This window comes from Coregonus lavaretus (assembly GCF_964263955.1).
Source record: "Coregonus lavaretus genome assembly, chromosome: 26".
Classification (NCBI taxonomy): domain Eukaryota; kingdom Metazoa; phylum Chordata; class Actinopteri; order Salmoniformes; family Salmonidae; genus Coregonus; species Coregonus lavaretus.
In genome coordinates this window covers 34,149,453-34,205,230 of record NC_140013.1, presented here as the reverse complement: position 1 = coordinate 34,205,230, position 55,778 = coordinate 34,149,453, and the positions used below count along the sequence as shown (strand labels likewise).

Sequence of the window (55,778 nt, the reverse complement as noted above, 5' to 3'; positions counted from 1 at the left end):
GCTTAGCAGGACAGGGAAATGATGCAATTCACACACTTATCAAGAGAACATCACTGGTCATCACTACTGCCTCTGATCTGGCAGACTCACTAAACACAAATGCTTCGCTTGTAAATTATGTCTTAGTGTTGGAGCATGCCCTGGAATTTGAAATGATTTATACTTTTACTTTTACTTTTGATACTTAAGTATATGTAAAACCAAATACTTTTAATCAAGTAGTATTTTACTGGGTGACTTTCACTTTTACTTGAGTCATTTTCTATTAAGGTATCTTTACTTTTACTCAAGCATGACAATTGGGTACTTTTTCCGCCACTGTTGAACACACGAGGAGTGTTCGTTACCTCCTAATGAGGAAGAGAAGGCTAGAAGACCGCCCACACAGACACACAGACACACTCTATGGTTGTGTTTTCAGGAACACATACTCTGGACAACGCTTAGGAATCTAAACCGCCCTGGAGTTGCCGGGAAACTCCCCATACATCGGCATCCTTCACACTGTCAGATCAACCCCACAACCCACTCTCCTTAGCTACTTCAACAGTGCCCAGACCCCTTTGCAACTCACTTATTCTCTAAAAGCCTTTTAGTTTTTTTCTGCTTTAGTGAAAGAAACACTTAATGTCTTAATCAGCCTAATATGGGCAGCAGAATGTGGTAACACCGTAGTTCACTCTGACAGTAGATAACCAATTAATTGACTAGCTATAAACAGAATGACCAGACAGCTATGTTTAGTGTTCAGTCCATTGACGAATTGCTATAGCCTATAGAAATATATAGCAGCAAAGGGGGGACCAACTCCATATTAATGCCCATATTATTATAGATATTTTCTTACCTTACTAGTCATTTAGCAGATGCTCTTATCCAGAGTGACTTACAGGAGCAATTAGGGTTAAGTGCCTTGCTCAAGGGTACATCGACAGATTTTTCACCTAGTCGGCTCAGGTATTTCAACCAGCGACCTTTCAGTGATCTTTAAATGACTGGCCCAACGCTCTTAACCACTAGGCCACCTAACGCAGACATTTTGGAATGAGATGTTCGACGAGCAGGTGTCCACATACTTTTGGTCATGTAGTGTAGGTCAGCGTGTTATGATAATTGCAGACATAATTATTCACAGAGACATCATACTATTTAAGCCACCCAGTTCCTTTACCGTATCCTGAGCAGCTCACCAACCATTCCTACTTGTTGCTTTGTAAAACTGGACCTCTTTCCCCATCTATAGGCGCAAGACAGGAACACATCTGTCCGACAGTGGCTATGTCTCTCCTGCCCTATAGGGCGCACTGATGAGTCTATTTGTCCTCGTCCTCTGTCTGAGCTAAATTGCCATTTGCCACGTAATCTCCCGAGTGCAGAGCATATGCCGCGTTCACATGCTAGTCGGAACCAGGATACGCGGAAATGTCAGACTTGCTAACAGGTTGTAGTTATAGAGGTGCCGCGTTCAATCAGTTAGCAAGTGGGTAAATGTCCGAGTTTCCTAGTTCCGATTAGCACGTGAAAGCGGCAATAGATACAGGTACAAGGGGCGGAGTGCGTGGCAGAGCACGAGCCTGTCGGAACCCGAGGAGAACACACGGGCAAAACCATACAAGTTAGAGTGGGGGAATTATTTTTGTTTCCCTTGCGAAAATAAAATATTGAAACGTGGATATTGTTGATTGAGTAGGTAAGTAAAAGTATTCGAAAGTAATGCTAATTGGCTGGCTAGCTACTGTAGTTATATTTTCGACTGGTAGAGGTCAGTGACGTTATTGGCTAGCTACAGAATTCTAGCTAACATTAGGGGATTAGCTAGCTAACGTTAGGCTACACGAAAATCTAAAACATGTTTTAGTTGTTGAAGTTCTTAAAACGTAGCTAGTTCCTATATCAGGTTAATAATTAGTTAAATATACCCTGATGCTAAATGTTTACATTATCGCCTATGTTAGTCGGTCACATATTGAGCTCGCACTTCTTCCTGGCTTCATGCACTGTTTGCCTGACTTGGGCTTTAGCAACACTGTCCAAATTCGTTGAACAAACAATCAACCAGATAACTACGTGAAATGACACTTGTATATGGTTGCATGATCATTCCTGTTGATTACCTGTGGGTCTTCTCGTCGAGAAAACCGAAGACTAGGCGAACTAGCTAAATACTAACGTTACGTTTGCATGAACATACATTGTAGCTATTGGATTCATATTAACAACCTACTGTTCACATATTATTTACCCGTGTGGACAACCTCTGTAAATGAAGCTTATCTTGCTGAGCACCAGGTAGTTTGGTATCCTACCTGTTACACGTATCTAGCCTCTTGCACTCTATAGCTAGCCTGTTACTGTAGCTATATCAGTCTGTTGTACTGGTATTCTGGTGTAGGTGAGTTTGGATGCATGAATAGACCTAGGCCTACTATCCTACTGCAAACTGACAGAGCTCTATGTAAGATGACAGACAAGGCAGAAGTGTAAAATGCCTGGTGAGAGGCAGTTGGGTTATTGTCATCTTTCCTGCTGTGTTTATCTGTCATCTATCCATATAGGGTAGATATCATATCAACAGACGCACAGTATATTAGAATCGATACTGAAGGACCGCTGGGTCTTGGGCTGAGACCCGTAGGAAGTCACCTCAGTGAACCCTTTCCACTCCAAGGGGCTACATTCAGGCTAATATTCTGTGCAGGAATAAAACCCACAACCCTGGTGTTGCAAACAATCTGCTCAAACCAACATCTCAAATCCTCACTTCTCAATCGCTCTTTAATCTCTATGAGAGGCAGTGCCAGTACAGTCTGTGAGTCTCATCATGTGAGGTTTGAGGCTGAGCACTACTTGTACTGGATTTTTAGGGTCACTAGTATAAATCAGGGCTGGTTAGTGACTTGCCTCCAGACACCCATTATACAAGATCCCACTTCCTTTTCCAAGGGGAGGGGTTGTTTCAGGAGCCAGGCTACTCTATATATATATCTCCTGCTGTGATAAGGAAGGGCAGAGCTGTTTAGAATTCTTCAGGAAAGATCTGACTGGGGTGATTAAGTGCGTTCTGTATCCCAGTAGGCTTTATTTATCTGATTTCTTTATACACTGTTTACATGTTATAAATAATGCAGTAATAATAAATAGGCACAATATAGAACAATAACCTTAACATATTTGCACCATAACATGGCCAATGTTGGACCAATCCATATGAAATCCTGTTGGGATGCATGTCTGTAATGCCAAAAAAGCCTGTCCACTTTAAAAACTTTCACCAGCCCATATATTTTCTGACACAAGGGTAGGGATGGGCAATAGACATTTTTACTGTTTAGTACTTGCATAAACCAACCCCCCCAGTACTCTTTTAAAAATAAATGTATTTTTAGAACAACTGGAGAAAAAAATGTGTGCATTTATCTATACCCAAAAAATATATACATGCAACAATTTCAACGATTTTACTGTGTTACAGTTCGTATAAGGAAATCAGTCAATTTAAATAAATTTCTTAGGCCCCACTGGGGAGCCAGGCCCAGCCAATCAGAATGAGTTTTCCCCCACAAAAGGGCTTTATTACAGACAGAAATACTCCTCAATTTCATCAGCTGGTGAAGAAACCGGGTGTGGAGGTCCTGGGCTGGCGTGGTTACACGTGGTCTGCGGTTGTGAGGCCGGTTGGACGTACCGCCAAATTCTCAAAAATTACTTTGGAGGCAGCTTATGGTAGAGAAGTGAACATTCAACTCTCTGGTGGACATTCCTGCAGTCAGCATGCCAATCCCTTGACACATCTATGGTGTTGTGTGATAAAACTACACATTTTAGAGTGGCCTTTTATTGTCCCCAGTACAAGGTGCACCTTTGTAATTATCATGCTGTTTAATCAGCTTCTTGATATTCCTCACCAGTCAAATGGATGGAGTATCTTGGCAAAGGAGAAATGCTCACTAACAGGGATATAAACAAATTTGTGCACAAAATCTGAGATAAATAAACTTTTTGTGCGTATGGAACATTTCTGGGATCTTTAATTTCAGATCATGAAACATGGTACCAACACTTTACATGTTGCGTTCATATTTTGTTCAGGATACACTATCGGTGAAAGGTTTTAGAACACATACTCATTCAAGGGTTTTTCTTTTCTTTTTACTATTTTCTACATTGTAGATTTTAATAGAGAAGACATCAAAACTATGAAATAACACATATGGAATCATGTAGTAACCAAAAAAATAGTTAAACAAATCCAAATCTATTTTATATTTGAGATTCTTCAAATAGCCACCCTTTGCCTTGATGACAGCTTTGCGCACTCTTGGCATTCTCTCAACCAGCTTCATGAGGTAGTCACCTGGAATGCATTTCAATTAACAGGTGGGCTTTCTTAGAAGTTAATTTGTGGAATTTCTTTCCTTTTTAATGTGTTTGAGCCAATCAGTTGTGTTGTGACAAGGTAGGGGGGGTATACAGAAGATAGCCCTATTTGGTAAATAGGTGTTCTAAAACTTTTGACCCGAAGTGTATATGCCAACGGTGTGCAACAATGCTCAGTTTGGCCGGGCGGCCAGCTCAAGAAAAAGTCTTGGTGGTTCCAAACTTCTTCCATTTAAGAATGATTGAGGCCACTGTGTTCTTGGGGACCTTCAATGCTGCATACATTTTTTTTGGTACCCTTCCCCAGACCTGTGCCTCAACACAATCCTGTAACGGAGCTCTATGGACAATTCCTTCAACCTCATGGCTTGGTTTTTGTGAGACCTTATGTAGACGCGTGTGTGCCTTTTGCAAATCATGTCCAAAATGTAGAAACATCTCAAGGATGATCAATGGAAACAGGATGCACTTGAACACAATCTTCAAAAAGGTAGTAACTTCAGCGGTGGCGCTTGCTTGTAGAAGCCTATGGCTGTGCAATGGCATAGCCTTGTTTTGTTAAATTTAGCAGACAAGACACTCTTATCTCCCAGAGCCCTTATCACAGTCAAGACACACCTATTTTATAGTAAAAAACATTATGTAATATACAGTGAGGGGAAAAAAGTATTTGATCCCCTGCTGATTTTGTACGTTTGCCCACTGACAAAGACCTGATCAGTCTATAATTTTAATGGTAGGTTTATTTGAACAGTGAGAGACAGAATAACAACAAAAAAATCCAGAAAAACGCATGTCAAAAATGTTATAAATTGATTTGCATTTTAATGAGGGAAATAAGTATTTGACCCCTCTGCAAAACATGATTTAGTACTTGGTGGCAAAACCCTTGTTGGCAATCACAGAGGTCAGACGTTTCTTGTAGTTGGCCACCAGGTTTGCACACATCTCAGGAGGGATTTTGTTCCACTCCTCTTTGCAGATCTTCTCCAAGTCATTAAGGTTTCCAGGCTGACGTTTGGCAACTCGAACCTTCAGCTCCCTCCACAGATTTTCTATGGGATTAAGGTCTCCAGGATCTTAATGTGCTTCTTCTTGAGCCACTCCTTTGTTGCCTTGGCCGTGTGTTTTGGGTCATTGTCATGCTGGAATACCCATCCACGACCCATTTTCAATGCCCTGGCTGAGGGAAGGAGGTTCTCACCCAAGATTTGATGGTACATGGCCCCGTCCATCGTCCCTTTGATGCGGTGAAGTTGTCCTGTCCCCTTAGCAGAAAAACACCCCCAAAGCATAATGTTTCCACCTCCATGTTTGACGGTGGGGATGGTGTTCTTGGGGTTATAGGCAGCATTCCTCCTCCTCCAAACACGTTGAGTTGAGTTGATACCAAAGAGCTCGATTTTGGTCTCATCTGACCACAACACTTTAACCCAGTTCTCCTCTGAATCATTCAGATGTTCATTGGCAAACTTCAGACGGGCCTGTATATGTGCTTTCTTGAGCAGGGGGACCTTGCGGGCGCTGCAGGATTTCAGTCCTTCACGGCGTAGTGTGTTACCAATTGTTTTCTTGGTGACTATGGTCCCAGCTGCCTTGAGATCATTGACAAGATCCTCCCATGTAGTTCTGGGCTGATTCCTCACCGTTCTCATGATCATTGCAACTCCACGAGGTGAGATCTTGCATGGAGCCCCAGGCCGAGGGAGATTGACAGTTATTTTGTGTTTCTTCCATTTGCGAATAATCGCACCAACTGTTGTCACCTTCTCACCAAGCTGCTTGGCGATGGTCTTGTAGCCCATTCCAGCCTTGTGTAGGTCTACAATCTTGTCCCTGACATCTTTGGAGAGCTCTTTGGTCTTGGCCATGGTAGAGAGTTTGGAATCTGATTGATTGATTGCTTCTGTGGACAGGTGTCTTTTATACAGGTAACAAGCTGAGATTAGGAGCACTCCCTTTAAGAGTGTGCTCCTAATCTCAGCTCGTTACCTGTATAAAAGATACCTGGGAGCCAGAAATCTTTCTGATTGAGAGGGGGTCAAATACTTATTTCCCTCATTAAAATGCAAATCAATTTATAACATTTTTGACATGTGTTTTTCTGGATTTTTTTGTTGGTATTCTGTCTCTCACTGTTCAAATCAACCTACCATTAAAATTATAGACTGATAATTTCTTTGTCAGTGGGCAAACGTACAAAATCAGCAGGGGATCAAATACTTTTTTCCCTCACTGTAGCAGAATAAAATAGAACAGAATTGTGCGAAGTGATGCGCATCTCGGGTCTGGAACCGTTATTCTCAGTTATAATTTGAAACTGGGCTCAATTTGGCGAGTTGAAAGACCGTGTTTTTTTTTTCATTCTCAGGGTTACAAACCAATATCGGTCTTTTTGATATACAGATGTTTTGATTTTGTTTTATTCTGCCGGTTCTTTGGAATTTTCCAAATGGATTAACGATTCCACATTGAACACTGCATGGGGATGAATTACGACCACGTCAAGGGAGGGGACAATTCGATGCCAAACAATTAGCTAAAGGCTAAACATCCTTCTGTAAATACCAGGGTTGTGTTCAATAGGGCACACTGTGAAAATCTAGGATGTTATTGTTGGACAAATTCCGGTAGTAAGTAACCTACCTCCCCGTTTAATTATTCAGATTGTAGCCTCCCTGTTTTTATTCACTTTGAAAACATTTTCTTCTTACTGAACATGACCCAGGGCATCTAACTATCATTCACTGCTGTGATGTAAAGGACTGTGTGGAGGGGCTCTCCTACTGTAGCCTATCTGAAGGCAGTAGTCTAAAACGTCTGAATGTGTGGAACTACTGCTGACTGGTCCAGACTCTCCCTGTCTGCAGCAACAGCCAAGAATGTTTCAGGCACTACGACACTGCTGAGTATTGAGAATGGGCCTCAGCCTGCACCGGTCTCCCAGAATCCACAGTATAGCATCTAAAGGAGAAAAATGACATGAAGGCCTTGCGTGTACAGTACAGTGAGAGAATTTACACCACATCACTTTATGTAGCCAAGAGATGTCTTGCCCAAAACCCATGTTTTCATAGTCTGAAGTGACTATGTAAATGTTGCTATACTAAAACGTCCTTGTCAGCGTGTAGTTTTTTTCTTTTTTTTCTCTCCATATATTAAGTAACAACAACAATGTGCAGTGGTTCTGCTGCCCTGTGTTCGGTTGCCATAGTGATGGGTGTTATTTTTCTTCCGAGATCCTGCAGTGGAAGCCTTGCCGTTAGACGTGCTGGAGGGAAGACCAGGGGAGCACAGGGAGAGGATGAATTGTATAACGGTCATTTTGACCTCACTTTTGTGGTTTAGCCAAATCCAAATGAAGGATCATCCTAACTGTGTAATATAGATATGGTTAAGTAATGTGAAATATGGTTATCTTGTCTCTCACTTAAGTCCAAGTCAGACTTAACCCAAGGTACCAATAAACGAATCAAAATATATAGCCGTAGCCTGATTGTATAGTAACCACCCCCACTATTCTTAGTTCAAAGTGTGATTGACGCACTGTCTGATTAGAAAACATGTTAACTACTGTATGTTCTCTTCCTGGTCACAGGTGCGCAGTGTTGGTGAGCAAGTGGACCACCACCGACTGCACCTTTTAGAACTGTAGAGGCAGTAACTGTCACTGCAGGACTTGTCTGAGAGGCTTGGCTGACCCTAGCTGTGTGCTGCAGTGTGCCTGCCCAGGGAGGGAGCCACCATGAGGCAGCTGAAGGGGAAGCCCAAGAAGGAGACGTCCAGGGACAAGAAGGAGCGTAAGGCGGCCATGCAGGAGGCCCGGTCGCAGGTGGCCACAGTGGTTCTACCCACGCTGGCTGTGGTGGTGCTGCTCATCGTAGTCTTTGTCTACGTGGCCACAATGCCCAGGGCCATAGAGTAGTGGCCGGTTCCACATCCCTCCCCTTGGCCCTAACCCCTCTGTTAGCATGTCTGTAGGGTCTCAATAGGTATAAGCAGTGTCAGGGTTCTCCAACCCTGTTCCTGGAGAGCTACCCTCCTGTGGGTCTTCACTCCAACCCTAGTTGTAACTAACCAGATTAATCTTATCAACTAGCTAATTATTAGAATCGGGTGTGCTAGATTAGGGTTGGAGTGAACCTACAGGACGGTAGCTCTCCAGTAACAGCGTTGGGGAACCCTGAGCAGTGTAGTAGTAAAGCTTCCACCAAATTGCTCCTATCTAATAGATCTGGGCCAAGGGGAAGGGTAGGGGTTGAATTGGGACCTGCTCTAGGATGGCCGGGCCCCACTGGGGATGTATGCCTCAGCCCTGCTACCATGGACTGGGTCCCAATTTACCCAGAGACTTGCTGCACCCAAAGGATGACCCCAACCCCCGACTCCCATCTTAATGTACTCATCCCTCATATAGCCGTTTTCTGGTCACTCATTCCATCCTCTCACCCCCACTCCACTCTGTCTGTGTGTGTTAGGTCCTCGGGGACCTGCCATTTGTCTTAATTGAAGCTTCCTGCCAAGTGCCGTTTTGCCACAAGATAATTGAGCTGCAAAACAATCAAATTGAATGGAGAAGTATTACAGTAGCTTCATAGGTGCCTTTTTGATGGATGAAGATGTGTGGCAACTAAGGCAGCCGTGTTGGCTCAAGGGCAGAACTTTAATCCGCTACATGTCTATCACTCATTCTGTAACGACAGTAGGATTCATGTTGGCTCTGGTGCTGTCTTAGAGTTTCAATTTCCTGTTTACCAAAGGACTTTCAGTTCACAGCTTGCCATGTTTGACCTGGGGATGTTTTAATCAGGCGACCGGTTGAAGAAGCATTTTCAAGTGTGACAAAATTAATCTACTAGCATTGTTGAGCAATGTGTTTTTAAGATTAAGGTTACATGACAAAGAGCATTTACCAGTTTTCAGGCCAGCATTCCAAGCTATGTCTGTAGAATGTATACATCCAAAAATGTGCGATTACAAAAAAAAAGAACGTATTTTCAAATGCCAGCAATTGGTCCTGTCTGTTCAAATAGTTGAATGCAACTCAGAATTTTGACCTGATTGAATGTGGTGTTTTTTGTACCAGACAGATTGTGAATGTCACATGGGAGAATATAATATATTCCATGTACAATCCAAGAGCCACACACTTTGTACCTTTTTAAGTTATTGACAACTTTCACTTTTTGGTTGCTCAGTATGACATCTGTGCAGATGCGAAAATATGTGCCTTATAACATTTGACAATGCCCCTTTTTCAGTTAATAAAGAGCTGAAAGACTTATCTGTTGCTCTAGTCCCATCAAACTCGATTCTGAACTTCGAAGCCAGTTCTACTGCTTTTCTTTCCTAATCAGGGACTGGTTTAGACCTGGGACACCAGGTGGGTGCAATTAATTTTCATGTAAAACAGAACCAGCAGGCTCCGGACCTCCTAGGGTAAGAGTTGAATACTCCTGCTCTAGTCTATTTGGTGGAATTGTGTACCTTTTACCCATGTGTCCCTACTGTCCCCTAGGTGTACTGTATGTCTGTGTTGTCCCTGTTGCCCAAAGTCTGACTTGCTTTGGATGAGGAATGGTTTTGAGAAACCCAAAGATGTGCGCTCTCCCTGGTCATCGCTCATTGTCTCTGTGGTGCTATGCAGAGCAGGATACATCCTTTCAGTGAGGCACAAGAGCTTGTACTTTTGAGATATCTGAAGCTATTCTAAACATGTTGGGATTGAATTTGATCGTAGCTAAATATGGAATAAGGAATAGGCCCAGCCTATTTTATACATATGAGAGGAGTGTTACTGTGTGAAGACTCAACTATGAGTTACTTGTTATCCAGCTGTAATTGACTGCATAGGGCTCATGTAAAACAGCCTCTGGAAAAGCCTTTGAAAACATGGCCCATTCATCATCATTAAAGACAGGCAAAATTGGCCTCCTGTCACAATCTATTAATTGGATTTTACTCTGCCCTGTAATATATAATCTGAGAGAGAGGGTGTAGGCAAAGATGAGAAAGGGAAAGAACGTAATCTCAGATTAAGTGCTCCTTAGAAGCTTCATAAAATGGAGCACTTTAAAGCAAGGGCAAAGAAATCTGTAATATACTGATATGGTAGTGAATCCTCTATTGTAGTATATTGCCGATTTTTAAAAAAAATATATATATATATATTTTTGTAATTATTATTATTTTTTTTTTTTAATGAGCGGCTATCTCCATAAATGTCAGAGCAGAGAAAAGGCTATTAACCCTATCAGTCCTGAGACCCCAACAAAAATTTGCTTTTTATTTATCTGACTTTCATTTATCTGCATGTCCAGCCCTTATATTTAGCCCCACAAAGTATTTTACCATTTTATTTTCAGGACAACCAGGGTTACAAGTAAAACACAAAACAATTTGACACAAACAGTTGCATTCATGAGTTTTATTGACTAATGTCAATAAAACAAATAAAAGTCAGCCAAAGCAAAAAGCTGATAAAAGTGGGCCTCATTGGGACCCCTGTGAAATAGAGAAGGTTAAGCCGAGACTCACCATACCCCCTTACCTTTCTTCCAACTCACAGCAGCAACATGAAGTTAGTCTGCTTCCTTCCTCTATCCACTATGTGGCAAAAATACCCAGCAGATCATTACCTTGGAGAAGAGCTGTAGTGTAACAAGATGTCTGTTTAATTCATCCAGCCTCTTCCCTATGCTCTAGTCCCCCCTCCTCTCTTCCTGGTGTCTCATTAAAAGTTGGAGAGAAACAGATGGTGCGGTGCAAGTCAAGCATGGCTGACTTCATATGTCGGCTTCTCTTATCTGTGTGTCCTCTCTCTCACTATCCCCATACTTGCTGGGTTAGAGGTGTGGTGGTTAGTGGTAAGAAGACCAGAGGTTGGGGTTAAGAGCTTGAGAAAAGTTATGAACAATAACTTTTTATTAGTTAAAAATGCATCACATCAAAAACATTTCAACACCATCTTGTTTTTTTTTTTACTGTGTTTAACACTGCGAATGTCCGTAGAATCATCCATACTGTATACAAACTTCATCTGAATAGTTTGAGATGTACAGTAAGACCTCCGATACAAACACGTTGAGAATGGAGGTCGTTCAGAACACTGAAATGTTCAAACCATTATGGACAATATTGCATATTTCCATGTATTTTCTCAGTCAACTGATCTCCCTTGAACTGGATATGGTCTTGACTCCCATCTTTTTCATGGACTCAGGAGGACAGCAGTTTATTAGTAAATGTTCAACAGCATCCTCCTTTTCTCCTCATTTGAGACCAAGCACAGGGACACTGAATAGTCATTGACTGAAAGTATTGGATAGAGGGGTTCAGTGAAGGTGGAGTGAAATGCAGGTGTGTCAGAGTGCCTTGTGGAGAGTTCAAATACACCCCAACTCTGTCAGCGCAGGGGGCAGGTATGACCGTGCTCTCATTATTGTGCAAGACAGAGTTTGCGGAAACTACGTTTGAGGAGTCTCAGGCTCCAGGATTTGTCATTGTAAGAAAATAAACAGTTATGTTCTTTTCCAACCCTGCTGATGTCTTTATATGCCACACCTGCGTTAAACCCTTTCCCACTACACTCAGCCTCCCAGTAACAACATCCAGTCAGACCCTCTCTTCACAGCACCTGAGGGCTAGATGGGATGCATCTTTTGTCAGATTTGACTTTCTGGAGCAGGTTCGAGAACTTACACAGCAGTTTAGAATAACTAACGTAGCAGGTTAGAATAGGTCAAGGTTAGGAAAAGGGTTAGGGTTAGCTAAAATTGAAGAAAAAAATCTACTTTTGACATTAATTTCACAAAAACTTTTGGCCATAACCGATCATGTGGGACCATTCTTCTATGGTATTATGGTGGTAAGCAAATATATTGTAATGACCTGGCTAGATCATAAATGAACAAATGTCCAGACAGAGGATTGAATTTACGGATTCCCGGTTTATTAACCAAACTCAACACAGGCTACTGTTTGGCTGTAGCCCACGCCAAATAAATCAAGGATAACCGTATAAAACAACCGTGACCATCTCTTGTTAAGTCCAGACGTAAGAGGGAGAACAATGGCTAAGCATGGTCTTAAACTTGCGATGCTCCACCCCCCTACCAACCCCCCCCCCCACCCCACCCACCCCCGAATATCGTATGCCAGCTGAGGTTATATGCTGCAACTGTGGTTGTGAATATGCACCCGAGTTCCCAGATTTCCCTGTTAGGGTAAAGGAGACGGAGGTGGCGAGAATAAGGCATGTCCAGCATGTCACCTTTCTGGAGGCGGTTAGAAGAGTGCAAGGAGCAAGTGGCGTTGAAGTTGAAGACGCAATGGTAATTGAGACTGGACCAGTGAATGTATCTTGGCAATCAAGTGATCCTGATATGTTACATGTGAAAAAGGTGGACTGTATAATTTATTGCAATGGTCATAAACTGCACAGCACAAACAAAGAAGAAATCAGAGAACATTTGAATTATTGTGAGTGCAGCAGAACACCTTTTGGGACTCAATGCTACAAGCGAGGCCTTGCAAGAAATCATGTCAAAGGATGTTCCGCCCTCACAGGCCCCTGAGCCTGTATAGGGATGTGACTTGAATTGTAATGTGTCTGAAGTTGTTTTTTATGTCTATTTTTGTATTTTGTAAATGATAAATTAATTAGGAATAATGAATAATGTAAATCATGCAAATATATATTTTTTTTGTAAGCAGTATATAAGAGAACTAATGGGACTGCCCTGGCAGAGCTCCCGACCGACGTGTACTATGGCTCCTGAGTGGTGCAACAGCCTAAGGCAATGCATCTCAGTGCTAGAGGCGTCACTTCAGACCCTGGTTCGATCCCGGGCTGTATCACATCCGGCCGTGATTGTGAGTCCCATAGGGCGGCGCACAATTGGCCCAGCGTCGTCCGGGTTAGGGGAGGGTTTGGCCGGGGTAGGCCGTTATTGTAAATAAGAATTTGTTCTTAACTGACTTGCCTAGTTAAATAAAGGTAAAAAAAAATTAAAAATAACTCTCTAGCTTGCTGATAATAAAGAATGATTCATTTAATATAAACTTCAGGTGTCCCTGGTGGTAATTTCTACGACACAGCCCCAGACCATTATTCCTCCTCCATCAAACTTTACAGTTGGCACTATGCATTTGGGCAGGTAGCGTTCTCCTGGCATCCGCCAAACCTAGATTCGTCCGTCGGACTGCCAGATGGTGAAGCGTGATTCATCACTCCAGAGAACGCATTTCCACTGCTCCAGAATCCAATGGCGGCGAGCTTTACACCACTCCAGCCGACACCTGGCAATGTGTATGGTGATCGTAGGCTTGTGTGCAGCTGCTCGGCCATGGAAACCTATTTCAGCTGCCGACGGAGGCAGTTTGGAACTTGGTAGTGAGTGTTGCAACCGAGTACAGACGATTTTTACGCGCCACACGCTTCAGCACTCGGTGGTCCTGTTCTGTGACCTTGTGTGGCCTACCACTTTGCTGCTGAGCCGTTGTTGCTCCTAGAGGTTTCCACTTCACAATAACCCACTTACAGTTGACCAGTGCAGCTCTAGCAGGGCAGAAATTTGACGAACTGACTTGTTGGAAAGGTGGCATCCTATTACACTGCCACGTTGAAAGTCACTGAGCTCTTCAGTAAGCCATTCTACTGCCAATGGTTGTCTATGGAGATTGCATGGCTGTGTGCTCGATTTTATACACCTGTCAGCAACGGGTGTGGCTGAAATAGCCAAATCCACTAATTTGAAGGAGTGTCCACATACTTTTGTATATATTGTGTATGTGCTTCAGTAATGTTGACTTCTTAGCGTTCATAGCAATGGTTATCAACTGTACTGCAGAAATGGAATGTAAATCACATAAAATACACTAAACAAAAATATAACCGCAACATGTAAAGTGTTGGTCCCATGTTTCATGAGCTGATGTAAAAGATTCCAGAAATGTTCCATATGCACAAAAAGCTTATTTCTCTCAAAAGTTGTGCACAAATGTATTTAAATTCCTCTTAGTGAGCATTTCTCCTTTGCCAAGATAATCCATCCACCTGACAGGTGTGGCATATCAGGAAGCTGATTAAACGGCATGATCATTTCACAGGTGCACCTTGTGCTGGGGACAATTAAAGGCCACTCTAAAATGTGCAATTCTGTCACACAACACAATGCCACAGATGTGTCAAGTTACGAGGGAGCTTGCAATTGCCATGCTGACTGCAGGAATGTCTACCAGAGCTGTTGCCAGAGAATTTAATGTTAATTTCTCTACCATAAGCCACCATTTTATTTTTTTGCATTTGGCAGTACATCCAACCGGCCTCACAACCACAGACCACATGTATGGTGTCATGTGGGCGAGCGGTTTGCTGATGTAAACGTTGTGAACAGAGTGCCCCATGGTAGCTATAGGGTTATAGTATAGGCAGGCATAAGCTACGGTCAATTAACACAATTGCATTTTATCAATGGCAATTTGAATGCACAGAGATACCGTGACGAGATCCTGAGGCCCATTGTCGTGCCATTCATCCACCACCATCACCTCATGTTTCAGCATGATAATGCACAGCCCCATGTCGCAAGGATCTGTATACATACAGTGGGGAAAAAAAGTATTTAGTCAGCCACCAATTGTGCAAGTTCTCCCACTTAAAAAGATGAGAGAGGCCTGTAATTTTCATCATAGGTACACGTCAACTATGACAGACAAATTGAGGAAAAGAAATCCAGAAAATCACATTGTAGGATTTTTAATGAATTTATTTGCAAATTATGGTGGAAAATAAGTATTTGGTCACCTACAAACAAGCAAGATTTCTGGCTCTCACAGACCTGTAACTTCTTCTTTAAGAGGCTCCTCTGTCCTCCACTCGTTACCTGTATTAATGGCACCTTTTTGAACTTGTTATCAGTATAAAAGACACCTGTCCACAATCTCAAACAGTCACACTCCAAACTCCACTATGGCCAAGACCAAAGAGCTGTCAAAGGACACCAGAAACAAAATTGTAGACCTGCACCAGGCTGGGAAGACTGAATCTGCAATAGGTAAGCAGCTTGGTTTGAAGAAATCAACTGTGGGAGCAATTATTAGGAAATGGAAGACATACAAGACCACTGATAATCTCCCTCGATCTGGGGCTCCACGCAAGATCTCACCCCGTGGGGTCAAAATGATCACAAAAACGGTGAGCAAAAATCCCAGAACCACACGGGGGGACCTAGTGAATGACCTGCAGAGAGCTGGGACCAAAGTAACAAAGCCTACCATCAGTAACACACTATGCCGCCAGGGACTCAAATCCTGCAGTGACAGACGTGTCCCCCTGCTTAAGCCAGTACATGTCCAGGCCTGTCTGAAGTTTGCTAGAGTGCATTTGGATGATCCAGAAGAGGATTGGGAGAATGTCATACGGTCAGATAAAACCAAAATAGAACTTTTTGGTAAAAAATAAACTCGTCGTGTTTGGAGGACAAAGAATGCTGAGTTGCATCCAAAGAACACCATACCTACTGTGAAGCATGGGGGTGGAAACATCATGCTTTGGGGCTGTTTTTCTGCAAAGGGACCAGGATGACTGATCCGTGTAAAGGAAAGAATGAATGGGGCCATGTATCGTGAGATTTTGAGTGAAAACCTCCTTCCATCAGCAAGGGCATTGAAGATGAAACGTGGCTGGGTCTTTCAGCATGACAATGATCCCAAACACACTGCCCGGGCAACGAAGGAGTGGCTTCGTAAGAAGCATTTCAAGGTCCTGGAGTGGCCTAGCCAGTCTCCAGATCTCAACCCCATAGAAAATCTTTGGAGGGAGTTGAAAGTCCATGTTGCCCAGCGACAGCCCCAAAACATCACTGCTCTAGAGGAGATCTGCAAGGAGGAATGGGCCAAAATTCCAGAAACAGTGTGTGAAAACCTTGTGAAGACTTACAGAAAACGTTTGACCTGTGTCATTGCCAACAAAGGGTATATAACAAAGTATTGAGAAACTTTTGTTATTGACCAAATACTTATTTTCCACCATAATTTGCAAATAAATTCATTAAAAATCCTACAATGTGATTTTCTGGATTTTTATTTCTCATTTTGTCTGTCATAGTTGACGTGTACCTATGATGAAAATTACAGGCCTCTCTCATCTTTTTAAGTGGGAGAACTTGCACAATTGGTGGCTGACTAAATACTTTTTTTTCCCACTGTATTTAAAATTCCTGGAAGCTGTTCCTGGAATCAATTCCTGGAAGCTGAAAATGTCCCAGTTTTCCATGGCCTGCATACTCACAAGACATGTCACCCATTGAGCATGTTTGGGATGCTCTGGATCGACGTGTACGACAGCGTGTTCCAGTTCCCGCCAATATCCAGCAACTTCGCACAGCCATTGAAGAGGAGTGGTACAACATTCCACAGGCCACAATCAACAGCCCAATCAACTCTATGCAAAGGAGATGCATGATGCAAAGGATGGTCACACCAGATACTGACTTTTCTGATCCACGCCCCTACCTTTTTTTAAGGTATCTGTGACCAACAGATGCATATCTGTATTCCCAGTCATGTGAAATCCACAGATTAGGGCCTAATGAATTTTATTTAAATTGACTAATCTCCTTTATATGAACTGTAACTCAGTCAAATCTTTGAAATTGTTGCATGTTGAGTTTATATTTTTGTTCAGTATAGATGCTGTGGTGGCAGCTGCAGAGAAGTACTTGGGTGTATGAGATTTAACTTCAGAAGAGTTACAGGGTGTGTTGAGTGGTAGTGTCCCGTCTTCCCAGGCCATTGGCCTGTTGTAGGAGCCCATAGGTTAAAAGTAGTTGAATGGGGTGGTGGATTTTACTGAGTGTAGGGCAGTGGTGTAAAGTACTTAAGTAGTACTTTCAAGTTTTGTTACTTAAGTCGTTTTTTTGGGTACTGTACTTTACTTTACTATTTCTATTTTTGACAACTTTTACTTTTACTTCACTGCATTCCTAAAGAAAATTAAGTACTTTTTACTCCATACATTTTTCCTGACACCCAAAAGTACTCAGTACATTTTGAATGGTTAGCAGGACAGGAAAATTATCTAATTCACACACTTATCAAGAGAACATCCCTTGTCATCCCTACTGCCTCTGATCTGGCGGACTCACTAAACACATGCTTCGTTTGTAAATGATGTGGGAGTGTTGGAGCGTGCTCCTGGCTAACCGTAAAAATAAAAAAAAACTAGAAAATGGTGCCATCTGGTTTGCTTAATATAAGGAATTTGAAATGATTTATACTTTTCCTTTTGATACTTAAGTATATTTTAGCAATTACATTTACTTTTGATACTTACGTATATTTAAAACCAAATACTTTTAGACTTTTACTCAAGTAGGATTTTACTGGGTGACTCATTTTTCCCTTAGTCATTTTCTGGTATCTTTAATTTTACTCAAGTATGACAATTGGGTTCTTTTTCCACTACCGGTGTAGGGTTAGTCAGAAGGATGATTTTCTTAACCCTTTCATATTTTGTTTAACAAAGTGTAATGGATTTACACTCCAGTCCAGTTTGTGGCGGTAATGAACCTTTTGTTTGCCAACCGCCATTTTAGAAATGACAGAATAAGTCTTATTTTCGTGGACAGATTTGGGGCAGAGTAAAGCAATGGAGTAATGCAAACGATACTGTAATCCCTCTCGCTTCGCCGCTTCCTCTCTACTGAAACATATTATTCATATTTACCATATTGGATAATTATTTTGGTTAATTGCTGCAAAATATATTTTACGATACTGTTATTTTCCTGGAAAAGATAGGTAAGCGTTTGCTAACTATTAATTGTTCACCTCTTTTGGGCGGTGGTTTATTTGAGTTCTGTGAAGGTGTCCAGCAAGCTAACAAGGCCTTGGCTTTAACAAGCTAGCAAACGTTAGCCCTGCTAGCTAGCTATTTGCTAAACTAAGCTTATGAACCTTGATACTAGGTTTTATGTTTTTTAAATGTTGGTATTTCTAACGCTAAAGCAATTATTTAGCTGGATGTAAAAGTTCAACATTGTGACAATCCAGTCAACTTTAGTTTGCTAAAGCCAGAGACTTAATTCAATAAACACCGCCGTCCAACCAGCTTCAACTCACAACATTTTAGCTTGCTTTACCACATATTTAATTTTGGCTTTACTAGTTCACTAGCTAGCCTTCCCCCGATATAAACGTATGATTCACTTGTTTCCGGGTATTTTATATTTCAGACCTCATGGTTGTCTGCATTGAAATGAATGGTTAAGTTTTTCTGATGCAGTTACAACATCTTTAGGTACCATCTGAAATACACTTTAGATTGCCCGAAGATACCAACCCTACCGTTACGCTTGTTTACACTGAGCAGCAGCGTAAACAATCTTAACGGTAGGGTTTTTATCATCTTGCTAACTGTTTAGAGTCCTTTAGAGGTTTTAGCTAGATGGGAGTAACTATTGCAGCAGGACAGCATTTGCAAATATACATGTTAGAAAATGGAAAGTTTATGTTCCCTACAAGTTGCTAGTGTCTATCTGTAAAAAGCAGCTGAAATAATATGATTGGGTTTTAGATTAAAATGTTTAACTGAAATCCTGTTTTTATCTTATCTATTTTTCCCTTTTTCTCAGGAGAATGGCTGCTGCTGAGGTGAACAGTAGTTCTGCTCCGGTGATGGAGGAAAAGGAGCCTATGGAAGTCACCGCCGAAAGCGAGCACACAGAGAACTACCAGACACTCATCGATGCCGGACTGCCGCAGAAAGTGTCTGAGAGTCTCGACAAAATATTCTCAACCGGTGGGGCATCCGTCATACAATGGCTGAGTCTAATCTATTTTCCAAAGAAGCGTGGTGTTGCTCGAGGATCCATGAAGTGAATAAAGGCCAGGTTGTAATAGTACGAATCTGTCTTGTACCCACAGGGTTGCTGGCGTACGCTGACCTAGACGAGAGGGCCATCGATGCTCTGCGGGCGTTCAATGAAGAAGGAGCGTTGTCTATACTGTCGCAGTTCAAAGAAAGTGACCTGACCCATGTCCAGGTGAGTTACAGTGGGAGCAGAATGAAAGAGAATGAATGGAAGTCAGTTTAGATGATGATTGCATTAGAAAGAGTCTTCAGAAGTTGACATTGAGGGGTCTATAATTTTTCCTCTGCTCATAACACCAATACATGAATCAACTCTGCTGTGGTTTGCTTTCCAGAACAAAAGTGCTTTTATTTGTGCAGCTATGAAGACGTACAGACAGAGGGAAAAGCAAGGAAGGAAAGTACAAGAATCCACTAAGGGTCCTGCCGAGTCCAAGATCAAGGTAAAATGCAGCTTTTTGAAAGTGAATTCAGTAGCGTCAATAGAACCTGCTGTGTGTGTGAACCTGCTCAGGTTGTGTAGTTCTGTAGTGGTTATGCTGATGTCGACGTGTTCCCCAGGCTCTGCTGGAGAGGACAGGATACACCCTGGACGTCACCACCGGACAGAGGAAATACGGAGGGCCCCCACCAGAGGAAGTGTTTAAAGGAGCACAGCCTGGGATTGGAACTGAGGTAAAGCTGCTGGAGATGCTCCATTTTCAAGTAACAATATTTGAAAGGGTCATGGTCATCGTCGGCAAAGCCGTTATCTGATATAGAGCAGAGAGATGAGTTTGCAAGTCTGTGTCCCCAAGAATGTCAGTAGAAAAGTATATAGCAACACCCAGCATTCTTCCCCGATCACACTGTGGAACCCTCATTCAGTCTGTTGTCTGCCTTTAGGTGTTTGTGGGAAAGATCCCCAGAGACCTGTATGAAGACGAGCTGGTGCCTCTGTTTGAGAAGGCGGGCCCAATCTGGGACCTGAGGTTAATGATGGACCCACTGTCGGGTCAGAACCGGGGCTACGCCTTCATTAACTTCTGCAGCAAGGATGCAGCAGCTGAGGCGGTGAAACTTGTAAGTCCCTGCAGTCAGACATGGTCTTAGTTTACCTTCTACGAACCAAGGGTCTGGTTTCCCAGACCCAGATTAAGCCTTGTCCTACTCTTGAAAATCACTTTCAATAGGGAATCTTCATTAAGTGTGCTTTTTAGTCAAGGGCCAGGTTTAATCTGTGTCTCGGAAACCGACCCAAGATGTGATACATATTTCATTTTGGAGCGGTCGTCGGACTGCCTCCAGCTACCTTATCAACCCTACAAAGCCATCTTTCCTCTATTCTGGTTTTCAGTGTGACAACTATGAAATCCGGTCTAGGAAATACCTTGGAGTGTGCATATCTGTAGCAAACAACCGCCTGTTTGTCGGATCAATCCCAAAGAACAAGACCAGGGAGAGCATATTGGAGGACTTCAGCAAAGTCACAGGTCAGTGAAAGTGCAGACACCCCAATTTGGTTTACATTGTTTTATGTTCTGTGGGTTATCATTTGTCAGATATTAGTCATGTCACTCGTTCTTGTTCCTCCAGAGGGGCTTCAGGAAGTGATCCTCTACCACCAGCCGGATGACAAGGAGATTAACCGTGGCTTCTGTTTCCTGGAGTATGAGGACCACAAGTCTGCAGCCCAGGCCCGCCGCTGCCTCATGAGTGGCAAGGTGATGGTGTGGGGGAACCCGGTCACTGTGGAGTGGGCCAACCCGGTCACTGAGCGCGACACGGATGTCATTGCCAATGTGAGTACTCTCTCTCACTTTCTCTGTCAATTTTACAACAACACATGAACGACCCCCCCTCTGTATTCCACTTCTGTTTACTTTTATTCAACTTTAACTTTTATTTATACTTTTCTAAACTGAGTTGAACTTTGTCTGTGTGAGTCAGCAGGCGAAGGTCTTGTTTGTCAGGAAGCTGGCCAACTCAGTCACAGAGGAGCTACTAGTGAAGACCTTCTCTGCCTTTGGCAAACTGGAGCGGGTGTATAAGCTCAAAGACTACGCCTTTGTCCACTTTGAGGACAGGGACGCAGCTGTGAAGGTGGGTTACCCTCAGTAAAACATACTCGTTGTTTTTTTTTTACCATGCTTCGGATGTCTGATAACATTTTTGCTGCTTTTCTCAGGCAATGGCAGAAATGAATGGGAAGGAGCTGGGGGGAGAGGAGATTGAAATAAGAATAGCAAAGAAGAAGAAGGCGCGGAAGACTCAGCGCCAGACCACCAGAAACCCAGGGTGAGGCCACAGAGAGACTGGGATTGACTGAAATCTGTTATCTGATTTAGTAGATTTCCCATCATGGGATTACATTGAAAGTTATGTTTTTCCTGTTTTTCAGCAGGAATGATGACGATTACAACTACCAACGGCCACGCGTGCCTCCACCAGATAGGGGCAGGGGCCGTGGTGGCCGAGGGGGCGGGGGCTACGCTGCATACCCCCCAGACTACCACAGCTACGATGACCACTACGGCTATGACTATCACGACCCCTGCAGGGGTTACGAGGACCCCTACTACGGTTACGAGGACCCCTACTACGGTTACGAGGACCCCTACTACGGTTACGAGGACCCCTACTACGGTTACGATGACGTGTACAGCATGAAGGGCCGTGGCAGCAGGCCCAGCAGGGGAGGCCCGCCCCCACCCAGGGCCCGTAGAGCACCACCCACCCAGGGCCGAGGGGGCTATGCGCAGAGGGGGCCACCCATCAGAGGGCCCAGGGGTAGCAGAGGAGGGGGCCATGGGGGACTCTTCCAGCCACAGAGGGCCCACAGTACCCGAGGAGCCAGGAGGAACCACGGAGGCAATGTGGGTGGGAAGAGAAAGGCAGACGTCTTCAACCAGCCTGATTCAAAGCGCCGGCAGACCAACAAGCAGAACTGGGGGTCCCAGCCCATCGCCCAGCAGGAAGGTGGCGACTATTCCGATAACTATGGTTAAGGTAATGACACCCTGGAGTTTTCGCAGGATTCTTATGGGCGTCGCTGGAAGTAGACACATGAAAAAGGTATTTGACAAAGTAAAAAAATAAAAAATTGGCTGCAATTTTTGAATATCTTTTTATTCGTCATCCCTCACGAAAAAAATTATGAATTGGCTGGAATTGCATTTTGGGCTGGAGATGTGAATGTAACTGTTTTGCTGAATAATTTCTTGCAGTTACATGGGACATACGTTTTAACACACATGTCTAGCGTTTTGTAGAGGTAGATATATATATATTTTTTACTGATATTATAACTTCCTGTGTTTTCTTTGGGAAGCCATAGCAGTTTGTTCTCTGTTTGTATTTATAACTTTTACTTTTCAATTAAACTCAGTTGAGCATCATTCAATTGCCAGTCTATTCCTAACCCTACCTAAAATATCACATTTGGAACACTATTTTCTCTACTTTTTGCTCAAGGAATAAATCAAGAGACCAAATGAAATTGTAAAATACCTAAATACTTTATGACAGAGCACACAAACAATGTATGAATGACTGAATATTTGTTTATTATTTTAACCCTTTTTATTTTCCAGGAAATGTCTCCCTCTTACAGTGCATTCGGAAAGTTTTCAGACCCCTCAACATTTTCCACATTTTGTTAAGTTACAGCCTTATTCTAAAATGGATTCAATTGTTTTTCCCCCTCATCAATATACACACAATACCCCATAATGACAAAGCAAAAACAGGTTTTTAGACATTTTTGCACATTTATTATATATAAAAAACTGATAGTACATTTACATAAGTATTCAGACCCTTTACTCAGTACTTTGTTGAGGCAGCGATTACAGCCTTGAGTCTACTTGGGTATGACGCTATAAGCTTGGCACACCTGTATTTGGGGAGTTTCTCCCATTGTTCTCTGCAGATCCTCTCAAGCTCTGTCAGGTTGGATGGGGAGTGTCGCTGCACAGCTATTTTCAGGTCTCTCCAGAGATTTTCAATCGGGTTCAAGTCCGGGCTCTGGCTGGGCCTCTCAAGGACATTCAGAGACTCGTCCCGAAGCCACTCCTGCGTTGTCTTGGCTGTGTGCTTAGGGTCGTTGTCCTGTTGGAAGGTGAACATTTGCCCCAGTCTGAGGTCCTGACCGCTCTGGAGCAGGTTTTCATCAAGAATCTCTCTGTACTTAGCTCCGTTCATCTTTCCCTCGATCCTGACTAGTCTCCCAGTCCCTCCTGCTGAAAAACATCCCCACAGTATGATGCTGCCACCACCATGCTTCACCGTAGGGATGGTGCCAGGTTTCCTCCAGACATGATGCTTGGCATTCAGGCCAAAGAGTTCAATCTTGGTTTCATCAGACCAGAGAGTCTTGTTTCTCATGGTCTGAGAGTCCTTCAGGTGCCTTTTGGCAAACTCCAAGCGGGCTGTCATGTGTTTTTTACTGAGGGGTGGCTTCCGTCTGGCCACTCTACCATAAATGCCTGATTGGTGGAGTGCTGCAGAGATGGTTGCCCTTCTGGAAGGTTCTCCCATCTCCACAGAGGAACTCTGGAGCTCTGTAAGAGTGACCATCAGGTTCTTGATCACCTCCCTGACCGAGGCCCTTCTCCCCTGATTGCTCAGTTTGGCCGGGCGGCCTGCTCTAGGAAGAGTATTTTTAAGAATGATGGAGGCCACTGTGTTCTTGGGGACCTTCAATGCTGCAGACATTTTTTGTTACCCTTCCCCAGATCTGTGCCTCGACACAATCCTGTCTCGGAGCTGTACGGACAATTCCTTCGACCTCATGGAAACAGGATGCACCTGAGCTCAATTTCGAGTCTCATAGCAAAGGGTCTGAATACTTATGTAAATAAGGTATTTCTGTTTTTTATTTTTAATACATTTGCCAAAATTTCTATTAACCTGTTTTCGCTTTGTCATTATGGGGTATTGTGTGTAGATTGAGGAACATTTTTTATTTAATCCATTTTAGAATAAGGCTGTAATGTAACAAAATGTGGAAAAAGTCAAGGGGTCCGAATACTTTCCGAATGCACTGTATGATAATCTGGTAAAAGATAATGAAATGAACACAATAGGAGCATGTTTGTACAACAATGCAGATTTTTCTACCTCATACTTTTACATTAGACTCAACAGGAAGACCAGAGCAACCGAGAATTCAAATACATTCCCCTTCCCTGAAGGACCTGGATCAGTTGCAACTCACCTCCACTCAAACACCATGAGGCCCAATTACACAGTGATTTGTTATTACAGACCAAGAACCTCTAAAGGGTTAAAGTTCTTCACAAATGATCAGAAGTAATGTCTATGCTGCTTTAGCAATGACCCCCCTCAAGCCCTACAGTCTTTCCATAGAGAAATGCTAAGAGCAACGCCTTTGGTCCCATGACATCACCATGTTTGTTTGTTTTGTCCTTCTATTCCAATTTACACAGGTGGTGAAGTGAGAGCAGCAGCGCTTGAGTGAGGAACAAACTCACCCTGAACTTTGTACCTTTTATAAAATGGTGAGCTATTACTAGTCGTTTGTAGGCCAAACCGTGCTGACTACAGATGATTTCGTGAGAAGACCAATTTCCGAGATGTCTCCTGGTCTGACAAACACTGCTGTAGCTCTGCGCCACCTTCCACTGCGGATGCACTGGATTGAGACGCGACCCATGCCCCCCAAAAAAAGTATCTAGTTTAAACGGATGGATTTTAATGGTAATTTTGTTGTTTATTTGATTATTATGCTAATTGCACAGTGCGGACTGCAGAAGCAACTCACCCAACTTCTCAACTTTTCCAGAGCAGGCTTTAAACTGCAATTTCATTGCCTTTGCCAAGTCAATTTGCTTGCCTTGCATATGCCATTCAATGTGTGTTTTCTCAACTATTATGATAAAGATTTTTGAGATATGTCAGCTAAAATAACCAGTGATCATGCTCCACATCTCTGGCCTTCTTTTTTACCTGCAAGTCAAGAACAACAATAAAACATTCCCGTGAAGGGTTTACAAACTGTAGGCCTACTTCCTTGCCAGAAACTAACTTTGATATTAGTCTCTCTAGACTAATCTCTTGTGGACAAATGAAATGGTGAGAATCTGTCAAGGCGCACATAGAATTATGTGATTATGAGCAGCAAACGTTCCTGGTTTTGGATTTCGTCATTGATTATTTGGACGAATCAGGATTGGGCGACGGCAGTGCGTGAACTGGTACAGTGATTTTTTTCAAGCATGTGCGGATGATCAACGGTTTCCATTAGATTCCACATCCACAAAGTCAACTGTATTTCGTTAGAATTCATATAAACAAAAATTTGCTAATCTGTGATGTTGTATTGGCCTATAGCCTAGCTATATTGATATGTTCATAATGATAATGTAGTTCTTATATAATTATATTTTCCTTATTTTAATGAGACCATGATACTGTATTATAAAACATATAGATCTGCATAAAGGAGAATACATCATTTGGGCTCCCGAGTGGCGCAGCGGTCTAAGGCACTGCATCTCAGTACTAGAGGCGTCATTACAGACCCTGGTTCGATCCCGGGCTGTATGACATCCGGCCGTGATCGGGAGTCCCATAGGGCGGCGCACAATTGGCCCTGCGTCGTCCGGGTTAGGCCGTCATTGTAATTAAGAATTTGTTCTTAACTAACTTCCCTAGTTAAATAAAATAACCTAGTTGAAATTTAAAATGGGATTATTGTTAGGGACGTCAAGGATCCCGGATAGCACTGACAATACCACAACAGCTTTTACTCTTCTCTGAACAGCTGATTTATCAGCAAAAAAGTAAACATTACTTTAAACTAGTGAGTCCTGTCTTGAGTTGTTGGCACCAGCCAGATGTCATAGTGTGTAGTGGTCAACAGAGGGTGCCAGAAAACACGTTTTTACCTCACAACATCCTCAAGGCCTATACACAAAAAGTGCGCACCCCTGGGTAAAGCTTGGTTCTCTGCTAGAGAAACCAACCAAAAAGTACAACACAACAGGGATTTCTCTGACTTTGCTTTCTCATGTCTGTGAATTGTCCTCCCCTCAAAGGGTGTTCAGGGGATAGGTCTGCTTCCTTCCTCTATCCACTATGTGGCAAAAATACCCAGCAGACCAATACCTTGGAGAAGAGCTGTAGTGTAACAAGATGTCTGTTTAATTCATCCAGCCTCTTCCCTATGCTTCCCCCTCCTCTCTTCCTGGTGTTTCATTAAAAGTTGGAGGGGGACTGATGGGGCTGTGCAAGTCAAGCATGGCTGATGTATGTTGGCTTCTCTATCTGAGTGTACCGTTTGGTGTACATCTTAGGCTGCTTTTAGACAGGCAGCCCAATTCTGATATTTGTTTTAACTAAATTGGTCTTTTGACCAGTCAGATCAGCCACTCTTCTCCCTCTCTCTCTCCTGCTAATGGTCCACCCTTCAGGGGAGTGTGTATTCCTAATGGTCCACCCTTCAGGGGAGTGTGTACTCCTAATGGTCCACCCTTCAGGGGAGTGTGTACTCCTAATGGTCCACCCTTCAGGGGAGTGTGTATTCCTAATGGTCCACCCTTCAGGGGAGTGTGTATTCCTAATGGTCCACCCTTCAGGGGAGTGTGTATTCCTAATGGTCCACCCTTCAGGGGAGTGTGTATTCCTAATGGTCCACCCTTCAGGGGAGTGTGTATTCCTAATGGTCCACCCTTCAGGGGAGTGTGTACTCCTAATGGTCCACCCTTCAGGGGAGTGTGTACTCCTAATGGTCCACCCTTCAGGGGAGTGTGTATTCCTAATGGTCCACCCTTCAGGGGAGTGTGTATTCCTAATGGTCCACCCTTCAGGGGAGTGTGTATTCCTAATGGTCCACCCTTCAGGGGAGTGTGTATTCCTAATGGTCCACCCTTCAGGGGAGTGTGTATTCCTAATGGTCCACCCTTCAGGGGAGTGTGTACTCCTAATGGTCCACCCTTCAGGGGAGTGTGTACTCCTAATGGTCCACCCTTCAGGGGAGTGTGTACTCCTAATGGTCCACCCTTCAGGGGTGTGTATTCCTAATGGTCCACCCTTCAGGGGAGTGTGTATTTCTAATGGTCCACCCTTCAGGGGAGTGTGTATTCCTAATGGTCCACCCTTCAGGGGAGTGTGTATTCCTAATGGTCCACCCTTCAGGCGAGTGTATTCCTAATGGTCCACCCTTCAGGGGAGTGTGTATTCCTAATGGTCCACCCTTCAGGGGAGTGTGTACTCCTAATGGTCCACCCTTCAGGGGAGTGTGTATTCCTAATGGTCCACCCTTCAGGGGAGTGTGTACTCCTAATGGTCCACCCTTCAGGGGAGTGTGTATTCCTAATGGTCCACCCTTCAGGGGAGTGTGTATTCCTAATGGTCCACCCTTCAGGGGAGTGTGTATTCCTAATGGTCCACCCTTCAGGCGAGTGTATTCCTAATGGTCCACCCTTCAGGGGAGTGTGTATTCCTAATGGTCCACCCTTCAGGGGAGTGTGTATTCCTAATGGTCCACCCTTCAGGGGAGTGTGTATTCCTAATGGTCCACCCTTCAGGTGTGGATGAATTGGTGGGATGAAAGTATAAAACTTATTGGGGTTAGGAGCTTAAGAAATAAAATAAAAACTTTTATTTGTTAAATGTTCAAAAGTTTTTTATATGAAGGATTTATTTTCTTATTGCGTATTACACCACAGAATAAGACCACAATCATATATACTGTACGTTTAATAGTTTGATAAAATGTATTTCCATTATTATTATTCAAAAATAAAAACACCTCGAACCCTGAGAACAATATAAAGAAAAAAGCAAAGGAGAAGCTCCCCTTGTATCTGAACGCAACAACATATACAGAATAGGTCAAACTTTCAACCCCTATACTGAATAAGAAATATGCAGTTCATATACAGTAGGACCTCAGAGATACGAACACATCGCGAATCGAGGTTCTTTCGAAACACTGAAATGTTTGTAATTTTGAAGTGTACCGGGGGACAAAATATCAAACCATTATGGAAAATATGAATTGAGTATTTCAATTTATTTTCCTTGGTCAACTGATCCCTGTTGAACTGGATATGGTCTTGACTCCATCTCTGTCATGGACTCAGGAGGACAGCAGTTTATTAGTAAACATTCAACAGCATCCTCCTTTTCTCCTCATCTCTGGGCCAATTTCAGACCAAGCACAGGGACACTGATGAATAGTCATTGACAAAAAATGCTGGATAGAGTGGTTCAGTGAAGGTGGAGTGGAATGTGTGCAGGTGGGTCAGAGTCTCAGAGTAGACTAGGTAGAAGGACAGAGTGCCCTGTGAGGAATTCAGATACACCCCAACTCTGTCAGTGCTGGAAGAGGGGGCAGGTATGGCTGTGCTCTCATTATTGTGGCAGACAGAGAGTTTGAGGACTCTAAGTTTGAGGAGTCTCAGGCTCCAGGATTTGTCATTGCAACCAAGCAAACAGTTATGCCCCCTGCTCATGTCTTTATATGCCACACCTATATGAAACCCTTTCTCACTACACTCTGCCTCCCAGTAACAGCACCCAGTCAGACCCTCTCTACACAGCACCTGAGGACAGTCATTAAATCTCTCTGTGTGAGACAAACACAGATGATCGTCATCCTCCCATGTCACAGTTCTTCCGTTGTTAGACAGAGAGAGCTTTTTGTGAGCTGTGTTAGGGTCCAGTGTGAGCACACAGGCATCTGCAATAAATAATTGAGGTTAGGAAAGAGGGTACACATGCCAAGATTAATTTATGCATTTAGGAGGCTAGAGAAGTTAACAATGACAAACATACACTTCTTCAGGCCTGGTTTTAAGTAGCACTCTTTATTATGTTCCACACTGTAAGGGAAGCAGAGGAACAGTGATTTAGTGACAGACAAGACTTTGGTTGACTTCAGTGCCGGTTTCTCAGACACAGATTAAACCTGGTTTTGGACTAAGGAGCACTTTCAAGTTACTTGATTTACTTTAGTATGAAGCGTGGATTGTCCAGTACATCAGAGAGCAGTCTCACTCCTCTGTCTCCTGGGTGATTGTAGCTCAGATCCAGCTGTCGCAGGTGTGAGGGGTTTGATCTCAGAGCTGAAGCCAGAGAAGCACATCCTTCCATTGAGACAAGACAGCCAGAAAGCCTGCAAAAAGAAGACATCTACCTACTCATTTGACATATGTAAATGGTTAATTAATTTCAGATGTAAATATAACCTAATGAAATGTGCTGTGTATGACAATTTCATAATCTATTAAGTGAAATTCATAACTACATCAGTGTCTCCAGTTCACAAAGTTTATTCCCCAGTCCAGCAGAGAGCCGCTTCACTCCTGAATTGTGCAGGTTATTGTCACTGAGTACCAGCGTTCTCAGGTGTGATGGGTTTGAACATAGAACTGAAGCCAGAGAAGCACAGCCTTTCTCGGTGATGCCACAGGATGACAGCCTGCAGGAAGAGGTAAGAGAAATCTTGAAAATATCAAATTAATAAATACCACAATATTTGTGAGATTATTTAACGTGTAGTTAAAAAGTTAAACTTTAAACATTTCTACCTGCAACTAGCGCCAAATGCCAGTTACATACCAGTAGTAGCAAAGGAATAAAAATCCACGAGTAAAACATACTTCGTAGAACGCTGTCTGATGGGGCAAATCAGCCTTTTTGTCGTGACTAGCCGGTCCGAATGTCATGTGTACAACTTCCTGTATTATGATTGGTTCTCGTTGGCGTGGTTGACGACAGCAAAAACATTAGCAATGCAACATTTCTTCATGTCCTTGCAACAGATCTTTTTTGGATTATGATAAGGTAAGAACTCCCGAGTGGCGCAGCGGTCTAAGGCACTGCATCTCAGTGCTTGAGGCGTCATTACAGACACACCCGTCGCTATGGGCGGGCCATAGGGGGCCGGGCCCACCCCCAAAAATGCTTGTGCCCGCCCCCCCCTCTTAAAAAAATTACTTTAATTTTATATTATAATAGTTGCTAATTTTGTGTTGCACTAATGTTGCATTCTTTATCATTAAAACATTAAAAATATAAAGAAACAATGGTGTGATTTTGTTTGATTGATGGGAATCTACACTGCAACAGCCTATCACGGCCTTAATAAAAAGAAAGTTAGGCTACGTACGTGACGTAGCCTACGTCAGTGTAGCCGCTCAACAGTTACCGCGCATTTTTGAAAGCTGGATGAGTTTACGCCAGCTTACTCGCTTCAGTTCGTCATGGATATCCGTAAGTGGTTGAAAAGCCCACCAACAGTCTCCTCTGCCAAATTGGATACAACACCGACGCCTCCTGATGTTGTAGTTGGAGAAGGAGACCCTGGACGACAGTCTGAGCCTGATGCTAGTAGCTCTGTGGAGTCCGACCCTGGGCCTGGCAGGACCTGCAGGTCAAGTGCAACTGCGACTGGGGCAGCATTTGGGCCACAACTGCCTGTTGAATCAGTGGGTGTGAGTGACCTCGGCATGGACAAACCCAAACAGGTTGTGTTGAGGAAATATCCAGTCAAAATGTTTGGTTAAAAAAAATGATAATTTTCCTCTAGCTGGTATTTGAACAGGGACTGGCTTGAGTACTCGGTGGAAAAGGACTCCGCATTTTGTTATGCCTACAGGAAATTCAAATCTGTATCATCGGACGCGACCTTCTCCATTAAGGGATTTAATGATTGGAAACATGCAATTGGAACAAGCAAGGGCTTAAATAAGCATGCAGCTTCAAAAGAACATTTAGCCTGTGAAGCAATGTGGAGAGATTCAGAAAAACGTAGAGAGACAGGAAAAGAGATTTCCACTCTCTCAAATTGAGAGCAACTGGCTCGCAACAGATACTACATGTCAGCTGTAAATGATATGCTGGAGTTTTTAGTGGTGAATCAATTGCCGTTACGTGGAGATAATGCTGGTTTTGCCAGTGTGCTAAATGATAATAGCTCAATGGGGCTGTTTTTGTCTCTCTTTGAGTACACCATGCGCAAAGATCCCGAACTGACACGGATTACAAAAACAATCCCACAGAATGCACGCTATACCAGCCCACAGATACAAAACGAGATTATCTAAATGATGAGCAAACTCGTGACAGAGGAGATAGTGAGACAAGTCGGCGATTGCTGGTATTCAATTAAAGTGGATGGCACACGGGATCCTTTAGGCCAAGAAAACATATCTGTAGTTGGGCGTTTTGTTGACAAAAACGATGGTCTGTGTGAGCGCCTCTTGGTAATGGCCACATCTGAGAAAGGTGATGCAGAGGCTCTGACAGGTGTCATCATTGATGAGCTCACCAGCACCGGACTCAGCACGGACAAAATCCTGAGTCAAGTTTATGATGGCGCATCACTCATGTCTGGCAGGCATGGTAGTGTGCAGAAATTGCTCTAAAACAAGCTGGATCGTAACATACCATATATTCACTGCTTTAATCACCAACTTCATCTGGTTGTGATTCATGCCATGTCCAGTGAAGCAGCTGTCGATTATTTTTTTTAGAGTATGCAACATGCTGTACAAGGAAGCCAACCGTGGCTATTCTGCACAAATGCGATACCCTGAAACGTCTCTTGGACCAGAGATGGAGTGGCCACTTGGCAACGGTCAAAGTTGTGGTGAAGAGTTTTCACGACATATCCACATTACTGACGGAGGTGGAAAACACACGAGGCCTTGGAGCGGAGGTGCGCGTCGAGGCTACGGGGCTGCTTCGCGCCATTACGCAGCGCAGTTTTCTTTTCATTGCGCACCTTCTTATGAAACTGTTGTCACTTTTCGAGCCGTCTAACAGACTACTACAGGCCGAAGATATGGACTTGTTCACTGCGGTGACACTTGTGAACAGCGCTTCTGACTGCGTGAAGACACTGCGCACAGAAAACTAGTTTTCTGCACTGTGGGATCTCTGCGCTCCTCCAGCATCCGCCACCGAGGCTGTGCCGGTGACCGACCCTGGTCCAAGCAAGAGAAGACGCACAATTAATAAGAACCTCCGCGGATTTGCAGTTGAAGAAACAGTTGGTCAGCCACAAAGTGACAGATGAAAAGACTGAGTTCATGAGATTGTTTTACAGTGTTATCGATGCTGTGCAATGAGAGATTAATGCGCGTTTTGGAGAGCGCAGTAGCGAGCTCATTGGCGCACTGGCTGCTTTGAACCCAGAGGCCGAGGATAATTTCCTGGACCCATCAAAGGTAACCCCTCTCCTGGTATTAGCTGGAACTGATGTGGTTGAATCTGAATATACTGTGGCTCGTGAGTTCCTGGTGAAGAAAATGACTGACACCCCGGTTCCCCCCGAAGATGGAAAATGGACAATAGCCAACATCCTCAACACATTCAACTGTGCACTCCAGGCTATGCCGACTGTTCTCACAGCCTACACACTTGCCCTAACTTTAGGAGCTTCCACAGCAATGTGTGAAAACTCATTTTCCACGCTCAAAAGCGTCTTCTCAGCGCATCGGCGCAGTATGCTGCACAGACGCAAGGCCCAGCTGATTCAGCTTGCTTTTGAAAAGAACCTCGCTCACAAGTTTAAGTCCGAGTGGAAGGATACTTTGACGAGGAGGTTCTGCTCGGAGAAACGCCGCCTCCCGCTGTACTGACAGGAGGGACTGGAGAGAGGACAGCGCTGCCTCCACTCAAAGTACCGGTAGGTTCAAAGTCTCTCTGTGTGTGTGTGTATATGCGTGCGTGCGTGTGTGTGTGTCTCATGGCAATGCATATCCCTCTGTTGACTGCTTTAAAATGCAATGTTTGAGAGATGCTTCTGGTGTTACATCTAATATGTTGTATAGTCAAGTGTTTTATGGATATTCATAACATTGCTTCTATGTAATGTGGTGTAGGCTATAGGCTACCTGGTCATATTGCTGTTGGTTATGTTTAATGTGATGATTACATGCTGCGCAAATAGAGTATACGATTATTATAAATATACGTACTGTAGGCTAATAATAATTGTGCCCTGCCCTCCCATGCATTTCATATGCCCCCCTTAAGACTGAGGTCTGGCGACGGGTCTGATTATAGACCCCCTGGTTCGATTCCAGGCTGTATCACAACCGGCCGTGATTGGGAGTCCCATAGGGCGGCGCACAATTGGCCCAGCGTCGTCCGGGTTTGGCCGGTGTAGGCAGTCATTGTAAATAAGAATTTGTTCTTAACTGACTTGCCTAGTTAAATAAAGGTAAAATAAATTATAATAATAAAAAAATTACCAGTCCTAAGGCTGCGTTTACACAGGCAGCCCAACTCTGATCTTTTGCCCAATTATTGGCAAAATATCTGAATTGGGTTGCCTGTGTAAATGCAGCCTGTCATTTCCAGTGTTTCAAGGTAGTGTCCTTAAAAAAACGGAGTGGCCGCTTATCCGACTTTATTCCGATATTCTCCAGGCTAAAGTTCCCGAAACATCTGCGCATGTGCGGATCACATTCTGCGCTTCTGTTTATGCTCTACTTTACGCACAGTCTCTGCTCTACTACTCTGGCGATTGGTGCTCGTTTAATAAAGTTAGATCAAAGCTGAATCAATGTCTGCAACATCACATAATCATAGTATTCTACATAACAGAACTGAATACTATTACCTTACTGTAAGACAAAAGCCACCACATTTTTCTCCCGTGTGGCCGAAACGTAACATCGCGCGCCCGAAACGTAACATCGCGCGCCACTATGCAAAATACACAGGTAGGCTATGCTACAGTTTGTTAACACCATCTGCTCTAAGATTTGCTCACTGTACATCATTCAAAACAACACTGTATAACTCAAGCAAATCTAAATTCATTTCCCCATAAACTGATTGAAGTCAAATGGTTGGTATACAGATGCTGCATGGACGTTTCACCGGTAAAACTTGGAAGAATCATCATTCACGATTGACAGTGTCAAATGTGAAGGGAAGGCAGAGTTGCCAGGTCTTGCTAAAATTTCTAGCCCAATTACCAAACAAAACCCGCCCACAAGGCATTTTAGCCTTAATTTGTAGGGGCATGGACTCTACAAAGGTGTCGAAAGCTTTCCACAGGGATGCCGGCTCATGTTGACTCCAATGCTTCCCACAGTTGTGTCAAGTTGGATGGATGTCCTTTGGGTGGTGGATCATTCTTGATACACACGGGAAACTGTTGAGTGTGAAAAGCCCAGCAGTGTTGCAGTTCTTGACACAAACCGGTGCGCCTGGCACCCACTACCATACCCTGTTCAAAGGTACTTAAATATTTTGTCTTGGCACACATACACAATCCATGTTTCAATTGTCTCCAGGCTTAAAAATCCTTATTTAACCTGTCTCCTCCCCTTCATCTACACTGAAGTGGATTTAACAAGTGACATCAATAAGGGATGATAGCTTTCACCCGGATTCACCTGGTCAGTCTATGTCATGGAAAGAGCAGGTGTTCTTAATATTTTGTACACTCAGTAAATACAACTGGTAAAAGTATTTTCTTGTTCTCTGCATTTCTCCCTTTGTTATTGGTTGATTACACCAAATTATTTAATGGTTAAAAAAATTTTTTCCTTCAGAAATCATAGTAGTGAAATGGTGTTAACACAATGTTAAACATTGTGAAATAATGTTAATTCAAGTCACATTGCTCTAAAATAATCTTATTTTCAACTGGAGTATAAAAATCGAAAGGTCCCAACAGTTTGCTTTTTGGCTTCTTTTATTTCATATTTTATTTTTTATTTCAAATGTCAATTCATGTGTGGCTGCAGGCCAATCATCCATCCCTCTGGAGCAAGATGGAAAGGAAAATGAGAGATGAGATCCATCATGAGTCCAGTAGGCTACATCCAGAGTTTTATTCTACTGTTAATCAAATCACTACTATTATAATTTGATAGTACGTAATGGAGTTTAAATCGGTTCCTCTCTCTCCTCACCTCTGCGCTCTCTCTCTCTCCTCTGACTTCAACTTTCTGGCCAATCCTAGCTAGCTTGCTACCATACAGGAGAATACCTTTGTTCATCACGTCCCAGAATTGTCCCAAAGTGCAATTTAAATCATCCCAATCTGAAGACGAACCGTCCCAAATTTAAAAAAGCCTAATAAGATTAGCCTACTACTGAAATAAATAAATGGGGCTGTCAACTTAGCCAGAAATTCACATGAAAAAAATGGCCTCTTCATTGGAATAATATTTAAATTATTTTGCCTAAATGTAGGCTATATACATGCAAACGTCTAGCCTAGTTTATATGCATGTTGGCTACAGCCTCATGTCCACACCGATGCTGACATGAGGGAGGCGCCAGAAAATGTAGCCAAACTTTAATGACACTTAATTACAAACCGCCAGTCATGTTTGACAATCATAATGTATGATAATTAAGCAATAAGGCACGAGGGGGTGTGGGATATGACACAACGCGGAGTGCCTTGATACAGCCCTTAGCTGTGGTATATTGGCCATATATCACAAACCCCCAAGGTTCCTTATTGATATTATAAACTGCTTACCAATGTAATTAGAGCAGTAAAAATAAATGTTTTGTCATACCCCTGGTTCGAGCCAATCAGAATTCAGGGCTCGAACCACCCAGTTTATAATTAACATTAATTTCTAAAGTCTTGATTCTATTGACATATTTGAGGAACAGTTCGTTCAGATCAAATGGTCAGAAGAGCGGAGAAAAAGGCTAATGCCTGTTGCGCACCGCACACATCACATACCTTACAATCTGAGCGGAGGCAGTCAGCATTCACAATCCTAGTCATATTAGTAACCCATGTTGCATCTGTAGATCTCCCCTCTTTCTACATTTCTAACTGATATTTTCCTCTCTGTCACAGGAAACCGCTCGCATGTGCGCTGCCCTTTTAAAGAACGGTGTGTTCCCACTAACTGCATTTTGGAACATTCACCTACTGATGTGTGCGCATTGCTGCTCTTATAATGTGAAGATATAATAGTTTATCAACATTTTAAGCTAAAAGTAGCCTACTGATATGTTGCATCAGCCTCAGAGCTTGAAAAAAAAAGATGTGCAGTGGGCCTAGTTGTATGAATTTTGGATCTGTCATCCCAGGGTCTGTTTTAACCTTCTCAGACGCCCTGGCTATATAGCCTATCCAGAAAGAAAGCTCATCGTTCGATCCTCTCTCTGAAACTTAGTTTCTCTCTCTTTCTGTGTTGGCTCCACTATTTAAACCTATCATGTCCTACCTTAGGCCAATGGCCTGGGAGGACGGGACACCACCACTCAACACACCCTGTAACTCTTCTGACATCAAATCTTGTACACCCAAATACTTCTCTCCAGCTGCCACCACAACCTCTATTTTCTGCGACTAACGCTCCATCCCTGCGGTACTGTTGATAACCATTGCTATGAACGCTAAAAAGCCAATCTTACTGAAGCATATATTACTTGTTAGTCTATCCCTCTGTACTGGCACAGATCTACTACTTACACGAATCCTCTCAGGATCCCTCCCCCTTGACCCATCTTCCTCTACTTTCTTCACTGCCTCAGCATACGACACCCTCTGCACAACTCTAACCCTGGTAACCTCAACCTGCCTCTCTTGCAACGGACACTTCTGATCCCCAGCCCCATGGGCACCCCTACAATTATCATAAGAGGCCGTCTGCGCTCTTTTAAGATCCTTTCTACTGAATAGTGTCTGTTCCAGGTGCGTAGGAGTCAAAATAAGAATACTGGAAGAGATGGAGACCCGCACACTGTCAAAAAAATGAATAAATCCTAAACTAAGGCTTGAATGCAAAATAAAGATGTTTATTAAAACATCATATGCCCAAAACACATACCGCTTCTTTCCCCAATACTTCAAATATCTTTGTCTCATGCCCTTCTGCTCACACCTAGGAGCCTCCCTCCTACACACTGCTGCCACGTGCCCATAAGCTTCACACCTGTAACAACTTAATGGATTCGGCACAAAAGCTCATAAGGGATAACTGAAATATCCTAACATCACTTTATCGGGCAAAGACTGAACATCAAAACTCAAAAGAACAGACAATGACTCATCTGTTTCTCCACTCACGCCACCGTGTCTGCGTCACACCAAACGACAAGTATCACAAACACCAGGAATCTTCCCCTGCTGTTGGTCCACTTTTACTTTTACCGCTACCCCAGTAATCACTTCAATGGCTCCCTTTTCTTGAGAGCAAAACAAGTTACATCTCTTGTCCCAATTTGTTTAACACGGAGCGCCCGCTCCCTCTGACCAGCAGAAACACAAACAATTATCCGGGCAGCCGAGCGGAAATGGAGGAAAACTAGACTCCCTGCGGACCTGGCATCTTTTCACTCCCTCCTCTCTACATTTTCTTCATCTGTTTCTGCTGCTAAGGCCACTTTCTACCACTCTAAATTCCAAGCATCTGCCTCTAACCCTAGGAAGCTCTTTGCCACCTTCTCCTCCCTGCTGAACCCCCCCCCCGCTGAATCCCCCTGACCGGTCGCTCCTACCAAGTCGCGTGGCGAGAAGCTGTCTCCGCACCACGTGCTCTCACCACTGGTGTCCCCCAGGGCTCAGTTCTAGGCCCTCTCTTATTCTCGCTATACACCAAGTCACTTGGCTCTGTCATATCCTCACATGGCCTCTCCTATCATTGCTACGCAGACGACACACAACTAATCTTCTCCTTTCCCCCTTCTGATAACCAGGTGGCGAATCACATCTCTGCATGTCTGGCAGACATATCAGTGTGGATGACGGATCACCACCTCAAGCTGAACCTTGGCAAGACGGAGCTGCTCTTCCTCCCGGGGAAGGACTGCCCGTTCCATGATCTCGCCATCACGGTTGACAACTCCGTTGTGTCCTCCTCCCAGAGTGCGAAGAGCCTTGGCGTGACCCTGGACAACACCCTGTCGTTCTCCGCTAACATCAAGGCGGTGAACCGATCCTGTAGGTTCATGCTCTACAACATTCGGAGAGTACGACCCTGCCTTACACAGGAAGCGGCACAGGTCCTAATCCAGGCACTTGTCATCTCCCGTCTGGATTACTGCAACTCGCTGTTGGCTGGGCTCCCTGCCTGTGCCATTAAACCCCTACAACTCATCCAGAATGCCGCAGCCCGTCTCACGTCACGTCACCCCGCTACTCCACACACTCCACTGGCTTCCAGTTGAAGCTCGCATCTGCTACAAGACCATGGTGCTTGCCTACGGAGCTGTGAGGGGAACGGCACCTCCGTACCTTCAGGCTCTGATCAGTCCCTACACCCAAACGAGGGCATTGCGTTCATCCACCTCTGGCCTGCTGGCTCCCCTACCTCTGCGGAAGCACAGTTCCCGCTCAGCCCAGTCAAAACTGTTCTCTGCTCTGGCACCCCAATGGTGGAACAAGCTCCCTCACGACGCCAGGACAGCGGAGTCACTCACCACCTTCCGGAGACATTTGAAACCCCACCTCTTTAAGGAATACCTGGGATAGGATAAAGTAATCCTTCTACCCCACCCCCCCAAAAAATAATAATTGTAAAGTGGTTATCCCACTGGCTATAAGGTGAATGCACCAATTTGTAAGTCGCTCTGGATAAGAGCGTCTGCTAAATGACGTAAATGTAAATGTAATCCATGCCTTCTGGGAATGTGATAAAGTCTTAATGTTATAGGCGGAGTTAGAAAGTAAATTCACTTTTAATCTGTCTGGATATTTCAAGACATGGCATATGAGGGTGCAGTGAGATACCCAATAGGTTGGACGATACTTTTCTCATAAAAATTGAAAGTGTGTGGGCTACGGAGAGAAACAAATGGTGCAGTTTCAGGCCATGTGGTGAAAAGTGATGCGGGCACTGGAGATGGGGGGGGTGTGATGTAGTTGATGTTTGTATGATGTAATTTGTATGTGTATGTTTTGGTTGTTTATAAAATATCAAAAAAAATAAAAAATAAATAAAGGAATAGTAGGCTATCTTACATAAGTCTGCAAATGCGCTGATGAATATTGGCTTACCCAAACTTGAAACTATGGTAATAGTCTACAAATACTGTAATTACACCTAAGTGTGGAACAAACAAACAAAATTGCTTACCTCAAGATCACCAGTTTAGTGTTGACTACGCAACCCATCACAGAGCAGATCCATACTGGAGTGCTGCAAGTCATTGTAACTCAGGTCCAGCTTTCGCAGTAAGTTTGACTTTAGAGCCGAGGCCACTACTCCCCAAGACCTCTCTGTGATGTTACAGCCAGCAAGTCTACAACAACAGAGTAAATACAGTGAATACATTTAAACTAACCTCTACACATGTGTAGGTAAAGTGCATTCGGAAAGTATTAAGACCCCTTCCCTTTTTCCACATTTTGTTACGTTACAGCCTTATTCTAAAATGGATTAAATACATTTTTTTCCTCATCTACACACAACACCCCATAATGAAAAAGATAAAACTGGTTTTTAGAAATGTTAACAAATATATTAAAATTTAAAAACAGAAATACATTATTTACATAAGTATTCAGATGCTTTGCTATGAGACTCGAAATTGAGCTCAGTTAATTCCTGTTTCCATTCATCATCCTTGAGATGTTTCTTCAACTTGATTGGAGTCCACCTGTGGTAAATTAAATTGGTTGGACATGATTTGGAAAGGCACACAAGGTCACACAGTTGACAGTGCATGTCAGAGCAAAAACCAAGCCATGAGGTCGAAGGAATTGTCCGTAGAGCTCAGAGACAGGATTGTGTCGAGGCACAGATCTGGGGAAGGGTACCAAAACATTTCTGCAGCATTGAAGGTCCCCAAGAACACAGTGGCCTCCATCATTCTTAAATGGAAGAAGTTTAGAACCACCATGACTCTTCCTAGAGCTGGCCGCCCGGACAAACTGAGCAAACGGGGGAGAAGGGCCTTGGTCAGGGAGGTGACCAAGAATCTGATGGTCACTCTGACAGAGCTCCAGAGTTCCTCTATGGAGATGGGAGAACCTTCCAGAAGGACAACCATCTCTGCAGCACTCCACCAAATCAGGCCTTTATGGTAGAGTGGCCAGACGGAAGCCACTCCTTAGTAAAAGGCACATGACAGCCCGCTTGGAGTTTGCCAAAAGGCACCTAAAGGACTCTCAGGTCTGATGAAACCAAGATTGAACTCTTTGGCCTGAATGCCAAGCGTCATGTCTGGAGGAAACCTGGCACCATGGTGGTGGCAGCGTCATACTGTGGGGATGTTTTTCAGCGGCAGGGACTGGGAGACTAGTCAGGATCGAGAGAAAGATGAACAGAGCAAAGTACAGAGAGATCCTTGATGAAAACCTGCTCCAGAGCGCTCAGGACCTCAGACTGGGGCAAAGGTTCACCTTCCAACAGGACACCGACCCTAAGCACACAGCCAAGACAACGCAGGAGTGGCTTCGGGACAAGTCTCTGAATGTCCTTGAGTGGCCCAGCCAGAGCCCGGACTTGAATCCGATCAAACATCTCTGGAGAGACCTGAAAAAAGCTGTGCAACGACGCTCCCCATCCAACCTGACAGCGCTTGAGAGGATCTGCAGAGAAGAATGGGAGAAACTCCCCAAATACAGGTGTGCCAAGAGTGTAGCGTCATACCCTAGAAGACTTGAGGCTGTAATCGCTGCCAAAGTTGCTTCAACAAAGTACTGAGTAAAGGGTCTGAATACTTATTTAAATGTGATATTTCCGTTTTTATTTTATTTTTTATACATTTGCAAAATTTTCTAAAAACCTGTTCTTGCTTTGTCATTATGGGGTATTGTGTGTAGATGGATGAGGGGGGGAAAAAAACGATTTAATCAATTTTAGAATAAGGCTGTAACGTAACAAAATGTGGAAAAATGCCAAGGGGTCTGAATACTTTCTAAATGCACTGTATGTGCATAATTAGCTGAACACCCACAAAGCGTTTCTGCAGTTCTTGATAACTGGAATCAGCCTCTTTTGTCCCTCCTCACAAGTGTTGTACTTCTTTAGGTCAAACTCATCCAGAATCTGCCCTGACATCAGCGCATATGCCAGAGCTGTGCATTTTACAGGTGAGAGCTTTGTTCCTCCACGATTTCCTGACCTCAGGTACACTTCAACCTTTTCAAGAAGTGTATTGTCATTTATTTCAGCCAAGCAGTATACAAGGTTAATGGATCTCTCAGGGGAGTTGTGCAACCTCAGCTGTTCCTTTATGTAATCATTTGTTTCTTCAACACTATCTGCATAGTTCTGCATCTCTGGCAGTAGATCTTGTAGGAGTCTCTGATTGGAGTCCAGTGAGAGGCCAAGAAGGAAGCGGAGCATAAGGTCCAGATGTCCATTCACACTCTCCAAGGCATTGAGCACTGCGCTCTTCAGTAACACATGGAAGGATGGTTTCCTATGTAGAACCAGCTTTGAAGACTCACAGTCAGACACTTCTTCAGCCTCATCGTCATTGAATGACTCAGTGTTCCTCAGGCTCTTCCTCCAGAGTTGAGTTTTCTTCAGTAGTGGACTCCAGACTTTCTCCAGACTCATTGCTCTGTGAAGCATCTGAACGGTCTCCGTTATCGCCCAACAGAGTCACAGAACTTTCTTCCAGGTCTTCCTCAACAAACCTCTTACAGAGGAAAGACTCCAACACACGCAGGTTATCGGTTGAGTAGCAGCAGAGCAAATACAGAGCGGCAAAGTATTCCTGGATGGTGAAATGCACAAAGCAGTAGACTTTCTCGCAGTAGAGCCCATCTTCTTGTTTAAAGATTTCTGTGCACAATCCAGATTGCACTGACGCTGCATTGATGTCAATGCCACACTCCCTCAGATCCTTCTCATAAAATATGAGATTGCTTTTCTTCAGGTGTTCAAAAGATAGCTTGGCCAGCTTTAGAATGATCTCTTTATCCGATTCTTTGATCCTCCGCGCATCGGTCTCATTGCTGTTATGATACTTCTGGTTCTTCAGGTTTGTCTGAATGAGCACGAAGTGTGTGAACATCTCAGAAAGGGTTTTAGGGATTTCTTTGCAGTTATCTGTCAACATCTCCCCTAGAACCATAGCAGTGATCCAGCAGAAGACTGGAATCTGGCACATGATGTTGAGGCTCCTTTTTGTTTTTATGTGGGAGATGATTCTGTTGGCCAGGTTCGCATCCGAATAGAATCTCTTCCTGAAGTACTCTTCCTTCTGTGAGTCATTGAACCCACGCACTTCTGTCATCTGTGTTATGTTCTTCCTGGGGATCTGATTGGCTGCTGCTGGTCGGGAGGTTATCCAGAGGCGAGCACTGTGTAGCAGATTCCCCTTAATAAGATTTGTCAATAGCACATCAATGGGCGCTTCTTCTGCCATGTCAAACAATATCTTGTTTCGATTGAAATCCAGTGGAAGTCGGCTTTCATCCAGACCATCAAAGATAAGCAGAACTTGACAACCTGCAATTTTCTTTGCATCCTCTATTTCTCTAAGTTCATGGTGGAAGCCACACAGAAGGCTATGAAGACTGGACTGTTTTTCGACCAAATTCAAATCCCGGAAAGGAAGCAGAAATATAAAATCCAGATGCAGATTGGCTTTTCCTTCTGCCCAGTCAAGGATGAACTTTTGGACAGTGACTGTTTTTCCGATCCCAGCAATGCCCTTGGTCATCACAGTTGTGATTAGTTTGTCCTGTCCAGGTAAAGGTTTAAAGATGTCGTTGCAGTTGATAGGAGTGTCTTCTGATGTGCATGTTCTGGATGCTGTCTCAATCTGCAACACCTCATGTTTGTTACAGACCCCTTCAGTCTCTCCTGCTGTGATGTAGAGTTTTGTGCAAATATTGTTGAGAAGAGTTTCATTTCTGGCGTTGCCTTCAAACAGGTGTTCACAGCGGCTTTTCATTCTGGCTTTATGCTTCTCTTTGACTCTCTGTAGGAGAGCATCCTCTGCAAGGACAAAGTTACAGGGACACAAAACACACAGATTAAAAAGGTACTGTATGTGATGATGACCACCAGTTGAGAAGCACACAAGTAAAATAATCAAATTGCCAAATCATCCAGTAAAACATCACATGATATCTACTTAGCAGTAGGAGGTCTTCTTTGTGCCTGCTTTGCTGTAACTTGGATGTGCACCAGGTACAGGAAAAGGCTGTCAGGCCACCCTTCACTTACTGTAGAAACAGGACGGAAACACACACACACACACACACACACACACACACACAGTCAGTTTATGGTGCTAAAATTAAATGTTGCGGATAAATGCTGACTCCATTTGATCCAGTTTAGGGTACTGTAAAAGCTACTACTATTATGACTGCTACTATGGGTACATTAATCATTTACATAATACACAAATCTATAAAGTGTTCGAATAATTTAAATAATAATGTATGTCTTACCCTTGATCACTGCCTTGTGGAGCCACTGACACGTCCACTGGAATATACAAAAAACATTTCTTAGGATAAAAATCTTTTGGAATTTGAGAGTGGCACATTCTATATGAAGAAATAAGAAAGCAGAGCACAAGGTCTACCTAATGAAACTAATGTTATTCATATGAGGAATTATAAAATGTCATGAATCATGAAATGACTGTTTTAGATGTATTCAGATGCTGATTAGAATCACAGCAGATATACTTACCTCTCTGCTGAGATATAATATAAACAGAGCCTCCAATATTGTTGTTGTTGAAGTGTGGCGCAACGTTACTGCCTCCAGTCTGGGCTGCGTAGGAATGTCCAAGAGCATGTTGTGTTAACATGAGGGATGGGGAGGAGGAGACTGATGAAATGGATGACGGGAGAGGAGGGCCCAGTGAAACAGAGGATGGGGGGGAGGAGACTGGTGAAATGGATGACGGGAGAGGAGGGCCCAGTGAAACAGAGGGAACGTGTGGTGAAACAGAGGACGACAGAGTGGAAAGGTGGGGATGAGGAAGATGTGGAAGGGGGGGTGACGCTTGTGTCTGCTCAGTGGTTGGTTGATCTCCTAGACCTAGAGAGAGGAAAGAGAGCATTGGATCCTACACACTTGTCACTTACTTGTCACTTACAAAAACTCGGACTGTTAAAAAGCTTACTTGTTTCCCCGTTGCTTTCTTGTGGTATCTGTCCAGGCGTGGCAGTGAGGGGAGAAGTCTTAGGGCTCTCCCTACACCGGAGACAGGATGCTGATGGTGGACAACGCTGGCCCATCATCTTTCTAATACATGGCTTGGTGCCAAGGACATTCTTTTTCCACTCAGGTCTCTGCAACAATAAGGGTTATTACAGTTTTATATCATCTAAAATCCAACCATGGTGAATAAGAATAGGACTACACAAAATATTTAAGTTATTGGTATCGCTTGAAAAGTTGTTAGAATGAAAAATGTATGCTCTTTAGCCAAATCTACTGAATTTTTTAGAATATGGATGACTGATGACATCATTGTTTATATGACACTTGATGAGAATTGCAGATTTCATAGACAGATTAAACATGTTTAATCATCAACATAAGTAGTAATATGGGCTTTATATAGGCTTAAGTAATGCTTTACACAGTTACATTGTGAATACAGGAAATTAGCAATACACATAGCTCATAAAACTAAGAAAATAAATTAAATGTTCCTTTAACCTTAGATTTAGAGAGCCATTGACTGACCTTGGTCCGTCTCTTTTTGCAAAGATCCGGCTTTGCAATGGTCCGTCTCTTTTTGTTGTCCATGGTGCCCTCCTCCAAAACGTGTTCTGACAGGCTGCGACCGATTTCCTCCTCTTGTCTAGAGGCTGGGGGATCAACAGTACCATACAATCGAATGCTCATTATACTCAGGAAAACAATTTGCATGCAGTCTCATCTGTAGCTTATACGGGTCATTCTCACGCAAATGACAATACAATTCTCAAGTGTCATTTTTCATGAAATTTCCTCTTGGATCACTGAGATTAGGATATGTACATATCTATTTCATAATTATTATTATGTTTTTTTTTTTTTTTATCAGATATTATGCATTTTACCAGTCCAAAAAAGTAATAAACAAATCCATTTCTAATTAAGAAAGAGAGAGGGGAGACAATTAGACCCAACCAAATCATGAGAACACAAAAAGATAATTACTTGACACATTGGAAATAATTAACAAAAAAACAGAGCAAACTAGAATGCTATTTTGCCCTAAACAGAGAGTACACAGTGGCAGAATACCAGACCACTGTGACTGACCCAAAATGAATGAAAGCTTTGACTATGTACAAACTCCATGAGCATAGCCTTGCTATTGAGAGAGGCCGCCGTAGGCAGACCTGGCTCTCAAGAGAAGACAGGCTATGTGCACACTGCCCACAAAATGAGGTGGAAACTGAGCTGCACTTCCAAATGTATGACTATATTAGAGACACATATTTCCCTCAGATTACACAGACCCACAAAGAATTGATAAACTCCCATATCTATTGGGTGAAATACCACAGTGTGCTATCACAGCAGCAATATGTGTGACCTGTTGCCACAAGGGCAACCAGTGAAGAACAAACACCATTGTAAATACAACCCATATTTATTTCCCCTTTTGTACTTTAACTATTTGCACATTGTTATAACACTGTATATAGCCATATTATAAACTGGGTGCTTCGAGCCCTGAATGCTGATTGGCTGACAGCCATGGTATATCAGACCGTATACCACGGGTATGACAAAACATTTATTTTGACTGCTCTAATTACGTTGGTAACCAGTTTATAATAGCAATAAGACACCTCAGGGGTTTGTGGTATATGGCCAATATACCACAGCTAAGGGCTGTGTCTGTCACACCCTGATCTGTGTGCTTGTTTCCACCCCCCTCCAGATGTCGCCCATCTTCCCCATTATCCCGTGTTCTCTGTTTGTCTGTTGCCAGTTCGTCTTGTCTCGTCAAGCCTACCAGCGGTTTTTCCGTGCTCCTGTTTTTCCAGTCCGTTTTCTAGTCCTCCCGATTCCGACCATTTCCGCCTGCCCTGACCCTGAGCCCGCCTGCCTTACCACTCTGCCTGCCCTGACCCTGAGCCCGCCTGCCTTACCACTCTGCCTGCCCTGAGCTCGAGCCTGCCTGCCGTCCTGTACCTACCTGACTCTGACCTGGTTTACGAAGTCCTGCCTGTCCTCGACCTGCCCCCGTTTTGTTAATAAACATCTGTAATTCGAACTGTCTGCATCTGGGTCTTATCTTGAGTTCTGATAGTGTCCAGGCACTCCGCCATGCGTTGTGCGTAAGAACAGCCCTTAGCCATGGTATATTGGCCATATTCCACACCCCCTCATGCCTTATTGCTTAGATATGACATTTGAAATGTCTCTATTCCATTGGAACTTTTGTGAGTGTAATGTTTACTGGTAATTTTGTATTGTTTATTTCACTTTTGTTTATTATCTATTTCACTTGCTTTGGCAATGTGAACATATGTTTCCCATGCCAATAAAGCAGTGACGGTTCTAGACCATTTCAAGTGGGGGGGCCAGGCTGGGGCCAGTTGTACTGTTAGAGGGGCCAGTTACATTAGACATTATTGTTGTCATGTCGTTTTCTTCACTGCATTGCAGCCATTAATAGGCAAAATACCATGTTTATAATCATTCAACAATTTATTATTTGCATTTACATTACATTTTTACATTTGCATTACATATTCAGTATCAGTTACGTCAACTGTATTCTACGGTTTTTGTGGTTTCTTGCAAAAAGATCCACAAATTAATCTATATGCAAGGCCTTTGCCCTCCTTGACTCAATACTTAATACACCTAAATTGCTTAATCTCTCATCTGACATTGTGGACCTAAGATACGTTTTCACCAGCTTTAGTGCAGAAAAACTAACATGGATTGAAACAGCTATTTGGCACAGTTTAAAGAGATCAAAGAAAACGTATTTATAAGGCTCAATGAATAATGCTATATCTACTACACTGGAGGGTCTCTGCATGCCACTCTGTATTTTTCTTTGTCAAATTCTTCTGAACTGATGTAGTTCATGCCCCAAGTTCTCAATATTTGATTCATACAGTCTAGCAAATGGAAACAGGGACTTCTCTTTGAGAAATGCATCACTTTTGGGGTTTAGAGTCTGATTGCCATTCATTATGTCACAGTTTTTGCTAGAGAACCGTCTGTTAAGCTCATTGAGCATCTGATCTAAGACAGGGTAGAAAAAGGTTGTACGAAAACTTTCTTTATCAATTTCTGAATCTGACCTGACCTACTGTACTGAGTACACAGTCTCCATTAAATTGAGAGCTTTTTTGGTGGTTTTGCAGGGGGCTGTATTGCAGTATCACATTGCTCAGCTGTGTTCAACACTTCATTCCATAGGTCATCAAAAAATGACTCATCCCTGTAGTCATTCAAAGTTTGAACTAAGGCTTCAACTAAATCAACAGCCTTTGACAGGTCAAGTGATGAAGACTGTAGCATATCTGATAGAAATGTTGCTTCTCCAAAAACTTTATGGAGTGTAACAAGGCACACAATGAATTGTAAATCTACAGTTGAAGTCGGAAGTTTACATACACTTAGGTTGGAGTCATTAAAACTCGTTTTTCAACCACTCCACAAATGTCTTGTTAACAAACTATAGTTTTGGCAAGTCAGTTAGGACATCTACTTTGTGCATGACACAAGTAATTTTTCCAACAATTGTTTACAGACAGATTATTTCACTTATAATTCACTGTATCACAATTCCAGTGGGTCAGAAGTTTACATACACTAAGTTGACTGTGCCTTTACACAGCTTGGAAAATTCCAGAAAATGATGTCATGGCTTTAGAAGCTTCTGATAGGCTAATTGACAGCATTTGAGTCAATTGGAGGTGTACCTGTGGATGTATTTCAAGGTCTACCTTCAAACTCAGTGCCTCTTTGCTTGACATCATGGGAAAATCAAAAGAAGTCAGCCAAGACCTCAGAAAGAAAAATTTAGACCTCCACAAGTCTGGTTCATCCTTGGGAGCATTTTCCAAACGCCTGAAGGTACAACGTTCATCTGTACAAACAATAGTACGCAAGTATAAACACCATGGGACCACGCAGCCGTCATACCGCTCAGGAAGGAGACGCGTTCTGTCTCCTAGAGATTAACGTACTTTGGTGCGAAAAGTGCAAATAAATCCCAGAACAACAGCAAAGGACCTTGTGAAGATGCTGGAGGAAACAGGTACATTGTATATAAACTGAGGGCCGAGTGTTGTGAGTTAGTTGCTCTGCAGACCAGCTCGGCTTTTGTTGCTCTATGTAATAAAGTCTATCTTGATTCTACAAAAACTCTGGAAAAACTTTGATTTTATAGTGATAATTATCCACAACACTTTCTGATAGTCTCTCCATGTAATCATTGCTTGTTTGTGATGCTCAGACCTTGCATGAATTGCAAATCCCCCCTCTTTGTAAGTTGCCTTCTTCCAGTTGTTAAAACCCAATTTTGAATCAAATACAGTCTCTGAGACTTTGGGAGGGCTAAAATGCCTGCAGGCGTAACAAAACACAGAGTCTGTTTTTTTTTTTTTATATTCAAGCCAGGGGTGGATGTGGTACCAGGCTGCCTTGAAGCTCCTCCTCCTGTCACCCATCAGAGTTCTGAGTACATGTTCATCACTGGCTGCACCGGTGGGTCGATTTGCTGATATCTGTCGAAGAAAAAAAACTATAATTAAAAGTATCTATTTGGGTAATTTTAGACACATACCATAGCCATCAGACAACTTCTGAAATCCATCTGATATCTATATCACAAGCCCAAAAGCATGTTAAATGAGATCATTCATTTCAATCATAAACCGACACATTTCTATACACCATATAAAACTGACTAATTGCACAGCTCTACAAGTAACCACAGATTTATTCAACATCAAAAACCTGATGGTCCACTGCTTGTGGACGCACATGGCTCCTCTGTTGGTGTCTCACTCTCAGCCTCTACGTCCCCCTCAGCCTCTCCCATCTGTCTCACTTTCCTGCTCAACTGTGCCTTCACTCTGTCTCTCCAATGGACAAGTCTTCCTGCTCGCTCTCTCTGCAGGCTCTCTGCTCTCTCTTGCTCTCCCCACACCTGAACCCTCTGGCTCTGTCTGACTTTCTGCCTGGTCTTTTCTTTGGAAGAAGGACATTATGTCCTTTTTTCTCTTCATGTTGGTGAGAACTATAGAGCAAAAGCAATGGGAACCAAGCTTATTCATTAATTTACTGAAAATAACTGACTTGCTAGGTAGCTAGCTTCCATGTCTAACCTTTTAAAGTTACAATGCGTTTACTGAGTGTGGTTTAAGTAAAAGCACTCAGCACCTTGCGTTTTTGATCAAATATTATATCATTTTTCATATTGCCATACATTTTCGATGCCTGAATGTTAGAATTAGCTACAAAACGAAACCAAAAACAATGCAAACGAATACATAGCCCAGGATTCAAGCCAATTCATTAATTAATTCACAAAGAACAAACGGCCAGGTTAACATTAGCTGATCTAACGTTACACTTCTGTAATGCATTTAATAGTTAACTATGTTACAAATACAACATATTAAACATTTTGCTCACCTCTCTTTATTTCATTCTTCTTGCTTGAACGATATTATTCGCGCCAAATTTCTTCCAACTTCTGAACAGAAAAAAAACGTGCAGGGGCGGCAGGTAGCTTAGTGGTTAAGAGCGTTGTGCCAGTAACCGAAAGGTCGCTGGTTCTAATCCCCGAGCCGACTAGGTGAAAGATCTGTCGATGTGCCCTTGAGCAAGGCACTTAACCCTAATTGCTCATGTAAGTCGCTCTGGATAAGAGCGTCTGCTAAATGACTTTAAAAAAAATGTGGTACGATACTGTTGTGTTCCGCCTAAAGGAGTCCCACTAGAAGATGTGTTGGGTTACTTTAGTGTTCCGCTTTGCCACTGTCTAATAACGGATGTAATTAATTCTGTGATAATTATTTCAGACTCCGCATTTAGGGGGGCCACAAGGGGGTCCAAGCTTGTTGTCACAGCGGCAGAGAGCGAGAGAGAACCATACTGTATAAAAGAGAACCAGACTGTATAAAAGAGCGCGAACTGTACGGCGCAAACATCACCACACACACGACACAACAGGAACTAGCTCTCTAGCCAAAGAAGTAGGCCAGATAGCAAGCATATGAGTAGTACTAGTCTCACTATTAAGGAGAAGAGATGCTGTTCGCACCGACGAGACAATCTAACGTTTACAATAAGTAACCTAGTTAACTTTATCTTTTACATATTGCAAGTGAAAAAATGCAGTGTGTAGACTGCAGAAGCAACTCACCCGACTAGGCTACTGTCCTTTGTACTGCACGTTCATTTCCATGTCAATTTGCTTGCATATGCCTTCGATGTATGTTTACTCGTCAACTATTATGATAAAGATTTGTATGAGACATTCCAGCTAAATTCACCAGTGCTGCACGCTAAACTGAACATTTGAGAACAGAAGTTTCCGGTAAAGGGGCGCTGTTTACAGACTGTTCTTCCTTGCCAGAAACAAACAGCTACTAGTCTCCCTAGGCAGACGGGCTGCCACAAGTGATTCATATATACACTAGATGACTTATAGGGGGCGCTGTGTTGAAATCAAATGTTATTGGTCACAATGTGCAGGGGTACGAGGTAGTTGAGGTAATACAGTATGTGGTTAGGGGTAAAAGTGACTAGCCAATCAGGATAGATAATAAACAGAGTGGCAGCAGGATATGTGAAGTGTGAAAGTATGAAAAATGTATGCACTCACTAACTGTAAGTCACTCTGGATAAGAGCGTCTGCTAAATGACTCAAATGTAAAATGCAAAAAATTGAAAGTGTGTCTATGTGTGAGTGTATTTTTTGAGTGGCAATTTGAATGCACAGAGATACCCTGACGAGGTCCTAATGCCCATTTTCGTGGCATTCATCCACCTCCATCACCTCATGTTTCAGCATGATAATGCACTGCCCCATGTCGCAAGGATCTGTACACAATTCCTGGAAGCTGAAAATTGGCCTGCATACTCACCAGACGTCACCCATTGAGCATGTTTGGGATGCTCTGGATCGACGTGTACGACAGCATGTTCCAGTTCCTGCAAATATCCAGCAACTTCGAACAGCCATTGAAGAGGAGTGGGACAACATTCCACAGGCCACAATCAACAGCCTGATTAACTCTATGCGAAGGAGATGTGTCGCACTGCATGAGGCAAATCGTAGTCACACCAGCTACTGACTGGTTTTCTGATCCACGCCCCTACCTTTTTGGGAATACAGATGCATGTAATTCAGTAAAATCTTTGAAATTGTTGTATGTTGTGTTTATATTTTGGATCAAGGGGGTCAATGTAAATTGTCCGGGTAGCCATTTGATTAACTGTTCAGCAGTCTTATGACTTGGGGGTAGAAGCTGTTCAGATGCCTTTTAGTCCCAGACTTGGCGCTCCGGTACAGCTTGCCGTGCGGTAGCAGAGAGAACTGTCTATGACTTGGGTGGCTGGAGTCTTTGAGAATTTTGAGGGCCTTCCTCTGACACCGCCTGGTATAGAGGTCCTGGATGGCATGGAGTTCGGCCCCATTGATGTACTGGGCCGTAAGCACTACCCTCTGTAGCGCCTTGCGGTCGGATGCCGAGCAGTTGCCATACCAAGCGGTGATGCAGCCAGTCAAGATGCTCTCAATGGTGCAGCTGTATAACCTTTTGAGGATCTGAGGTCCCATGCCAAATCTTTTCAGCCTCCTGAGGGGGAAGAGGCATTGTGGTGCCCTCTTCACGACTCTGTTGGTGTGTTTGGACCTTGATAGGTCCTTAGTGATGTGGACACCGAGGAACTTGAAGCTCTCGACCCGCTCCACTATAGCCCCGTCGATGTGAATGGGGCATGTTCGGCCCTCCGTTTCCTGTAGTCCACGATAAGCTTCTTTGTCTTGACCATGTTGAGGGAGAGGTTGTTGTCCTGGCACCACACTGCCAGGTCTCTGACCTCCTCCCTATAGGCTGTCTCATAGTCGTTGGTGATCAGGCCTACCACCGTCGTGTCATCGGCAAACTTAATGATGGTGTTGGAGTCGTGCACAGACATGCAGTCGTGGGTGAACAGGGAGTACAGGAGGGACTGAGCACGCACCCCTGAGGGGCCCCGGAGTTGAGGGTCGGCGTGGCAGATGTGTTGTTGCTTACCCTCACCGCCGTGCCTCCATCTTGGCACTCCCCCACCGTTGTAAAATATATTGTGGAAGCTATAGAAATGCATTTATTAATGTCTACATTCGTTTTCGCCACATTTATTCTATTCTATTACACCTTAATGCATACTTTCAAATGATATTATGTAAGCTAAAGATACAACAACAACAAAAATATGTATAAAAACATTTTCCTTAAAGTATAATTTTTAGAGATGACTAATGTCACTGTCCCCACTACCCAAAAAAAGAACATGTATTTTTGTCCTTGAAACATTTAATTGAAATACTGTAGAAACCCCATTAATTCCTATGGAGGACTGCTCCTACTAGGGAGTGCAAATATGGCCGACCGATGGCTTCAAAGCCTCTCAATGGCCAATACATAGCATCAGCAATCCAGGGTTTATATACATCATTGGTTGCGACCCAAAATGTAACAATGTCCCAGAATACAAAAAGTCATCAGTGTAAGGGAATGTCTTCTTTTTTTTCACGCAACTTTGAACCTAAATCCAATGACATGGTTCATTTTTAGGGGATTTCACGTTGAATTCACGTTAATTGACAACTCAACCAAGTGTAAATCAAAACTAAACGTTAAACTGACATCTGTGCCTAAAGGCTATATAGACTTAGCGGGTATCGTCATAGTGAAGCACATTTTAATTATGGTAGGAGGACACTAGGAATTATGATTCTGTAAAACCAGTCCAGCAGGGCATTAGTGCCAGTCTATCCCTTCACTCATCATGAAAGTCCTGTGCAAATAAAATCAACTTCAGTGATTACTAATGGACTTCCCCTCACAATTAGTTCACATATGGCTACTTTCCTATTTAGAACTAGTCCGTAGATATAGTCGTTACTTTTAAGTGACATTCTAAAAAGGCCATATCTTTTCAGTTTATAGCAGCAAAATAAAGTGGAACTATCTCTGTATAATATCAAGGCCTATAGCCTTGTAACTTGACTAGGAGGTTAATCTAATCCATGTGATGTGGTATTGGCCTATAGCCTAGCTAGCTGCAGAAGCTGTGGTCTAATAGCACTCCGATGATTGTCTGTCTGGTGATTGTGCGTTTTAGAGGGAGTTATCACTTCAAACCTCACTCAGGACTGGGCTACTAACTTGGACCTATCAATCTGTTCTGGTGGTGAGTCTGCCGGTCTGTGTTTCTGCATCTGCGTGATACTTTGTTGATATGTTCATAATATTAATATGAACAAAGGATACACATTCCTTCCTCAATTCTTACAATGCACTTTGTATTAGTTTGGTCACAAAATGTGGCCCTGCTGTTTTCTGTGAATTCACTCATGGTGCACGATGTCCTACCTAATGCATTGGCAAAACATTTACACAGCAGTACAATTATAATGATGTCTTCCTTATTTCAATGAGAATCTGAAACTGTATTATAAAACAGGCACAGCTGATGCTACATCTGTCCTCCACATCTGTAGCATGTCGATAAAATTACAAAAACAACATTTGTGAGGTCCCAAACACTAATCCATAAGGACTACACTATGTTTGCTTTTACTCTTCTCTGAACAGCTGATTTATCAGTAAAAAAGTAAACATGACTTTCTTTGGAAAACAGCACACTTGTGAGTCCTGTCTACAGTTGTTGGCTCCAGCCAGATGTCATTGTGTGTAGTGGTCAGCAGAGGGTGCCAGAAGACATGTTATTTTGCCTTACAACATTCTGAAGGCCTCCTCCTTGCGAGCTCAAAGTCAACGAAGCAATTCTACCTTCAAATTCGGAATGCAGTATGTACACCCCTGGGTGAAGCTACGTTCTCTGCTAGAGCACATGGTTGCCAAACCAACCAAGAAGTACAACACAACAGATACATAAGACCAGGGATTTCTCTGATGTTGTTTTCTAATGTCTGTGAATTGTCCTCCCATCAAAGGGTATTCAGGGTATACCTGACAGCAGCTATTGTTGCATTTCTTTCTCTAGCTTTTGTTTCATCCAAGGTAGTTTTGGGATTAGAAACCTGATTGCTGTCAATAATGCATGCTCTTGGCTATTCTCTCCAAAGGGTATTATATTAGCGTCATACATTATTAGTTCATAAAACTTAACATCTGTTTGTTTGTATTCATAAAATGTACTTTCTGTTTATCCCCCAGGATAGCTTATTTCACACAAAAGAAAACCGTTTAATACTCCCAAGAAAACAGTTTAAATATAAACAAATGTCTCTATTGTGCTATCCTGTGTATGATGCATGCATACGTGAATCATAAAGAAATACCCACTTATTATCTTACGTTATAACTGTTTATAAACCATATTGTCATATGGCTTGCTACACATTTGCAAATTATTTGTAAATTATAAATGTATTTATTCATATTGTACACACAACTGTAAAATCTATTTTGATTGATCTAAACCACCCTTTAAAGGTCCAATGCAGACGTTTTTATCTCAATATCAAATTTCTGGGTAACAATTAACTACCTTACTGTGATCATTTAAAATTAAAATGGTAAAAAAAATAAACAGGAATAGCTTCTTAGCAAAGAACAATTTCTCAAGCAAGAATTTAACATGGACTGTCTGGGAGTGGTCTGAGTATGGAGGGGAAAACTGAAAACTAGCTGATATGGGCAGAGAGGTTTGGTCTATTAACTAATTTACCTGGCCAAAACTCCATCCCACCAAAACAGGCTGAAATTTCAGGAGGTCTTTTCAAACAGCTTTTACATTATCATAATTTTCACAATTTCACAGTATTATTCCAACCTCATAGTGTGGAAATATGTATACTGTAAAACACAGAAAAATCACGTTTTTGACTGCACTGGTCCTTTAACCATGACCTATTATGACATTTAAAAATGACCCACATTCAGTTGTGTAACTCCTTGTGTGTGGTCACCCTATTGATAATGACGCTGTGATTATGCTACACTTTCTAAGGCACTAATAGGGTTGTCATGTATTACCCACTTGGCATCCAATTACCAAGCGGCAGGATTGGCTATGTAACAGAGAGGGGTCACAAAGAGAGGTGGAGGTCATAATGGGGGAGTCAAGGGAGGGAGGGAGATGGGGAGGTCAGAATGGGGGAGGGATGAGGAGGTGAGAATAGGGGAGGGACGGAGATGGGGAGGTCATAATGGGGGAGGGACGGAGATGGGGAGGTCATAATGGGGGTGGGACGGAGATGGGGAGGTCATAATGGGGGAGTCGAGGGAGGGAGGGAGATGGGGAGGTCAGAATGGGGGAGGGAGGGAGATGGGGAGGTCATAATGGGGGAGGATGGGAGATGGGGAGGTCATAATGGGGGAGTCGAGGGAGGGAGGGAGATGGGGAGGTCAGAATGGTGGAGGGACGGAGATGGGGAAGTCAGAATGGGGGAGTCGAGGGAGGGAGGGAGATGGGGAGGTCAGAATGGGAGAGGGACG

General features: G+C 43.2%; 3 protein-coding genes across 9 annotated transcripts; 2 read left to right on the top strand and 1 right to left on the bottom strand.

Annotated features, from left to right (window-relative positions):
• The first annotated feature begins 8,037 nt into the window (after positions 1 to 8,037).
• LOC311102171 (single-pass membrane and coiled-coil domain-containing protein 4-like) lies at positions 8,038 to 8,388 on the top strand. Its single transcript, XM_084143416.1, has one exon. The coding sequence runs from the start codon at positions 8,123 to 8,125 to the stop codon at positions 8,300 to 8,302; it is 180 nt and encodes a 59-aa protein (XP_083999542.1). The 5' UTR covers positions 8,038 to 8,122; the 3' UTR covers positions 8,303 to 8,388.
• Positions 8,389 to 18,002: 9,614 nt separating this feature from the next.
• On the top strand, positions 18,003 to 25,250 carry LOC311102167 (heterogeneous nuclear ribonucleoprotein R-like). Of its 7 annotated transcripts, none has more exons than XM_084143409.1 (12): positions 18,003 to 18,180; positions 19,014 to 19,180; positions 19,306 to 19,424; positions 19,588 to 19,695; positions 19,814 to 19,927; positions 20,138 to 20,314; positions 20,589 to 20,724; positions 20,828 to 21,033; positions 21,182 to 21,334; positions 21,420 to 21,529; positions 21,633 to 22,240; positions 24,682 to 25,250. In XM_084143409.1, the coding sequence occupies exons 2-11, from the start codon at positions 19,018 to 19,020 to the stop codon at positions 22,237 to 22,239; spliced, it is 1,893 nt and encodes a 630-aa protein (XP_083999535.1). In that variant the 5' UTR covers positions 18,003 to 18,180; positions 19,014 to 19,017; the 3' UTR covers position 22,240; positions 24,682 to 25,250. The 7 variants fall into 7 exon arrangements, 3 of the variants coding, with proteins under 3 accessions (XP_083999535.1, XP_083999537.1, XP_083999536.1); XM_084143411.1 differs by having other exon boundaries at positions 18,004 to 18,180; positions 19,613 to 19,695; XR_014609975.1 differs by having other exon boundaries at positions 18,005 to 18,180; positions 21,633 to 22,306.
• A 2,832-nt stretch (positions 25,251 to 28,082) lies between these two features.
• Positions 28,083 to 50,653, bottom strand: LOC311101854 (E3 ubiquitin/ISG15 ligase TRIM25-like). The gene is made up of 11 exons (XM_084143066.1): positions 50,465 to 50,653; positions 44,815 to 44,939; positions 44,246 to 44,414; positions 43,807 to 44,160; positions 43,560 to 43,596; positions 41,102 to 43,328; positions 39,277 to 39,442; positions 29,508 to 29,681; positions 29,211 to 29,375; positions 29,036 to 29,082; positions 28,083 to 28,940 (listed from the first exon to the last, which is right to left on the bottom strand). Exons 7-11 carry the CDS (start codon positions 39,348 to 39,350, stop codon positions 28,408 to 28,410), a joined length of 993 nt encoding a protein of 330 aa, XP_083999192.1. The 5' UTR covers positions 39,351 to 39,442; positions 41,102 to 43,328; positions 43,560 to 43,596; positions 43,807 to 44,160; positions 44,246 to 44,414; positions 44,815 to 44,939; positions 50,465 to 50,653; the 3' UTR covers positions 28,083 to 28,407.
• Positions 50,654 to 55,778: the final 5,125 nt, after the last annotated feature.

What these genes read in the sequence shown, in the direction of transcription:
- LOC311102171 (XM_084143416.1), top strand. Translation starts at nt 8,123, where the DNA reads ATGAGGCAGCTGAAGGGGAAGCCCAAGAAGGAGACGTCCAGGGACAAG.
- LOC311101854 (XM_084143066.1), bottom strand. Translation starts at nt 39,350, where the DNA reads ATGACTTGCAGCACTCCAGTATGGATCTGCTCTGTGATGGGTTGCGTA. An exon ending in ACTAAACTGGTGATCTTGAG is followed by an intron (nt 29,682 to 39,276) that starts GTAAGCAATTTT and finishes CTCTTCCTGCAG; the next exon opens with GCTGTCATCCTGTGGCATCA. An exon ending in AAAACCAGGCCTGAAGAAGT is followed by an intron (nt 28,941 to 29,035) that starts GTATGTTTGTCA and finishes TATTTATTGCAG; the next exon opens with ATGCCTGTGTGCTCACACTG.
- LOC311102167 (XM_084143409.1), top strand. Translation starts at nt 19,018, where the DNA reads ATGGCTGCTGCTGAGGTGAACAGTAGTTCTGCTCCGGTGATGGAGGAA. An exon ending in CAGCTGAGGCGGTGAAACTT is followed by an intron (nt 20,315 to 20,588) that starts GTAAGTCCCTGC and finishes TCTGGTTTTCAG; the next exon opens with TGTGACAACTATGAAATCCG. An exon ending in GGACTTCAGCAAAGTCACAG is followed by an intron (nt 20,725 to 20,827) that starts GTCAGTGAAAGT and finishes TTGTTCCTCCAG; the next exon opens with AGGGGCTTCAGGAAGTGATC.